This window comes from Ceratotherium simum, chromosome 14, assembly GCF_057802395.1.
Source record: "Ceratotherium simum simum isolate JZ-2026a chromosome 14, ASM5780239v1, whole genome shotgun sequence".
Classification (NCBI taxonomy): Eukaryota; Metazoa; Chordata; class Mammalia; order Perissodactyla; family Rhinocerotidae; genus Ceratotherium; species Ceratotherium simum.
Window position 1 is genome coordinate 5,616,508 of NC_141913.1, and position 72,089 is coordinate 5,688,596.

The following is a 72,089-nucleotide window of genomic DNA, read 5'->3' on the forward strand; positions in this document are numbered from 1 at the left end:
GTCAATTCTTATCTTCTCTCCCCAAAACTTATCAAGAGAAATAACGAAATTTCTAGCAAAGTACATCCACACACAAGCACATGCATAATCCCATCCCTGTCTTGTATAAACTATCCAAATCCAAAAGAATATTTAAAATAAGGCCCTTTTTAAGGCGTTGTTATTCTGGACATAACATTGCCCAACATAATTCACTTTCCTCTCAAATACATCTCAAAGAAAGCAAACTTTCAGTGCGCTTGGTTGGAAGGTGATCATTCTTGGTCTTCCCAGAAGGAAATTTAATTACTGCCTATCACAAAGTGCAAATTTTTATTTTTTACGCTACAAAAAAATTTTTTTTGTAGCTTTTTGCTACAGATCAGTTTTTTGAGTGTGTGTGGCTGGTTTCTCAGATTCTGACTGCCCTTTGGATGAGTGAACAAACTAATGGTCACAGCCAAGACCAGTTAGCATTAAGACCTCTACACCCCAATGGGCAACAAGACACTCAATATGTGCTCTGGCCTGACAGATTTCCATTGTGGTAATAAATACTACAATGAAATGAATGGAATAATTAAGACCCCGAGCTCAAATCTAACTGATTATATCTTTTCCTTTCAATGCTAATTCTTACTCTGTGCTCTCCCCAGGAAAACCTAAACTAACCATCCAAGTCCCTTAGACAGAATCTAGACACACCTATGACCTTGAGGCATTTTTGGTGATGCATCAGCATTAAGAAAGCTAGTAATGGTAACCAAGGGCTCCTCTATGTCCTTCATATACATTGTGCTGCACGCATTTTGTGTATTAACTAATTTAACCTTTTCAGTAACTCTTAGATCTTAGTTCTAAAAGTGCAGTCCATGCACCCCAGGAGTTCCCCAGAGCACTTTCATATTTTTATTATTTTATTTTAATATTTTATAATAACTTTATAATACTTCATATACTTTAATAATACTTTTTAAAATATTTTTACTTCTATAACCTTTATAATAATTTTTATAGTACTATAAAGGCACTATTTGCCTTTCTGATTGTGTTGACATGTGCACTGATGGCACAAAAGCAATAGGTGAGGAAACCAGTGCAGTGGCACCAAGCTATGTGAGCAGTCACCACCAAACACTCGAAGTTTTTCAAAAAGCCAGCTTTACTTAAGAATATTTTTTATAAAAGAGTAGAAAAAAATTATTTTATTAAATCTTATTCCTTAAGTACACATCTTTTTAATGTTCCGTGAGACTAATAGGAAGTTCTCATAAAACACCTCTGCTATATATGGAAGATGACAGTTGACTTGAGGAAAAGGCCTTGTACAGTTGTCTGAGTTGTGAGCTGGCCCAACTGCTATTTTCTTGGAATGCCATTTGTGATAGTACTTGAAGGAATGACTGACAGATCAACTGTGATTATTCAAATGGATATCTGGCAGGCATTTTCTTGAAAATGACCAAGTAAGCATGTAACTTCAAGAAAAACAACTATTTGTTTCCAATGAAAAAATTGGAGAAAATTGAAAAACTATATCTATAATAGTGAACTTGACATGTTTCCAACACTTAAAGGCTTTTTAGATGAAATCAGTAGTAATATTAATGATTGTGGGGTTTTTTATGTTATCGTAATAAAATGTGTCAACATTTGGAAGATCTACATAGCTCAGTGAACATAAGCATAATATTACAAAATCATTTAGAGTAAAAGATCCATTCAAAGTGTAAGATAGACTAATGGACTTTTAATGTAATCAAGAATGAAAAATTTACTGATATGCTTTCAGATTATACATTACAACTAGCCTTTAAGAAACTACCACTTGTTGAGTTTTGGTGTACTATCAAAGAAGAGTACCCACACCCAACTAAAAAGATTATTAAAATATGAGGCCAGATTTTCTTCATATACATTAATCAAAACAACATAGCACAAGATGGAATGCAGGAGCAGATATGAATCTGGCTGTCTCCTATTACTCAAGAGATATAAAACATAGTAAAGAGATTTGAAAAATGTAAAACAATGCCACTGTTCTAAATATTTTCTTTGTTTGGGAAAATATAATTATTTTTCATTAAAAAGTATCTTATATATGTTAGTTTTAAATGACTTTATATAGAGAGATTTTAGAGTTTCTCATTTTAAATTTCTAATATGGTAAATTACTATGGACATTTTTGGGCCTCAGTAATTCTTATGGGTGTAAACACATCCTGAGACCAGGAATGTTAAGAACTGTTACCTTAGAGGTTAAGTGCTACAATGATATCCCACCTGTCTACTAAGATTCAGGCTGGTAGTAGAATTGTGGGATAAAAAAGTTAAGTTAGGGAATCATAAAACAATGATATAATTATACCTTGACATTTCACTTTAAAGAAAAAGATGTAAATACACATTTCTGTCACTCTTTTGATCTAAGGATAAGACATTTTCTTTCTGCATGCTTCTGCATTTTGGAGTTTTGCAATACCTTTCTTGCATAAACTACCCATAATGCATCATCTAAGACTTTTTTTTTTAAGTGGAGAAAGATATTAAAAGCACACTGGAAATCCACTCAAGTGAAGGCTCTTTCTAGATATTTAAATTATTTTACACTATTTTTTCACATCCAACTTAATTTTTATAAAAAATCCAACTCTCTACAGACATCTTATTGGATTATATAATATGTAAACTATTTTACTTACAGTAATAATTTCAATAGGCACACACAAGGTTGGGAACAAATGCAACAATATTAGTAAGCATAACATTCTTTGAGAATAATTGCTATCGTTGTTAAAACACACATTGGTAAAGCATAAGACTTTTAAGAATTTTCTAAGAAATGAAACATTTCTTATGGGAAATGTGACCATGTTTACAGGTTAGGAAATTGTAGATGTATTTATTCTAAAATTTTATATGATCACTTTCATTCACACATTTTACTTTTTCACTTGAACTTTGACTAACTCCAGGACTATTCCAAAATTGACTGGACAATGCTGATATAAGCCTGGTTTTTAAGCTGAGTTGGAAAATATTTATTTAGCTACTTAAGAGGCAACCAGGGGCCGGCCCCGTGGCTTAGTGGTTAAGTGCAGCGTGCTCCACTGCTGGCGGCCTGGGTTCGGATCCCTGGCACGCAGCAACACACCGCTTCTCCGGCCATGCTGAGGCCGCCGCCCACATACAGCAACTAGAAGGATGTGCAGCTATGACCTACAACTATCTGCTGGGGCTTTGGGGGAAAAAATAAATAAATAAAATTAAAAAAAAAAAAAAAAAAGAGGCAACCAGTCTTCTAATCGTAGAGACTGAACAGCCAAATAAGTCTTGTTCCTTGGGAAATTAGAAATTTCCATGTGGATCCACTCCTCTAAAATAGGAAACAAACATCCTTTCCGTTTAAGATGATTATCTATCTGCCTTCTCTCGCTTTCAACCAAATGCCTAAAAGACTTACATAGATTTGTGTGTCAAGGATGGAAAAAAGATAATTTGCTTCACGTAAATTTTCCTATATTTACTTTTTTTTAAATTTCTGGATGGGTCACTCAAATGGGTTAGCACATTTGATTCTACTCATATCACGGGATGGAATTACTTCAAGGATCACAGTCACGTAGCATCTGTGCTTCCTGAAATGAAATCCCTGTGCCAGGAAAGGTAGAGGGAGAATGTCCAGCTTTTTCAGAAAAGCAACTTGGCTCAGCTGTGGCCTCCAGAAGATTCTCACCCTCTAAGAAAAAGTAGCTAAACTAACTGGAGAAACTAAACTAAGGCAACAATGCATAGTCAAAGTGTGCACAGGCAGACAGACTTGGGTTCACTTGGACTTTATGAAAATTATTTAACCTCCATGAACTTCAGTTTCCTCACTGGTAAAATAGATATTTCATACTCTCCTGGTTGGGATATTATAAGGATTTCAGAAAATATACATAAAGACCTGGCCCGTCACCTGATCTACAGTAAGGACTCAATAAATGAACAACAATAGCAGCAGTGGCTGTAGAAGAGCAACACTTCCTTACAAGTCCTTCTAACCACAACAACTGAGGTCTGGGACTTGCTTTTGAAGTATACGAACAACTGGCTTCTCTGAGACAGGGTTTCCCTAAAAGTGTTCTGAGTCTATCAGTTCCCCCAGATAGTAACTGTTTCTTAGGAAGAAAAAAATGTGGTTGGGGGGTTCGTCTGGTCATGTAAGTTTTGGATATTGTAGGTTAAGAAAGAGTAATATTTCTTTTTTTTTTTTAATTTTTTAAAATTATTTATTTATTTTTCCCTCCCAAAGCCCCAGTAGATAGTTGTATGTCATAGCTGCACATCCTTCTAGTTGCTGTATGTGGGACGCGGCCTCAGCATGGCCGGAGAAGCGGTGCATCGGTGCGCGCCTGGGATCCGAACCCGGGCTGCCAGCAGCGGAGCACTCACACTTAACCGCTAAGCCACGGGGCCAGCCCAGAATAATATTTCTTTACTAAAGATTTCTTTGGGATTTAATATGCTAATGTACATTGAAACTCTTCAAGAGGGCAATATGATTTGAAGTGCACCCCAAAAGTTTATTCAATGGCAGAATTATTTTTGAGGGAGCATCATATAGGACTAGTGATTTATGGAAAAAAATTTGGAAATTGCTGCTCTAAATATACAAGTGATCACAAAAAATCAGTTTGACAATGTAAATGGAGAATAATACAATAAATGTTAGCATGAAATGCAATAGAATTCTTCTTTGATAATTTTATTAATAATATCAGCAACTCTGCAAATCTCTGTATGGCTTTTTATTTGTACAATCTGAGTATATACCTAAAAAGTCAGACATGCATGGTCCTGAGGGAGCCGTGGGTTACACCAGTCCTTGTCTCAGGAACTAAGGCAAGCACAGCTCCGGAGTTTGGGGATGACAATTCTGCACTTCATCAATCCAGCCACAAAAGCAGGGGTCCGACTTCCAGAAGAGGCCGCTGGGGTGGGCCAGAGCAGTTTTGGGTCTGGGCACAAATGAGCAGATTTCTCCCCAGATCTGTAGAGAATTTTGCCACCTAAACCCCAAACCAATATTTTGTGTAACCAAAGCCTTACAAAGTCTTATGAAAGCATATCCTTTTGTTTCTGCTTCTAACTCCTGACTCCACTAGAGGGGAAAAAAGTCAAAGAGACCAAATAAGGGATGAATGCTAGGCCACCCTCAATTACAGAAACTACCCCTTCTCACTGTTTAGGCAAAACCCAAGGCCCCTGAGCCATGCACATAAGAACCCAGGTAAGTCACTGGTCCACAACCACACAAGCTGCCAAACCCTGAATCTCATTTCCTCTTGCTGAATTTGAACAGATGGTATCCAAGAATATGAGTGGGAAAAAGTGGGCATGGTCTGTGCAAAGGCAAGGATTAAGGTGTGAAAGCAGCCCCCTAACTATTATTTAAGGGATACTGAGGGGGACAGAGACCCAGCAGTAGCTCTACTTTAAAGTTTATGATTAGCAATCTACTTTGAAAGTTTTTTAAGGTATTAAGCACTGAACACAAAAATGCCAATATTTCTTGGAAGGCTGATACATTAAACTGTCTACGCATCTCCCCAGTTGAACAAATATTCACCAAGCAGCCGTTTCATGCTAGGCACCATTCTAGATGCTGGTGTTACAGTAAAAAATAAACAGAAATCCCTGCCCCACTAAAGTTTGTATTCTATTGTGATTATGAAAAACTAAAAAGTCTCTGATGTTAGTTTTCATGTTACAGGCCACTTACAACTGGATTGGAATAGAGTTTGTTTAAGCATGTCCAGAAGATGATGCCCAGGAGAGCAGGCCACGACAGAGTCTATATGACTGTCAGGAAAGCACCAAGTCTGAAGATCCTAGGCACTGAACCCACGGAGTGTGTGTGTGTGTGTGTGCACATGTGCACATATTATGTTTGGAATGGATATCGAAAGCATTCACAGAAAGAAAATTGAGGCAAGTTTGTCAACTTCAAGATTCGTCCTAGGCCTGGCTCAAACAAAAATGATAGGAGAAACAAAAATAAATTGGTGCCCACAAAGTACTTTGCTAAGGCAACATTGCCATCTCTATAGTAAGTCTGATAAATTTCATTAACTATTTACATAGGCTTTGCTAATTGCAAAGGGCACTTGGGGAATTCTAAGAGGGTGCATACTTTTAATGTGTAAATAGAAATTCTGAATCTGACGATCCAGTTTTAAAATACATTGGGGGAGGTAAAATGGTGTAATAAACTCCTTCAAATTGCCTGCCTGGTTTAAGGGACAGCCTGTGAGCTCATAGTCAGGCCCACAACACTGGTCGAGCCACAGCTGACCAAAACTGGAAGGACACCAGATTCAAGTTTGGAAAATCAGATTATACTTCCTGAAAGTTTGTCATCGGAGCTATACAACTCTAATTTAGTCTGCACTAGTCTCTTCTACATAGGATATCTTGTTAATTCTCAAAAAAATTATGAGGGATTGTTGTCCCCATCTCAACAATATGATATTGAGGATCACGGAATAACATATCCTTCTCCCCTCTCCCACGTGGTGACTGAAAAGCAAAGTCAGAATGCAAAAGGATAGAAGAAGGAAACAGATGTAAGGAGAGAAGCTGCTTGGTACCTGATGGTTTTGTGAGTGCTGATTTTAGTACCAGGGAGAGGCTGCAGATGGTATTATCCAAAGATGACCAAAACAGTGTCCCCCATTCCACATGCTCCTCTGGAGCCTTGCCATTCATGTCCCCATCAAGATGTGGAGTCCAATCCCTCCCTCTGGAACCTGTTGGAGCCTGTGACTCACTTGTAACTGATAGAATTTAGCAGAATTAGTGGCATGTGACTTCTGAAACTAGGTCACTAGAAGCGGTACAGCTACTGTCTTTCAAACTGGAATGCTCCTTTGGAGTCCTGAGCCACTACGGAAGAAGTCTGACTACCTGGAAGCCACCATGTTGTGAGGAAGCCCAGGCTACATGGAGAGGTCACACAGAAGTTCCAGCAAGAGCACCAAATGAGGCTCCATTGACAGCCAGCCTCAACCGTGAGACACGCGAGTGACACCACCACCAGGACCCCAGGCCCCAAATGCCGATGCATCCCCAGCCTCTGAATCTTCCAGCTGAAGCCTCAGGCATCGTGGAGCAGAGGCAAGCCATCCCTGCTGTGTCCTGTACGGATTCCTCACCCAGAGAATCCATGAGCACATGGTTGTTTTATGCCTCAAGTTTTGGGGTTGTTGGTTTGCCAACAATGGCAAATGTAACAGAGATCTGGCTTTATTCCTATCCTAGAATTCCAGGAGATTCTACTGTATCCTATTTTAGCCTTCTCTAGGTTTTGAGGATTTCTATCACTTGCTGACAAATCATTGAAATTAATAAGGAGACTGGTATTGGGAATGGGGTTGCAGAAAAAATGTGGGACTGGCTGAGCCAAAGTGGATTGTCTGCAGCAAGAAGTCTATTGTCTTGGGATGGCGAGCTGGCAATGCACGTTTCATGGTAGCAATATGTCTTGTTTCTTGGGATTCAGACCCCCAACTTCACCAGGCAGGGACGCTTTAGAGGAATTAATTTTCTTAAATGCCAGAACATCAGATTACGTTAGCAATTCCTTACGGCCTTCAGTGAAGGCAAGAGGAAGCACACACTCCAGGCTAGAGCTGCTCAGTGGGAATCAATGCAGAGAGAGTGGAGGGCACGGCAGGAGACCACACGGCTCCAGGGCACAGAATCCACTGCTGGCTTAGCCACACTGCAGGGCCATATTCATGTGCAGGTGTGAGGAACTGAGGATTACTAGCAATTGGAAGGAGGAGACATACGAGGAGCCAGAAATTTTAGCAAACCCTTTACAATGTACTTTCTCCCTCACCAAGCAAAAATGATGATGCCTCCCTTTGTAATCCTCATTTGACTGTAATGAAATATTTTGGCAACACTCCAAAGCAAATTGAGAAGAAATGCTCCCTGCAACCCACACCAAAACTCCTGTCGTGTTCTGAGAGTGTAAGGAGATAACATACAATAGGCGGAGGCCCAGAATTTCCACTAAAATCAGAAGCCCCGAAGGGATGACTTAGCCCCGGGCGTTCATCAAGCCAGGAGATTCGCAGAGTGCGTCTCCGCAACGTTCCTGACATCAGTCTGTAGCAAACATAGTTCTCAAAAACGAAACTGGCAGACAGCTGACTAAGGTTTTACAAGAATGGTTCTGCAAGAAAAATTCTTCAAACTAACATCCACCTAAAATCTTCCAGCACAGCTTGGTGAGAAAGACGACGCCTTTGGTTTTGAGTATGAGGAGAAATATCAGGCCGCGCAGCGCTCTACCTCTTGGACTCTCTACTTTCCTACCTGACTTTTTTGGCAGCAAATCTCTGATACCTAATTTTGACACAAGGCAGTACGAGTGTGGAGCTGAAGTTACTGAGCGTTATGTGTGATTCTATAGCGACCGTAATTAGAAAGGAAATTTGAGAGGTCCTGGAGAAAAGAAGGGAACATTTCTGGGTGCCTGCTTTGGGTGAGGTATCAAACTAGGCACTTTGAAATAATTCCTCTCACCTAACTCTCACAGAGACATTTTAAGGTTACGTATTGTGGCCACTTTATGCAGAGAAATCTAATGCTCCCAAAACTGAAGTGACTTACCAGAGGAAAACTAACAGCAGGAATTCAAACAAAATTCTGCCTGGTTCCAAGTCAGACTCTTTCTACTACATGCCCTGCCCTGTGCCCTAGGCTGCACCTACATTAGGGTTGCAGGGGCGGGGCCAAGCCAAATGAGAGCCAGCTTTACATTCTGAACTAGCCGTGGTCCTGAGAGTAATAACTGAAAATGAAAAGGAACCCAGGGCAGAGCAGAGAAAAATTGATCTCTGGGGACTCAGAGTAATAAAATCCCAGGATAAGGAAGGTCTGTAGTAGATATATGGCCCGACCTCCCATTCCATCGAGGAAACGCCTCTTCAGATCCCTGCAGACGTCCATAAGCTTCTGCTTGAGGAAGTCTAGTTGGGGTGCGAGTGGGGGGTCGTGTGACTTAGTGTCAGAAGGTCCTTTCTTAGGTTGGATCAAAATCTGCCTTCCTGTGTCTGCTCATTGCTTCCTCCTCTTTTCTCTGGAGCAACACGATATACGTTTATATCTTTTTCTACAGATCAGAATGTCATGTTCTAAGGCCATTGTCAGCTCTCTTGTTAGGAGTGGTCCATGCTAAACACCTCTTTTTTTTTAATTAGTCCATATATAACATGGTCTTTTGACCTTCAACATCCTGGTGGCCCAAGAGGACTGTTCAAATATGTTACAAATACCTTGAATTGCATCTTATAATTATGCCTTGGATGGCAAATAGATGTTATTTCCATAAAAATGGACCTTGGATATTTTTTAAGTTTCAGAGTTGAAAATTTGAATTGTTTAGCTTCCTAAATCTATAAATATTCTCTTTATAAAACTCTTAATTTCTTTCCTAATTTCTTTGTCTTACACTCGAGCTGGATGAGCTTCCCAAAAGCATTTCTCATCATGCTGTGATACCAAAGTCCACAGGAAATGCTTCACCGTGAAGAACCAATAGCTGTCCTCCCAGATGCCCCCAGTGGAGAACTGGGCCGTTTCCAAAATTCTACTTGAAAGTTAATCTTTAATAAAATGTCTCAATGCAGCAATTGATCTGCAGTCATTGCCTGCCTGGGCTTCCCAGCCACAGCTCCAGATGGTGAAGGAGAAGGAGAGGTAGCTGTTTTATGGCATTTACACATCTCCCTTCCAGCAAAGGACTATGGAATGCCTTGTGAAACCGAAAAAGAAGATATATTCAAATTGTAACTCATCTCTCCACCTTCAGCCTTATTAACTATTTTAAATATAATAATAATAACGATAACTTATCAATTGCTTCAACCCTCATTTTCTTAATGTGATTTCAGTCACTCATCTTCCAAAGATTAGTCTATGGAACAACAGATAAGTTTCAAACAAATTTCATTCCTTTCAGTCGCTGCTCAGTGTGCCCTTGTAGGGTTGCAGCTTCCAATCTCCCCACTGCTGGATGTGTTGGGAGTTGAGTCCTCTAAGAATTGCCCTCAACTAAAAAAGGCCACTTCATGGGCCAGGCCCAGTGGCCTAGTGTTTAAGTTCAGCACGTTCCACTTCAGCGGCCCAGGTTCAGTTCCCAGGCACAGACCTACACCACTTGTCTATTAGTGGCCATGCTGTGGTGGCAGCTCACAAACAAAAAGAGGAGGATTGGCAGTGGATGTTAGCTCAGGGAAAATCTTCCTCGGCAAAAAAAAAAAAAAATGCTATAAAAAAAATAATAATTGAAGGGCCACTTCACCCAAGCTTATGCTCCCTTCCCAGGGGCAGCCCCCTTCCAATGACAAGACAGGGAGTGGGGCATAGAGAGGCCTGGACCCTTGTCTCAAGGCCAGATAACTCTGAAGAGCCAGCCTGGCCCCAGAGCTCTTCACAGGATTGGCTGAGGCCTCTACTTCAGTCGCATCACGGTTCAAATTCTCCCCAGCCCAATCCTGCTCACCTCACCTCTGAAAGGTGGTGTTACCCAAGAGCCTTCCCCATTAAACCATCTGCATGTAAATCTCAGAGTCAGTGTTCTAGGGAAACCAAATTACCGTATATAATATAGAAGAAGGAAAGACATCCAGAGTTGAAGTCAACCTAGATCTGACATATATCATATTATTATATATACTATATATATATCAAATCTAAAATTGAACAATTACTTGTTGTTTCAAGCAGCCTCAAAATACAACCCCATTTTTATAAAAGTTAGAGCAACTTATTGTTATCATCATGAACATTTACCAAAATTAGTCTAATCATCAATTCCACTTTTTCATTGAAGAAAAACACAAAGCAGATATTGGATTAAGCTATGTATTTAGCTTAATTTAATATCTTAATGAGGTATTTACAATGAAGAATTTCTTGACAACACATGGTCAACCTTTTGAAATTATTTGAAGGATTATGAGCTTGTAGGAAATATTAATAATTTCTCCCTATATCTAGAATGGATTACATAGGTTTATCTCCTTGAAGGTGAACATACATGGCTTTTTTTCAGTAGTGTAGTAAAATAAGGACAAGAGAAATCAGGAGACTTGGTTTCCACTCCATCCTACAGCCCTAACTGTTTCTGTGACCTCTTCCAGCTCACTTTACTCTCTGGCCTCTGTTTCCTTACCTGTAGAATAAAGGAAGCGTCTATGACGTGCTCCCATATCCAACTCTGTAATTGTAGGATGACATCCTCAGGCCTTCGATGTAATTGTTCAAGAACTCAGTACTATTAAAGAATAATAGCAAAGGACTGGAAATTTCTAAAGACACTACTTCTACAGAGGTACTGTGGAAATTCTTCCTCAAATAATATTTTTAAACAATCTGCAATGTACAGCATAGGAAAATTCTGCTTTTTGCTATTTTTATCCACAGCAACAAACAGGAAGTCTGGCACATAGTGGGAACTCAAATTCTTGATACATGAGTAAGTGATTGTTATGTAAACGGAAGTTTCCATTCCTGGTCATTATCCCACAAGAAGTCTGCTTATCCAAAGGGAATACATTCAATTCTATCCAATGAATAAACCCAAGTATCAGATATTTTACCATGGTCTATTTATCAATCTACGTAACGAAAATTATATCTATTTGGAAAACATTTCAAGAGAGAAAGAGTATCTGAATATCTGGCTGCGATCTAAATATTTTAACTAAGCTGACATATAGTTTAAATTGTCAAGCTGCTGGTTGGAGTAATCTTTTTAAATTATTCTGGAGAGAAAGTACTTTCCAAATGCTTCCATAAAAGTTGGAGGGCTGCAACTCTACAGACTGTGTGCTGAAATCAGTTCTTGTTCTTAGACTTGGCTCACGACGGTTTTGAAGGGATTTTGATGCTGGACATTTCAGTGGGTTCGGCATCAGTATAGATGGGCACAGCTCTCCCGTGCTGTGATCTAAGGGCACAGCTGCACATCTGCTAAGGCTTCACCGCCAGGTTCACCTGCTCGCACTGGCTGTAGCAGCAGGAGTGTGCAGCGCTGAGAGTGGGGATTTTGCAGTCACACAGTCTCTATTTTGAGTCCCAGCTCCACTACTGGTTAGATACGTTTTCTCATCTGTAAATTGTGGACAGCAATAGGTATTATTATAAGAGGTCATACAAATAAAATGCTTAGCACAGTACCAAACACATATCGAGCACGTATATATATATGATAGCACATCTTATTATGATCACTGTAAAGCATGCCATTTTAAATCCTTGGAATTATTTTTAAACTACAAAATAAGTTTAAATGATTATTGAGATCTCTGGTTTTGAAATTTTGTAATTCTCTATTCTCTGTTTTATAAGCTGATGTAACATCAAGTGGATTTTTGAGTCTAAGATGTAATCATTTCCCTTGTACTTTCAAATGACCAGCTGGAAAGATCAGCAGAGTTTCACCCAAGGAGGATGGATACTCCAAAAGCTGTGAGCAAAAGAATACTAGGGAGACAAATATCTTGTAGTTGAATACCAACTAAAGAAATTGTGACATATCAGTATGCTTAAACTCACAAGAGTAGCCAAAAATGGTCTGTTTCAAATGTGAATTCTATTGCTACTTGGAAATGTGTCTATGAAACATTACATGAAATAAGCAAAATGTCAAGGAGTGTGAGCCACTGTACACACAGAGTTATCGTGTCAGGTGTCATTTACGCATCTCTCATATCCGAACCTTTGCCTTCTGTACTATCCAGGTGATTCCCTGCTCCATGACAGCTGTAAATAGCAATGCCTGCAACCACACACCTGTACGAACGAGGCAACTAAGATTTCAGACCCCTTGGGGTCAAAGGCCTGGGTCACCCCACCAATCAAACCACCCAGACCGGCTGAAGTGCTGGTTGATGGTGAGGAAATCTTGAATGGGCAGTAAAGAGAGGAAATGAAGACTATTGACTAGGATCCCAGGGCTAGCTGCAGCTGTGGAGACTGGAGCTTGGCTCACAGACCCCCGTGCAATCTTGCAAGAGACTGCAACTGACCATCTCTGCTTTCCGGGAAGGAATGAGGTCATCTTGTTTCCTGGCTATTTAGTTTGTAAAGAATGGAGATGTGCCAGGATGCTTAAATCAATTCTCCAAATGTGATATACAAACAGCAGCACATTTTCCTATTGAATCAGTTTTCTGGATGGTAGTCTTTCTATATTAAAATAAGTATATTATAGATTAAAATATGAAAATTGGGTACATTTTTGAGATAATAAGAAAAATGAAGGACTCTCTCCCTTGCTGCCTGCAGCTTTGGCCCAGGCCTCCCGACCTCCAGGGCTCCCTGTCATGGCTCTCAGACTGGGGATACTTCGATTTGAAATGTTGAGGCCCACTGTCTTAGGTGTTAGAGGTTTATGATAATAATTAAAGGGAACTCAGAAAACATCTCAGAAGCTACACAGCCAGGCCACGTGAAGAAATGGAGTATGCCCCTCCTTGTCGGAATGCAGCATAACTACGTCATTTTGAACCAGGTCACCTTTCAGAAGCAGACACCCACGCCTTCCTCTCGACTGACTCCATCATTCCCGTGTCTCGGCCTCTCTGTCTCGGCTCTTTTCTCCAAGTCTTTCACTTCTGCCTCTTGTTATGCTTACCCTTTGTTTTTGCTAGTCTGACTCTCTGTTTCATATTGAAAAAATACAAGATTGTGTCAGCTGGTAACTGCTCACTATGAAGCGTCACTAATGAACAACATCCTTGTGCTAAAACACCTCGTGGGCCAGAACTGCATCTCATGCTTGGTCGCTGTTGGTTAATGCCCAACCTCCTCCATCAGTTTCGGGCAGCTTTTGTGGGTATGTGCCTTTGTCTGAGAGAAGACACTTAGCTTTCATCAGGTTCTCAAAGGTACCCATGACATGCAGAAAGGTAACCTGCATTGCTCTAAATGTTATAATTTTCCTGTGTGTATAAGATATGTATTAAACATATTCCAGTGGATCAACTTTTTTTCATTGAGGTATAATTGACGTATAACATTATGTTAGTTTCAAGGGTACAACATAATGATTTGATATTTGTGTGTATTGTAAAATGATCATCACAATAAGTCTAGTTAACATCTGTCACCACACATAGTTACAAATTCTTTCTTGTGAGGGTAACTTTTAAGATCTACTCTCTTAGCAACTTTCAAATATACAATACAGTATTATTAACCATAGTCACCATGCTGTACATTTCATCTCAAGGACTTAATTTATTTTAGAACTAGAAGTTTTTACCTTTTGACCACCTTCACCCATTTCACCCACCCCGACCCCGTGCCTCTGGCAACCACCAATCTGTTCTCTATATCTATCAGCTTGGTTTGTTTGTTGTTGTTTTTAGATTCCACATATAAGAGAGATCATATGGTATTTTTCTTTGTCTGACTTATTACACTCAGCATAATGCCCTCAATATCCATCCATGTTGTCACAAATGGCAGGATTTCATTCTTTTTTATGGCTGAATAATATTCCATTGTGTATATATCACATCTTCTTTATCCATTCATCCATCAATGGACACTTAGATTGTTTCCATATCTTGGCTATTGTAAATAATGCTGCAATGACCATGGGGGTACATATATCTTTTCACGTTGGTATGTTCCTTTTCTTCAGATAAATACCCAGAGGTGGTATTGCTGGATCATATGGTAGTTGTATTGTTAATTTTTTAGGGAATATCCATACTGTTTCCCATGGTGGCTGCACTGATTTACATTCCCACCAAGAGTACATAAGTGTTCCCTTTTCTCCACATCCTCACCAACATTTGTTATATTGTTTTTGATGATAGCCATTCGGTGTGAAGTGATATATTCATTGTGGTTTTGATTTGCATTTCCCTGATGATAAGTGATGTTGAGTATCTTTTCATGTGTCTGTTGGCCATCTGTATGTCTTCTTTGGAAAAATGTCTATTCAGTTTCCTCAGCCCATTTTTTAATCAGATTGTTTGTCTTTTTGCTATTGAGTTGTATGAGTTCTTTATATAATTTGGATATTAATCTCTTATCAGATATATAATTTGCAAATATTTTCTTCCATTCAGTAGGTTGCTTTTTCATTTTGTGGATGATTTCCTTTGCTGAGCAGAAGCTTTTTAGTCAGTGAGTTAACTTTTATCAATTCGTATTATTTCCTAAGATTTCAATACAATTTTTGAAAAAATTTAAATACCCCATTCAAATGAAATTTACTATTTCTTCCATCATATCCACAGTCAGCTTAAATTACCATGTTTTTAATTATTCCACTGGCATTACAGAATACAAAGTGACTAAAATTGCCTAATTATTTCTCCCAATGTGACATAATTCTCAAAGCTCCTATTCTTCCAAAATTCAGCAGATTATTAGTACTCAAGAGTATTTGCCCCTTTGCTGCAAAGTTAGTTCCCTCCAATACCTTTGTAAAAATTGAGTCCAAAATTTAACAATGGTAGGGCTAAGTGGTTTTAGTAGACCTGCCAAAAGTCATAAAGAAACATTTAACAACTTCCCATTGAAGACAATTCCATCAATGCATTGTTTCTGAACATCTTTGAAATACCCAGTGATCCCTCCAGTACAATCTCTTGTGAGACCTAACAACTACTGGCACAGAGGATAATTGAGTTTTACGTCTACCATGAACATCATCTAATGTTCCTTAGAGGTTTTATAAGACCAGGGAATCATTCATTCCCAACTGGGTTTATTTCTGAAAATTTGGGCCTTGGCGTGACAGAGAGACCCTGATTACATAGAGAAGGCCTTGAGAGAGTAAACACAATCTCACCCACTAGGAGGGAGAGCAACAGCTCGCTTGCATATGCAAGAGAATTAAAAAGCAAGTGTAAAGACAAAATATTATGATTTTAGAAAAATGTACAAAGAATTTTCTCATCCAATGACAAAGATATTACAGCAAATGCCTAATTAGCTTAATTGAGCAGACAAAACTAGATGTTCACCTTGATGAACCTAATTATTGCAATTTCAAAACTGCAAATGACCTTGGGGGGAAAAAAAACAACTTAGGTAGCCTCATTTTCAAGTGAAAAAAATGAAACCCAGAGAAGTTGAGTAAATTACCCCCAGTGGAGTGCAGAGCCAGCAGTAAAAGGGAACTCTTGCTCACGCTCTTCTGTCCACACAGGAAAGAGCCCCCCTGGTACCTAAGTGGCTGTAGGAATCATGTCCTAACCTGCAGCCTTGGACATGCAAGAGCCACAGCTCAGACAGGTAAGCTGACCTGCTAAAATGAGTTAGAAACGGTTAGCTGAAGGAGGACCAGAGATTAACCTTCAGGTCTCCTGATTACTTTTTTCCTCCACAATTGGACTTGTTACCTTCCTTCCCTATACCAGTTTGTCCAAAAAGCTACGAATCTTTCCAAAAATATTCATCGAGCATATCTCTTTGTAAAATCATCCAGGCCAGAGGTCAGTATTTATTTGTGATTTAAACTTACAGTTAGTGCTTTAAAGCTATTGTTATATTTTGTGTTGGGGAAAAAGTTTTCCTGTGCTTGGATTTCACTTTAATTTCTGAAGTTAGTCTTCCTGAGGTTACCAGGAATCTCCATGTTGCTAAGTCCAGTGGAATCTGATCAGTCCTCATCTTACTTGACCATCTGTAGCATTTGGCACCACTAAGTATTATTCTCTCCTTCTTGAAACACCACTTTCTTTCGGCTTCCAGGAAAACTATAGTCTCCTGATTTTCCTCCTACATTTTCCTCTCAATATTCTTTGCTGGCTCATCTTCCTCCACTCGGTCATTAAATGCTGCAATTTCTCAAAGTTCATTTATAGTTCATTGATTTCGCGCTTTCAGTACCCATGGCCATACAAAGACTCCCCAACTCCTAAATCCAATCTCATTGCCTTTCTGAGATCCATTTCTATATAGTCAATTGTCTTTGGATATCTCCATTAAAATATCAGAAACATACACTTCAAATTCAACATTATACACATCTAAATTCATAATATTTCCCCAGAAAACCTCATCGTCTTCCAGCAGTCTCTAAATGAGTGAATTAACCATCCAACCATCCACCACCCAACCATTTGGAGAAGCCCAAAATCTGGGAGTCAATCTACTGCCTTCTTCTCTCTCACTCCCCCAAGTAATCCATCTCCCAGTGAAGGATTTTTAATTTCCTGGGCATCTCTCAATCTCCGCCCTCACCACTACCCTCATCCTAGAAACCACACCTACCGCCTGCCTATACCACCACCTCTCAGCTTGTCTCCATACACTCAGCTTGCCCTTCTGCATTTGTTCTCCAAATGATAGTTCTTTACCAAATGCAAATCTGCTGATATCACCCTCTACCTAAAGCCCTTCAGTAGCTTATCTCAACTCCCTTTTCAAAGCCCAGGAAGCAATTCATGATCTGCCCCTATTGAAATCAGTAGCTTCATCAGCACCGCGCACTCGAGGATGGCCAAGAACCAGTCACACCCCCAGGACACCCAAGAGCCAGCTACACGGTGTGATTTCAGCTCTCTAAAGGCACTATTTTTCTCCCCACTCCGCCACCACCACAGGGCCCCTGAATCCATTTTCCCTCTACCTAGAAGACATTTCCCAAACTTTAAAAGGTTAAATCTTGTTTCTCCTTCAGATCTCAGCCGAAGCATGACTCCCTCAGAAAGCCTTTCCGGAAGCCCCGTCTGCGTTGGGTCGGCTCACTCTGCTCTCACAGCTCCGCTGGCCTCTCTCCGCAGCATGTGCCGCAGCTGTCCTGACATTCCTTTCCGTGGAGGTTTGATTGTACCGCCCTCGGCTCTAAGCTGCATGGGAGCAGCAACCAGGCATGGTTTTCTTGTTTTCTGTACTGAATCCACAGAGCCTAACCCAGAGCCTGGCGCATAGCAGATGCTTGATTAATATTTATTGAATAAATATCAATGTTTTTACCCTTTTCCTGCAGGCTTCCATGATGGGAACTGGATTATTCAGGGGTCGGTAGATGTTCCGGAGCTATCAGCCTAGTAGATTCTCTTGCCTGTGCCCTCCTCCTCCTTCAACCAGCCTGATATCACCAATTTCACCAAATATTTTCATCTCTCCTACCAGAGACAATTTGCCTTCCTTCCAGAGATAGACAAAAGGGGCCGTTTATTCTGCCTACTTACTCGTTGTGTTAGAAATATTTTTCTGGGGAAGATATTAAAACCCCTAACAAAAATCAGTTTGTAGATTTAATCAATTCTCATCATCCTAATGCCACATGAGAATAGATTAGTGAACGTAAGCTGCAAAGACAACTAACTTAAAATACAGGTCACAGCTGTGCCCCAGGGCAGTCATACCCAGAGGTACCTGCTCTCAACCTCAAGTGAGTCACTCTGTGGCTCTGGAAAGAACTGTCTTGACAGAGATTCAAATTCTTCAGCCAAATAACTAATAAAAGGTCACATCGTCATATTTAGCCTCAGCAACAGGCAATAAATTTGTAGGTGTATTTTTGAATTAAGTTCTGCTCTTAAATTTAATAGGATACTTAGTCACCTTTAAAAAAGAGATTTTAATTTTAAAAACAAATCATTCTCTTTATCCTCTGAAAAGGAAAAAGTCAGGACACCAGACTCCTGGCTGGTCATCTTTGCCAGGACAACAAGGAGAGGCCTGTAAGCCGCACATATTTTTCCAGCGGGGAGTAGGTCACTAGTCAAGGTTCCTCACTACAGACAAAAGGATGATTTATTTATTATTGGTTATACAGATGCTTGTGTCTAAAGTGGATGACTTTTAAACACTTAACCTCAAGAAGAGAACATTTCATCTTTATCAGACTAAAAATTTTAAAAAGGAGAAAACTTTTTTTAAAAAGGAAAAGAAAACAGAAATTTTCAGATTGGAAGGGATCCATATATTTTAGCCACAATGAAATCACTCAGCACAGGAGCTATCTCAGAAAACATGCTATACAGTATTTGTCTTTCTGGCTGACTTATTTCACTTAGCATAATTCCCTCAAGGTCCATTCATGTTGTTGCAAATGTCAGGATTTCCTTCTGCTTTATGGCTGAATAATATTCCATTGTTTATACATACCATTCATCTGTCAGTGGACACTTAGGTTGTTTCCATTCCGTGTGTTGGCTGTTGTGAATAATGCTGCAATGAACAGGAAATCCTGCCATTTGCAACAACATAGATGAAACTCGAGGGCATTATGCTAAGTGAAATAAGTTAGAGAAAAACAAACACTATATGATCTCATATGCAGAATCTAAAAAAGTTGAACTCACAGAAACAGAGAGTAGAATGGTAGTTGCCAGAGGCTGCAGGGTGGGGGAATGAGGAGATGTTGTTCAAAGATCCTAAATTTCTATTATAAGAAGTCCTGGTGATGTAATATATAGCATGGTGACTACCGTTAACAATACTGCATTGTATACTTGAAATTTGCTAAGAGAGTAGATCTTAAATGTTCTCACCAGAAAAAAAAAAAAAGGTAATTATGTGAGGTGATGGATGAGTCAACTAACTTCATTGTGGTGATCATTTCACAATATATATATATATCAAATCATCATGTTGTACACCTCAAATTTATACAATTTTATTTGTCAATTATACCTCAATAAAGCTGGAGAAAAAGAATGCATGCTATACCAAAATGTGAAATAATATTACCTTCATTATCACTGTCATTCCCATATTTGAAGTTTGTCTATTTGCAAACAAATTTAGAATATTGCGTTAACGTAGGTGTTCTTCATAGCTTCAGAAAGTAGGGCTGCTGGACTTCTCTTCATTATCAGGATTTACGGTTATAGAATTCATACCTAAGAAGTGTTTATACCCATTGCATAGATGAGGAAATTGACATTCGGAGGAGAATTTGTTTATTTAGTGGCTCTCAAAGTATAAAGGACATAAAAAGCTGAGTGGCGCTTAGAGCACGGATTCAAAAGTCAGACTGCCTGTGTCACGTTCCTGCCTGTCACTCACTGTGTGTCCGTGGGCAGGTTCAATGACCACTCTGAGCCTCAGCTTCCCTGACTGTAAAAATGGAGCTGATACAAATTAGAGCTCATGGAGTCATGTGACACTCTAAATGAGATACTACATGCAAAGCACGTAAAAGAGTATCTGGCACGTAATAAGTTTTTAAAAGATTTAGCTTTGTTTAAAAATTACCTAGACAGCTTGCTAAAAATTAAATTTTCCTAGACCCTCCTCCAGAGATCCTGATTCACTAGGACAGGGCAAGAACCTAGAAATCTGCACTTCAGCAAGGTGATTTGAAGAATTGCTATTAGTGCAGCCAAATATATGTAATTCCAAAGTCCATGTGGCCTCACTGGGAAGCAAATTCTTCAGTGCTTCCCCATTTTGATTGATATTGCTGTGATTTTCCAAAGGTGCCAAACGTGACTTCAATCTAGCACCTTCCTAAGTGTTACATCTCATCTACATCGACTTAAAAGAATTTCACACTTTTGTCTCTTAGAAGCTCTCCTAACTCATGTTAACCTAAAAATAAATAGCCAAAATGAGAGGCAGAGAGGCATTTATTTTGGGATCAAAGAATTGCAATTGGGGAGCACAGATTCAGGTAGAAACTCACATAGTGTCCTGCTAGGGAGTAAAAATCAGGGGCTTTTAAAGGTAAAGGAGGGAGGTTTGCATTACAAAGTATGTTAATTGGGGTTGGCAGCAGAACATTAACCTTGGCTAAATCTATTGATTGCTAAGGCCAGCTGGAGGGAGGCAAAAGTCCATCACCGTGCGGAGCTGCAGCATTCTCAGAATATTTGCGTCTTCACTCAGTTCCAAACTCCATGTTCTGCCCAATGAGGACATGCAAAGACTCATTTCTTTAATAGTTTCCCGGCTCCACTGTAAAGCCCTTAGACATAAGTGACTCCATTTTGTTTCACTTTTCACAGTCACAATATTTTCCATGATGCTGATCTTAGCTTTTCGTGTCCCATGGACCTGGCAAGACTGGGTCATCATGACCCTCATTCATGTGCGTTAAGGACTTGACTCTTGTCCTCTCTAGACTAACACCCTGCCTCCCAAGTGACTAGAGAGGGCCAGAGCACCGCTGGGAGCAGCCGTGTTTCGACACTGACTCCAATTTGTTTTTCTTGTTTCCACCCTCAAACCAGAAGACCTGTAAGCCCCATATATCCAACAGTGGTTTGTGTCATTCATTGATGTTATTACGAGGAGATAACCGAGCTGCCTCCTAAAACACCTTAAACCAATAGTCTTAGACCAAGGAGTATATTTTACATAATATATACCCAGTGCTTTCTGGAAAAATAAAGTGTACAATTTTATTTTCACCATATTGTTTTTGGAAAATGGCCTCAGCAACATACAGCAAACGCTCAATGTTCCAATCTAACATCGTCTTCCACTATCTGGGCAGTGAAATCATATTTGGTCGGGATTTTAGTTGCCCTCCAGGTATGATGAACTCAGCATAATATGGACGTTCTAAGAAGCAAACAAAAGCTACCAAGCAAACAAATGTTTTTTCCTAGTATTTGTGTATGCAGCTTTTTTTTTAATGACCAAGTGATCTGACAATAAAAGAAGAAAATAATAGAGTTATTGCATATTGTAAGTCAGATATTCACTTTGAATGAGGCTCTTTGAAGCCTTCAGTGACTCAATTTGGAAACAAAGAAACCCCATGGAAGATGCAGGGCAGAAAATAGCTCTCTAATGTGCTACAGATGTGATAACTGGAAAACCAAAATGCATTAATCCTTTCTCTAATTTGTAGTAAATTCAGTTCTGTTTACATGTGGGAAGACCAACACTCTTTTCTATCAATAAAACATACTCCAAGCATTCACAATCTCCTGCTCAAAGACGATAGAACGTGTTCACGTACTTTGTGTTATCAAAGTAACACTGCGGGGTTTTCTTCTCTACCGCTTCAGTAAATCCAGCCCTCTGTGTGTGGACAGGCACGAAGAGATAGAGAAATAAATGAGTATTCTTCACAAGGCGTCCATTATCTTCCTTACCCATTACACCTAACAGTTGAGGAATCATCAGACTTCACTGAACCATTCTATAAATGAAAGGAAATCAAGTCATTAAAAAGTCATAAATATGAAGGCTAGGAAGATATATAGACAAAGGTACACAAGGTGTAATGTGAAGTGAGAAAAAGCAGAATAGGAAAATGTACGCAGTGATTAACTAAAACAGTGTTAAAAACCGTGTACGCTGCACAATTACTATCATAAGAGACCATAACTTGTGCTGTTAAGCTGTTGGTTAGAATAAGACTTGCAGCAAAAAATATATGTAACCTTCAGTCCACTTCTAGGAATCTGTCCAATGGAAACAAAAGCACCAGTATGTAAAGATAAATAAAACATAAAGGTTTATTACAGTATTGTGATGATGATTTAAAAAGAAAAATCTGAGATAGATGTAGATATCTATATCTACTTATCTCAGATATCTATATTTATATCCATCTATAGATATAGATAGTCCATTCTTGTAAAAACAATTAAAAATGACCTCTGAGCTGGAAGTAAAGTGCATAAGAACACATACATGGCTATTGTCCTGCATGGGTGGGAGACTTATGAGGAGATGGCGTCAGGGTCTTCTGAACTGTTTCTCTCCTTTTGGGCATTGTCTAAATGTACTATTTATGTCATTTTTGAAAGGAAATTTATCTTTAAAATTTAATAAAGAAGAGACTGTGAGGAAATATAGAAGTATATAATTGCTGTATAAAGGCTCAGTTTTTGGAGACATTTCTTTAAATATTCAGTGTTTTAAAAATCATCTAGTTCTATCTATTTCATAACATATATTGGATTTTTACATTAAAAAAATAAACATTTGAGATTTACCTTTTGGAAAAAACGTACTATTAGAGTGTAATATTTCTTTCCATATAGTCCTAATAAATAAACACTTAGGGGCTTTCTGGAAGAGTAGACTGTGGCCTAATGCCCTTTTGGAGAGCATTTGCTGAGAGGAAGCTCAGTGTGCTGGCACAAGCAACAATTTCACATCAGAAAACCCGGGTACCATGCTGGCTTTATCACTTACTAGTGGACACAGTACATACCTTTGAGCCTGAATTTCATATTCTTAGTGTCATTGACAGTGGAACAATAATATAATACATCTACACAATATCCATATCCATATAATAATTGATAATATTGCTGAGTGCCTACTCTGAGTGAAGCATGTTGCTAAGCCTATTGAATAGATTATTTCTAAGTCTCACAATAACAACATGAAGTAGATATTATCATCCCCATTTTACAGGTAAGAACATCGAAGCTCAGATACCTGGTAGGTGGCATGCCCAATAACTAGATGATCATATGTTCTCAGGACATTTTTTTCATACCTTTTAAAGGTAATTTTAAATTTCTAACTTTTGTCCCAGTCTTCAGGGGTACTGAGAACCTGCTGCTCCCTCATCCTCTTACTTGAAGATGAGAGGAGCTGTGCCTCAGGAAGAGGGAGGCAGCTGCCTCCAGCTCTGGGACTGGATCCCTCAGGTGCTGGTCATCACCCCTCCCACAGCCTGTCCTCAGACCCGGGCTTGCCACTATGCCTGGTACCCTAGTCAAACTGATCATTCCTTTTTTTTTTTTTGGTGAGGAAGATTAGCCCTGAGCTAACATCTGTTGGCAATCTTCCTCTTTTTGCTGAGGAAGATTGGCCCTAGGCTAACATCTGTGCCCATCTTCCTCTATTTTATATGTGGGGTGTCACCCCAGCTTGGCTTGATAAGCCAGTGCGTAGGTCCGTGCCTGGGATCTGAACCCACGAACCCTGGGCTGCCAAAGCGGAGTGTGTGAACTTAGCCATTACGTCACCAGGCTGGTCCCTGACCACTCCTTTTTTTAAAAAAACAGTAGTACTTGTTTCCCTTGCCTTGTATTAACTAGTATTCTAGATGGTACCATGCTCCTCAGGGCTGGGACTCGCTCATCTCTATATGTCCCGAGTGCCTGGCACAGTGCTTGGTACAGAGTTTTCATTCAACTGAAACTTAATAAAAACACACAGGAAATGAGACTTGATTATTTCATAAAACAAAGCTACCCCATATCTTCCTGGGACTAATACCCTTCAAATGCTAGTGTTCTAAAAAAATAAGAATTTGACTTTCTACAGAAAGTCTTTTTTAATCTAACTGTAGAAGTGTTTTTAAACAATTAAAATATTTTTGATAGAAATATACACTTCAGCCCCAATATTTCCATCAATAGGGAAATAGTTACATACAGCAATAAATTCATAGTATAGCATTATATGCAAAAGTTGAAAAGAATTAAGTTGATCTACATGTACCAACATGGAAAGATCTTTGAATAGAATGTTCTCTAAGGACAGCAACAGGTAGAAATATAAGTAGGTTATTAGCTCACTTTTTAACCAAGATAGATGAATCACATATTCAGATGAATGAAAATAAATTTTCAGAGGACTTGTATAATTGTAACAGTTTTTAAAACACTTCCTCCCACACACATAAGTAAATCTGACCATGTCAATAAAAATAAAGAGAGAAAGAGAGATTTCCTACTCTTATCCAAAAGAGATTCTTGGCAAAGACTATGATTCTAAGCTGTTCAACCTGGAAACGATTGGAACCTGTCTTAGATGAGGGAAAAAAAAGAGAGAAAAAGAAACTTTGAAGAATGGTGATTTGAAATTAGCGTGGAGGCGGGGAAGGGAGGAAGGGGCAAGCCCTATGCAGAGAGACCAGAGCCTGTAAGGAGGAAACCAGGCCCTGGGAAGCAGATTTCTGTGGGAGGAGAAGGTCAGATGAGCAGTCTCTGGAGATAAGGATCTGCTGCCTTCTGCTGACCTCCCCTGCATCCTTGTAGCCCTTTTCTCCTACCGTGGACTTGCTCAAATCAGTGGAAGCCTGGCCAGCAGACACTCACATGCAGTGAAGAGCCTGCAGCCACAGTGAACAAGGCACTCCAGGCTGAAGGACCACATATCAAGGCGAAGAGGGGTGATGTGCAGCTGAAAAGGCAGCCTGGGACCAGACGACGCTAATGTGAATGCCAGGACCGGAGCGTTTTTCCCAATGAACAAAGGGTGATTCACAAGCAAAGTTATTTCATAATGCTTAGCCATTTTTAGTCAATTCAATCACTTGACTAATCTAACTTGTTACTAAAGATGCTGGCAAACTGGTAAACAAATAACTTCAAGATGCAGTTATTCTCTCACAGAACTGTGTCGCTAAAGGCAGTGTCTTCCATTCCACCCAGGTAGGAGTATCAACTAAGTGCTGATATCTCCACCAACCACAGACGGGCTTTCAAAGGAAGGACACAGAGTTTGCAGACACTCCTGACGACAGGCTCTTCCAGGGTCCCGTCTGGCTATCCAGCTACCCACTGATAGCTTGAACTCGAATCTTCTTTCTGCAGATGTACCTTTAAAAAGTTTTACTGGCATTACTGCTTTTTTACTTCTGGTAATTGCTTTAAAAGAACAAAGCTCTTTGTTTAAGGGGGGCCCAGGGATCTCATAATTGCCACTAGGCACATGAGAGGTTCCTAGACTTTCTAAACAGTTTCTCTCTTAACATTAAATATTAAATTCCTAATGTTTGGCCAAAATGTAGATGCTCCCTAGGGAGGGGGAGGGGATGCTCTCAGGAAGATCCTGGAGACTGGTAAATGATACCTCCTGGTTGCTTGCCTCAGAACCACCATGCACAAAACATAACTCAGGTGGGGCGTGGGGCTGATCTGTGCCCGTGTATCCAACAAGTCATGCTGGAAACACAACACGCTCCCATCACCCAGCAGCCTCTGGGGCTTCAGGCTCGCTAAAACTATTCCTACGTTGCAGCAAATTATGATTCATCTGTCCGCCCATGATGAATCATGTCGAATCAATTCTTGAAGGAGTAGTTCTGGAATCTTTAGGGGTTCCAATCCATCCCACACAGGTGCTTACCTCATTAACCCCTCTTTTCCTTCCAACAGTTGATATCTCTTTCTTCCCCAGAATTTTCCATCTGTAACTAACAGTAATTTCCGCAACATTAAGCACCATAACTGAGACTTTAGAAATGCATAGGAGACTTTAGAATGAAGCCCTATAGCATGAGGGTGCAGACCACTCATTCAACCCCCACTTTTATGCTTTGGTGTTAATCAGAAGCTGTTAGGGGAACCCATCTGCCTGAATGGATGATCCAGGCATGCAAAAGAGGAGATTGGGGGCAAACTTCAACTTGCCCTTTCCAGACACAAGACCAATTCTCAAAATAATATCTTATTTGTGCAGAAAGTCTGTGCTGTGATACAAGGTCATCTGCTTACAATTTTATGACACAAACTTCAAATCTACAAACTGTAGGAATTTCTGCCTCTGGGTTAACTGGTCACCCACTGCACTGGAAACAATGCACACAGTCCAGGGAGCTGAGCTTCTGAGATATTTAGGAACAACAGAGAGGAAAATCACAGAAGAACAACCACCAATAAAACGTAGCTTCCCAACCTGGCTCTCACTTTGCACTCACTAGTTCTGCACTAGTTAAATAATTATATCTTATATTTGCAGATGGGTTTATATGGAGCATTTAATCTTCACATATGAATTAGGCATTATTAGCATCATTAAAAGATGAGAAAACTAGGAGAAGACTTCACCCAGGCCTCTCCGGGTCTCAGACCTACACAGCCAGGCAGCCCATCCGGGCTGGCTGTTATCAGGAGCCCTTCTCTAAAGAGTCTAAAGTGATAACAGCAGGAGTCTCAGCAGTGACAATGGTTGTCGCAGATAATCCCTGCTAAGTGCACACACGCCAGGCTCTGTGCAGTTGCTGGACAGACACCTGTGTTTTCAATATGCATAACAACCCTGACACAGGTCCTCACATGGCCCCATTTATAAAGGAGGAGATGGAAGTCTACATTATCATCTGGGGGCAATACAAAGGACTTTATCACCTGGCTCTCTTTTGCCCTGTTTACTCATTCCATAAATAATTGGAAGGGTAAAGCCTTACTCTACAATTTGAGATAGAAAGAACTAATTATGTAACAAAGTGCTATGTTACCAGAAACTTCTGCACACAAGGCTGTGTTGACATGCTGAGCCTGAGAGTGGGAGGTCACACTCTCAGGGACAAAGAGAGGGACATCAGGGTGCACTCTCCAAGACCAGATGAGCCCTAGCACAGCAAGGACCAGGGCTGACTCTGCCACCACCAGTTTTCCTAGACAATCCCAAGCGTCCACTGAGACAGTCTAGGTTTCAGAAGATGGATACAGCTCTTGCTTAGAGGAGCAATTACAAAAGATGCATCCAAATGTGTGACAGTGAGGAGGGCAGGGACAGAGGCAGCACCAATATCCCAGTGGGACATTAAAGTCACTTGTAAACACCTGCAGTTGCTTAGGTAGAAAAGGAGTTATAGGAACACCTACTTTGACATTTTACTCCCCCTTTTTTTTTTGTGAGGAAGATCAGCTCTGAACTAACATCTGATGCCAATCCTCCTCCTTTTGCTGAGGAAGACTGGCCCTGGGCTAACATCTGTGCCCATCTTCCTCCACTTTATATGGGACGCCACCACAGCATGGCTTGACAAGCAGTGCGTTGGTCCGTGCTGGGGATCCGGACCTGCAAACCCCAGGCCACTGCAGTGAAGCATGCACACTTAACCGCTGCGCCATCGGCCCGGCCCCCATATTGCTGTCCTTCTAAAAATGACTTTAAATCTGGTGTAAATTAGGGAGTGTCATTTTTAAACCCCAAACCTTTTTTATAATAGAAATTTTAGCACCATTGATAACCAATTACAACTTGTGATTCAGAAACAGGGTCAGCCAGCTCACATCAGACTACACAGACGTGACAACTGTGGGGCGCAGAGGCCAGGCACTGCACATCTCCAACAGGGAGCACCCGGCCTCAGTAACGTGGCTTTACCATCACGTACACAGGTATTTATGGAAGTAGAAGCAGTACTGTTGGTGTGGCTCTATGGCTTAAGTGAAACAAAAATTATTAATAGGAAAACCATTTAGGGGCTAGCCCGCTGGCCTAGTGGGTAAAGTTCAGCACACTCTGATTCAGCAGCCTGGGTTCAGTTCCTGGGCATGGAAACACACCACTCGTCTGTCAGTGGCCATGCTGTGGCGGCGGCTCACAAAAGAAAAAAAAAAGAGGAAGATTGGCAACAGATGTTAGCTCAGGGCAAATCTTCCCCAGCAAAACAAACAAACAAACAAAAAAACAACCATTTATTTCTACTTCACCTTATGATGCAGTAAATAAACTTTTGGCAACTGATTCTACTTTGCTTTGCTAATGCTAATTTTGAAATGAGTTTGCATTCCTGTACTCAGGGCCAACTTCATGAACGCCCATGTGTGAGACTGCACTCCTGGCCAGCACTGCTGGAAACACCTCCCCTCCTGGTGCCCTACTGCACCTTTCTCTGACTTTTCCTTTCTCTGAGTTCCTCTCTCTGTGGTTCTCTTTTAGAACACTCCTGTGAGGCTAGCTACATTAAGTAACTCACACCAAGATGATAGTTATTTTTTCAGGTATTTTCCTCCTGACTTGAGGAACCTGGGTAACATGAGAACAGTAGGAGCAGATGAGATAGCCTCATCAGAAAAGGAAAAAGTGGGATGAAAACACTTCACAATCTTTCCTTGAGTTGGCCCTAGACACTATCAGCAGGTTGACATGGACCCTGTGCATGTGGGCTGAAGGCAAGGAAGACAATCGGGACTAAATGTTCACCATGGAGGGTCCTCAGAAAGAAAACACTGCACACAAATAATAGAGAGTTGATAAGATTAAATACTACAATAGGATTTGTTAATTTTGCCACGGTTACACTCAAGGAAAGCTGAAGAGGTGATGTGAGTGTGGTCCATTCTTATCTTATGAAAAACAATGTTTTCATTCCATGTTGTCTCCAGCAAGACTGAGTGACCTGCAAGATAAAAAGTCACTTTCAGATTTTTTCTCTTTTTTTACCCTAGCTTTATTGAGATATAATTGATATATAACATTATATAAGTTTAAGGTATACAACGGTTGATCTGATACACTTGTATATTGCAATATGGTTACCACCAAAGCATTAGCTAACATCTCCATCATGTCACATAATTATCATTTCTTTTTTGTGGTAAGAACATTTAAGATCTACTCTCTTAGCAACTTTCAAATATATAATACAGTACTGTTAACTATAATCACAATGCTGTGATTATAGATCACCAGAACTTATTTATCTTCTAACTAGAAGTTTGTACTCATTGACCAACATCTCCCCTTAATCAAACAAAATTTCAAAAGTGTTACCTTAGACATAGGAGCTGTGGAAGTTTATCCTAAGTGAGCAGAGGGAACAACTTTTAGGGACACCGTAGTGAATACTCTGTGAGCCTGAGAAGAGCAGTGTTAGATCTGGCCCAGATGGTGTGAGACAACTCAGTGAGCCTTGTCCACTGAGGGAAGAGGCAGAGGGAGTGGCCCATCACAGCAACCTTACTGTCCATGGGGGGCTGTGAAAATCAGTTAACCTCCCTGAATTTCAACATCCTCCTCTGTGACTCTCATGATAATAAATATGTTCAAGCTCACTTTCAGAGTTTTTATGAAAACTCTAAAACTTCAGTTATTTAAGTCCCATTATAGAAAGTCCCAAATGCCAATGGTGATGTGAGCATCACCATCTGTGACTAAAAGGGAAGCAGTGCTAATTTATTCACCAAAAGATTGAAGATTGTCTCTGCCTGAAATACTTCTGCCCATATCTTCAACTGACTTAATCATCCTTCAAGACAGCCCTACGTCTCCTTCTCCAGAAAGCCCTCTCTGAACCACAGTGTAAGTTGTGTGCATTCCTTCTGTGCTTCCACCTCATGCAGAACGTAATGCAAAGGTAAAGTTGACTGCTCCACAGAGGAATTACTAATGCACTTGCCTATTTCCTCCACTAGACTGTAAGCTCCATAAGGGCAACAAGTTCATCTTCTTCAACCTCTGTATTCTCGACACAACCATTGGGATGACCCTGGTCCAGACTAATACTGTCTCTTCTGAACTGTGCAGTAATCTCCTAAAGGAACCTCCTCTTGTTTTCCTGCTCCCTCTAATCTATTGTCTACACTGTCACCAGAGTCATTTTCTTAAAATGAAAATCTGATGACAGCTGCTCTGCATAAAAATACTTGAGTAGCTTCTCATTGCCCTTATGATATAGGCCAGAACCCTGAAGATACATTGTAATGCCCTATATCATCTCAGACTTGACCTGCCCTCCTGCTCCCTTGAGCTTAAGCTAGGCTGACTTCAGTTACTTCCAAAAATATAAGCAGTTTGAAATGCCCTTCCATGCCTCCTTTTTATAGTAGATAACTCTAGTTCACCCCTTAAGCTAAAGGGAGGTGCCTCTTCCTCCAGAAAGCCTTCTCTGACCTTGCACCCTAACCCTCTAGCAGCTAGATCAGATCCCCCATTATATGTTCTCAGAACACCTGTAACTTCCTGTTGAGCACTTTTCACAACTGTTGTTAAGTAATTAATTGTGAAACTATTTGCTTATTGTCTACCCACTCCTTTAGAATAAAAATTCCATGAGGGCAGAGCTATATTTATCTTTTTACTATTGGATTACCAGTACCCAGTAGGTACTCAAATGCTATTTGATGAATGGGTAATAAATAAATTTGAAAATGTCTAGAAAACTGAAATGTTTTTTAGAAATGTCTAGAAATTGTCTAGAAATTCTGTAAGTATACAGTGGATGGATGGGTGGATGATTGAAATACCTTCTCATTCATCAACTTGTTTCCACACTTGTCCCCAGCCCAGATCAATTCTCCACACAAAAGTCAGAACAACTGTCTTAAATAATTTTGTCAAATAATATGTCTTATTATGTTACTCCTCTGCTCAAACCCTCTAAAACCTCACTTAAAACAGCCAATGTCCTTTCAAAGGCACACCAAGTTATACACCATCTTACTCCCCATGACTCGTCTGAATTCACCCTCTGTTCTTATCCCTTTGTTCCCTCTGCAGCCACTCTGGCTTCCTGAATGTTCTTCAAGCATGCCAGACACACTCCTGCTCCAGGGCCTGCAGGGAACAGGTCTTTTCAGAAAAGCAACCTTACAAGAGCCTCCAAATAGAAATAACAAAGATGCCCTCGGAAGAAACAGGACAAGCAGGGACTTTCTGTGCAAAGATAGAGGAACAGGGACTTGATTATTCTCCTTCCTGAAACAACAACAACAATATATGAGGCAATGGTTTTTCAGACATTGGGTTGGAACAGTTTCTATAACAGCATTCCATATGTTCAAGGAGTTAGAGGGAAGATTAAACATGCTAAGTAGAGACACGGAAGAGATTAAAAAAAGACCTAAACCAAAGGACATAAAGAAAACTACCCCAAGGGACATCATAATGAAATTGCCTAAAACTAGTGACAAAGAAAATCTTAAAAGCATTCAGAGAATAAAAGGACACATTATAGACAAAGGAACAAAGATAGAAAGGACAGCAGACTTCTTATTTGAAACAATGAAAGCCGAAAGACAGTGCAGCAAGATATTTAAAATACTGAAAGAAAAACATTTCAATGTAGACTTCTAAAAGCAGTGAAAATATCTCCCAAAAACAAAATCAAAATAATTTCAGACAAGCAAAGGCTGAAAGAATTCATCACTGGCAGATTTAGACTATATGACATGATTTTTTAAAAAATTTCTCCAGATGGATGGAAAATGAAACCAGATGAAATCAAAGTCTACACAAAGGAATGAAGAGCACTAGAAATTGTAACTATGTAGCTAAATTAAAAAGACTTTTTATTATTTAAATATCCTGAAAAGGTAATTAAATTGTTTAAAAGCAAAAATAATAAAATTTTATTGTGAGATTTATAACATATGTAAAAGTAAAATGTATGAAAACAATAATACAAAAACCAGGTGAGAAAAATAAAAGCACACTATTAAAAGGTTCTTATATAACACATGAAAAAGTCTATTCTCATTTGAAGGTAGACAGTGATAAGTTAAAGATGCATACTGTAAATCTTAAGGTAGCAACTAAAATAATACAGATAGAAATATATAAAACACATCAACAAAAAACATAAAGTGGAACTATTAAACATACTCAGTTAATCCAAAAGAAGACAGAAAAAAGAGAAGAGAGGAAATAAAAAAATAGGAAAATTTTTTAAAATAGCAAGACAGTGGATTTAAAATCAGCAATACTAATAACAACATTAAATGTAAATGGTCTAAAATCCCAATTAAAAGACAGAAAATTGTCAGATTGGATTTAAAAAAATCAAACCTTATCTACAGGATGGCTATGAGAAATCCACTGTAAATTAAAGACAAAAAAAGACTAACAATGAAAGGATGCAAAAATTTATATCTTGGAAAGCTGGAATGATCATATTAATATCAAAGTAGGATTTTAGAACAAAGAATATTACCAAGGATAAATATGACTATTTCATAATGATGAAGGGGCAAAATCTTCAAAAAGACATAAGAGTTTTAAATATTTATGCAAACGATAACAAGGTTTTAAAATACAAGAAGTAAAAATTGAGAGAACTTAGAGAAGAAACGGAAAAGTTCACAACTATGGTCTGAGATTTCATCACCTCTTTTCAATAGGTGATTTTAAAAGTAAGAAAAAGAGCAGTAAAGAATACAGAAGACTTGAAGAACGCTATCAACCAACTTGACCTAATTGGCATTTATAGAACATTCCACCCAACAATATGGCAGAAACACATTCTTTTCAAGTAAACATAGAACATTTACTATGATAGACCACAGTCTGGGGCATAAAAAAGTGTTTCAATTAATTTAAAAGCTTTCAAATCATATAAAATATATTCTGTGAGCACAACGTAAACTAGAAATTAATAATGGAAAGATATTTGGAAAATCTCCAAATATTTAGAAATTAAATAACACACTTCTAAATAACTCTTGGGTCAAAAAAGAAATTAAATTATAAACTATTTTAAAATAAAAGAAATTGAAAGTACTACAAATCAAAATTTGTGAGATACTGCTAAAGCAGTATATAGAGGGAAATTTATAGCACTAAACACATATATTAGAAAAGAAGAAAGAGCTCATGTTAATTAGTTCACCTTCTAGCTTAAGAAATTTAACAAAGAAGAAAAAATTTAACCCACAGTAATCAGAACGAAGGAAATAATAAAGATCAGAGTGACAATCATTGAAATAGTAAATAGTGAAATAAGAGATACAATTAATGCAACCAAAAGCCTGTTCTCTAAGAAGATCAATAAAGTGACAAACCTATAGTACCACTGATCTGGGGAAAAAAGAGATGAAACAAATGACCAATATTGAGAATGCCAGCACTTCAGATTCTGCAGATGTTAAAAGAATAAAACATAAATGTAATGAACAACTTTAAGCTGATAAATTTGATAACTTAGGTAAAATGGCCAAATTTGTTGAGAATCAAAACTACCAAAATTCTCTGAAGAAGAAATAGATAACCTGGAGAGCCCTCTATCTACTTGAAAAAATGAATTGTAGTTCTAACCCTTCCCACAAAGACTATTAAACATTTAAGGAAGAAGTAATACCAATTGAAAACAAACTCTACCAGAAAATTCAAGAGAAAGGGGTACTTCCCAACTCATTCTGAGGCCAGCATTACTCCAACATCAAAATCAGCTGAAGATCTTACAATAAAGGAAAATACAGGGCTGGCCCCGTGGCTTAGGGGTTAAGTGCACACGCTCCACTACTGGCAGCCAGGGTTAGGATCCCGGGCGCGCACCACCGCACTGCTTCTCTGGCCATGTTGAGGCCTCGTCCCACATACAGCAACTAGAAGGATGTGCAACTATGACACACAACTATCTACTGGGGTTTTGGGGGAAAAAAAGGAGGAGGATTGGCAATAGATGTTAGCTCAGAGACAGTCTTCCTCAGCAAAAAGAGGAGGATTAGCATGGATGTTAGCTCAGGGCTGATCTTCCTCACAAAAAAAAAAAAAAAGAAAAAAAGAAAACTACAGACCAATATTCCTCATAAACAAAGATACAAACGTTATAAACAAAATTTCAGCAAATCGAGTCCAAGAATACATAAGAAGGATAATACATCACAACCAAGTGGGATTTATCCCAGGAATGCAAGGTTGCTTTAACATTAAAAAAATCAACCAATATAATTCATCATATTAGAATAAAATAGAAAAGTCATATGATTATGTCAATAGATAGATAAAAAAAGTATTTGAAAAAAACCCAAGGGCTGGCCCGGTGGTGTAGTGGTTACATTTGCACACTCTGCTGCAGCAGCCCAGGGTTCACAGCTTCAGATCCCGGGTGTGGACCTACACACTGCTTATCAAGCCATGCTGTGGCGGCATCCCATATAAAGTAGAGGAAGATGGGCACAGATGTTAGCTCAGGGCTAATCTTCCTCAGCAATAAGAGGGGGATTGGCAGCAGTTGTTAGCTAAGGGTTAATCTTCCTCACACACACACACACAAAAACCAAAATATATTATTGACAAAAACCCTCATCAAATTATTCTTTACCTGATAAAGAGCATCTGTAAAAAACCTACAGCTTAGAGCAGTGAAAATACTCTGTATGATACTCTAATGATGGACATGTCATTGTACATTTGTCCAAACCCATAGTGAACTCTAATGTAAACTATTGACCTTGAGTGATTATGATGTGCTAATGTAGGTTCATCAATATAACAAATGCACCATTATGGTGGGGGATGTTGATAAGGAGGGAGGTTATGCATGTGTGGGGGCAGTGGGTATATGGGAAATCTCTGTACCTTCCTCTTAATCTTGCTGTGAACCTAAAATGTCTCTAAAAAAAATAAAGTCTTAAAAAAAAACTACAGCTAAAAGAATCCTTAAACATGATATTTAGTGGTGAAAGACTTTATGATTTCCCACTAAAATCAGGAACAAGTCAAGAATGTCCATTCTCACCACTTCTACTCAACTTTGTACTGGAATTTCTAACCTGTGCAATAAGGTGAGACAAATAAGTAAAATTCACCTAAGTTGAAAAAGAAAAAGGGAAATACTCTTTATTCACAGACAACATGTTATCTATGTAGCAATCCTATGGAATCTCAAAAAAAAAAAAGCTATGAGAAATAATAGGAGAGTTGAGTAATGTTGCTGAATATAAGACATACAAAATCAATTGTATTTCCACATGTTAACAATGAACAATTAGAAATTTAAATTTAAAAACCAATACCATTTACAATAGCATTAGAAATATAAAATACTTGGGAATAAATCTTAAAAAGATGTGAAAGACCTTTACACTGAAAATTACAAACATTGCTGAGAGGAAATTAAAGAAGACCTAAATAAATGGAGATACATACAATCTTCATAAATCAAAAGACTCAATATTGTTAAGGTATCCATTCTCTCCATATCGATCTATAGATTCCACACAATCCAAATCAAAATTCCAGCAGGGATTTTTGTATAAATTGACAAGCTAATTCAAAAATTCACATGGCAATGCAAAGAACCTAGAAAAGCCAATTCCAGAGATGACTTTGAAAAAGAACAAATTTGGAGGGCTTATAGTATCTGATGTCAAGACTTATTATAAGGCCATAATAATCAAGATAATCTTGCATTGGGGTATCAATGGACATATAGATAATTGGAACAGAATGGAGAGTCCCAAAATAAACCCATTCGTGTCTGGTCAATATATTTTCCACAGAATTACAAAGTCAAATCAACGGAAAAAGAGTGGTATTTTCAACAAATGATGATTGAACAACTGAACATTATTGCGATTTTTAAAAAGAGCCTCAATTCACACTTCTCATCATACACAAAAATTAACTCAAAAAGAACCATAAACTTAAGTGTAAAACATAAAACTATAAATCTTCCAGATAAAAACATAAGAGAAAATCTTTATGATCTGGGGCTAGACAAAGATTCCTTATATACAATACCAAAAGCCTAAGAGAAAAAAGTGATTAACTGGATTTCATCAAAATTAAGAACTTCTGCTCTTCAGAAGACACTGGTAAGAGAATGAAAAGAAAATATTTGCAAGCTATATACCTAATAAAGGAGCCGTGTTCAAAATATTTAAAGAATTCTCAAAACTGTAAGAAAAAACCAAACGACCTAGTTTTTTTTAACAGCAAAAGATTTTAACAGACAGTTCACCAAAGAAGATATACAGAAGGCAAATAAGCACACGAAAAGATCATCAACATCAATATTCATTAAGGATGTAAACTGAAACCTCAAGGAGATACCACAATACACCTTTGAGAATGTCTAGAATTAAAAAGACTGACTATAATATGCGTTGATGAGGATTTAAACAATTGAGATGTTTATGTATTGCCTGGGGCATCTACCATGTTGCAATCACTTTAGAAAAGAGTTTGGCAGTTTCTTAAAAGCTGAACTTGTACCGACCATATTGCACAGCCATTTCATTCCCAGGTAATTATCTAAGAGAAATGAAGCATATGTCCACACAAAGACGTGTACACGAATGTTCATAGCAGCTTTGTTTATAACAGCCAAAAACTGCAAGCAATCTACATGTCCATGGAATGGTCAATAGATACACAATGGAATAGCACTCAGCTATAGAAAGGAATGAACTACTGATACACTCAACAAGGTGGTTGAATCTCAAAATAATTATGCTGAGAGAAAGAAGCCATACCAAAAAAAATGTACATGCTGTATGATTCCATTTACATCTGTTGGGGGAAGAGGAAGAATCCCCCTCTGCCCCTTCCCTTAAGGTTCTTCTGGCTGGCCAAATAATTAACAAGACAGGTTAGCAGGAGAAAATAATACCAAGTTTAATAACATGTATACATGGGAGAAACTCAGAAATGAGCAACTCGTTCCTCTCTCTAAGCTGCTTGCTTAAGTATTGCAGCTAAAGGCAAGGAAGGTGTTGGGGGTGGGTAGTGGTCTGGGACTTCAGAGGGCAAGAAGACAATTCTTTTCAGGGTCATCTATAGATAATGTGGTCAAGGAGAGAGAGAGTTTTTTGATAAAAGGGGCTTGGTGCCCCTCCCATTGTAACATCTATTTTACATTATCATTACAGCCATCATGATAGAAGATCTGTTCCAGGAAGGAGCCACCATGTCAAATTCTTTAGGCAGTTAGTGGGGGAGGTCAAATGTCCCTCAGAGAAAACAATCAAGGTAAAGAGATATATTTCAGGGTGGCCAAATCTTGATCTCCCACACATCAATATCTAGAAAATTTCACCTGATGTATAGTGACAAAAAGCACAGTAATGATTGCTGGTGGGGAGGCAGCAGGGGGCAGGAGAGATGCATTAGAGGAAGGAACAAGGAAAGTTTTGAGAGTGGTGGATATGTTCGTTGTCTTGATTATGGTGATTGCTTCTTTGGTGTTTACTGCATATGTCAAAACTTTTCAAATTGTTCACTTTAAATATTTGTGGTTTATCATATGCCAATTACACCCCAATAAAGCCATTTTTCTGATAAAAGGTCACCTTAGCAGTGAGGCTTTCTCTGACTCTGACCCTCTCATTTAAAGTTGCAATATGGCCCCCAGACCCCACCACTCTCCTCTTTAACTTTTCTCCAGAGATTTTATCACTTTCCAATATAACAGGATTTACTTATTTATTTTGCTTATACTCTATCTTCCACCCCACCCTGCCCCACCACACTGTGAGCTTCCTGAATGCAGAGGTTGCTGACTGTTTTCTTTAGTAATGTGTCCCCAGCAACAATACAGAGACCCTGAATGAATGAATGAATGAATGAATGAATGGTTCTTTGTTTCTCTGCCCTCCCAGAGCTGTCTCAGGTCCTCTTTTTTAACACAGAATGAGTCCTCATTTCTAAAAACCATGAGATGACAGGAAGAATCCAGGAGATATGCATTCTATTCATGGTTGCTAACTATTCAGCCTTTGTGGGTTTCAGTGTCCCCATTTATAGAAAGAGAAATTCTAACCAGGCGACCTCTAAGATCTAAATGTTTGTTATTTAAAATGTACTTCTCTCAAAAGTAACCTACAGATTCATCAAAATTAGGATGACAGTAAATTATAGTATATACACATACTGTAGTACTATGTAGCAAGGTTTAAAAGTGAAGTAGATTTATATAAACTGATTTGAAAAAAAATCCATGTCAAAAATTGTTAAGTAAAAAAGAGATGCTGGGGCCAGCTGGCCCAGTGGCACAAGCGGTTAAGTGTGCGCGCTCCACTGCGGTGGCCTGGGGTTCGCCGGTTCGGATACCGGGCGCGCACCGACACACTGCTTGTCAAGCCATGCTGTGGCGGCGTCCCATATAAAGTGGAGGAAGATGGGCACTGATGTTAGCCCACGGCCATTCTTCCTCAACAAAAAAAGAGGAGGATTGGCAGATGTTAGCACAGGGCTGATCTCCTCACACACACACAAAAAAGAGATGCTGCCAAACGATATGTATGGTATGAGTCAATACAGTAAAAATACCATAAAACCATGTCTGTGCAGAGAGAGAGGCACAGGGATCAGTCTGATGGGATGGTTCCTAACCCATTAACTGTGTTACTTCAGGGGTCAGTGCGAGGAAAAGGGAGAGTTTCACTTTCTAGTTAATATACTTCAAAACAAGAAAAGTGAAGTATTATAAAAAATCTGCTTTTTTGCATTTTTGTTTTTTCTAAATTTTCTATTTCCATAAAACTATTCTTCAAAAGTATCTTTAATGAAACCCTTGTTCCTGACCTCAAATATCCATTTCTATTAGGAAAACCTATTTAACTTAGACTGCAGAATACAAGGCTCTCAAAACTATTTTTCTGGCCCGCATATCATATCGAAACTAACAGAGGAGTGGACTGTGCAACAGAATGACCAAAAGCCTATGGTTGTCACAGCCAGTTCTTAGCCAGGCTGCAGGAGCAGAGAGAGTCCAAATGCACACGGTGGCAAGCCCCTGGCAAAGTAGTTGTCCTTGATCGGTTTTCCCTTACCAAGAAAGGAACCAGGCTTGTAAAACTTCTTAGTGTATCACGTAGCCTCACAAGGGCTGGCGTGGAAACACTTTCTTCTAACACATTGTTAAAAACAGAACACCCTCCCAATCCTTATTACATTCCAGACAGCAGTTGGGCTGGTTTCATTCCACAAAGGAAGAACAGGTTCTGGAAACAGCCAAGTCCAAGTGTTTCTCACACTTGCATTTGGTTTCACTTAGATAATTCTTGGCAGAGTGCATCCTCCCTCTCTAGCTGACCATTTTGTTTAAAGGAAATGAGAAGATAATATATTACACTCCTATAAGTACAGACAGGTCCACTATGAAAAATGTAGCACAACAAAACCCCTTTCATCATCATACAATTGTTCTGGACCAAGGTATGTGACTATCATACCAGCCTCTAAATTCTGAGATCACCTACGTCTTTTCATGTTGCTGGGCATTTGGATTTCACCTGTTCCCATCACTGCACTTGCTCCGAGGTGTGTGCAGGTCTGAACGGCACCAATCCAAAAGGTTTCCTTGAGATTCCTAGTCTGGGCCAAGCTCACTGCTGCTCTGCATTTAGCGTGTTTCCTAAAGTGTGCTTACTCTGTAGGAAAGATTAGTTTCTTCATCCTGTAGAAAAGGTGTAGTTTCTGCACTTCAGTGGACAAGAGTGCGGGAAAAAAGAGTTAGCGGAAGAGAAGAAGAAAGGTGGAATTCTGTGATCTGGAAGGCAAGGATCTCCTATGTTGTCTGATTCACCAGTGGCTATCAATATTCATCCAAAATCCACCCGGAAATAGATAGCAACCATGCTGTTATAGCAAGACAATCCAATTTTTGAGCAACAGCAGCTCCAAAATACAGTATTAATTTCAGTCGAATCCATCCTCTGAAAGCCACATGAGCAGGAACATTTAGAATATTAGACCTCTGTTACATGCAATGGCTTTTTAAGAAGTCAAATTTCATCAAGAGATGAAAGCAAATGGCTTCATTAATGGAATCCATACGCTCTTTAGTTATACAGCCTCCCCAAAACTTGATACCACCGGAGTTGATTTGAGGCACCTTAAATATCAGTATACAATTTGGACACAAATTGCTTGCCAACTACATTTCTAAACAAGAAAATAAATAACTATTCTTTCTCTAATCCCCTATAGACTATACTTACCTTGATATCTCCAGATGGCTCCTTTTTCTAATTCATTAGATCTTTTAATGGAAAATCAGAATGACTTTTCAAGCTATAAAAACACAACTGATATTGTAATTTTTATTATTTGTGTCTACGAGTTTATGCTTATATGTGCATTTTATGGAACAAGAGATCATATTATAAAAAGTGAGTAAAACCATAGATATTTTGATAGTGAGACATGATATTTCACATCTAGGAAAAGTCTGTTGCACCACTTCTATACCGGGACCAGCACACACTTCTTGAGCAACTACTGTGCACTTAGAGGGTGCAAATTAGTGTTCTTGTCCTGGAGGACTCATTCTGAAGCTATTCCATATCATTTGCTGCACTATACTTCCTTTCCCCTAGAACACTTTGTGAACACAAACATTGATGAGTACATGAAAAGTATGTTTATTACCTCACCTTTCCAGATATATTTTTCATTTTCTCTCACCCTTTTTCCAACATCTCATCTACCAGGTACTTTCTACCTGTTGTGATCACCTGGTTTATATCCTTACTCTTTCCTTAATCCTAACATGAACTTCCACCTCAATGGAGCCTTATCTGCCAAAAAATATAATGATATCACTATTTTTTTCAAAGAGATGTTTTTGTCTTTGAAGGTTGGAAAATAAAGTGGCATAGAAAAACAGTTCTTTCTTAATATGGGAATGATCACAACTCCTCCAGCACCCACAGAGACAGTAAAGGGAACCAGAAAGGGCTTACCATAAGTGGAGATGGCAAATTCACTTATTCAAAATGTGCCAGCTCCCGGGGCTGACCCAGTGGCATAGTGGTTAAGTTCACGCTCTCCACTTCGGCAGCCTGGGGGTTGGGGTTTCAGATCCCAGGCGCAGACCTACACACTGCTCATCAAGCCATGCTGTGGTGGCATTCCACATGCAAAATAGAGGAAGATTGGCACAGATGTTAGCTCAGGGCTAATCTTCCTCACCAAAATAAATAAATAAAATGTGCCAGCTGTTTATCGCTTGGCTAAGCTATGGCCCCCTAGCAGTTGTTTCCCAGGGAGTAAAAGACTCTAAACAAAAATGACATCAAGAAAATTGTCTCAAGAGAGGGAACTTTCAAAGAACAATGGAAGAGTTTCCAAGTGAAGTTTGGGCTTTGGTCTGCTGCAAAGTTACCAAACAACATGGTCCCTGGTTATGGAGGAAGCTGCCAACTCTAACCAATGGATCCAGTTAGCCCTAATCAAACGTAGGCAATGGCTGTAGATGAACTGTAAATGCTTCTGCCTCCTGAGGGAGAAGCGATGAGAGAAGCCACAACTACACAATGGAAATTAAAGAGTCTTAGTGCAGAGGGCAGAGGTGGGGGAAAGACAGCAGGGAAGAAGTGCAGAGTGTACCAAACAGCCCATGGCCCAGAGGGCAAGGCCTGAGCTCTAATCTCACTAAGTCGAGGTCACTCCAGGTGACTCATTGGCCTCACCTAGAAGACAAGACTGCACAAAAAGATGCAGAGATCTCTTCTTCCTCTAAAACGGTGTAACTTCAGTTACTTTAGATTCTGATCTTCGTATATCTTTAAGTGGATGTGAAAATGCCTATAACCAATGCAATGTTTCCTGAATCAACCATTCTGCAAATTTTAGAGTTTTATAAGCAACCTGGGAAAATCATAACACAGAGGGTAAAATATAACCATGGCTTTAGGCTCCTCCTTAAAGTGACAATAAGTAAATTAATAAATTAAGAGGGATCAATAAAACTTGGACCCGGCCTTTACTGTGTGGAGTGCACAACAGGATCGCTCAAGGGGGTGCTGAGCAATCTCAAAAGCAGGCAAGGGCCCTGTCCCTACAAGCATTCACACCAAAAAAGGAAACTGATGGCGCGGCCATCTCTTTGAGGGAAAATCAAATGACATTAGTTCTTGGCACCGTGCTAGTCACTTTGAAGGAACAAGATGGGTGAAGCTGCTGCCAGGAAGGACATTAGGCTCTGTCAAAGAGAAACAAGATGATGCAAAGGAAACAACGAAGTGCCAACCCGAGTGGATGCTGTCAGTCCAGAAGGCACCGGACCAGCACAGCCTCGCGAGACTTATGAAGGGGTCAGGATGAGCGGGCCCTGAAGGATGCTCTAGACTAAAGCATCAGATGAAGCAGGATGAAATGTGACATCAGAGCAGGAATGGTCACCACCCTTGAGGGATGGGAGAAAGCCAGCTCGACTGCACTCAAGGATACTGAGGACCAGCCAGGACTAATGGGCACTTGGAAAGGGTAGAGCTGATTATGGAGGATTCTGGAAACCACCCAAGCCACGAAGAAGTTTGGGGTCAACGCACAAGTGCCAATACGGAACAATCTTCAAGACATAGGGTTGAGTGGAAAGCACAAAACATGGACTATGTACCACACATTGCTTCTTTAACAAGCTACATGGGCCTGTGTGCTTGCAAGAGCAGGGAAACTTCTGAACAACACACAGCAAACTATTCATCGTGGTTGCCTCAGAGGAAGAGTGCCAGGAGTCTGGGGCGGGAGCAGGAGATTTATGTTTTACTGTCTGCATTTTTTAATTATTTGAATGAATGGAGGAGAGAGAACAAGAGAAAAGAAATGAGGGAGGGAAGAGAGAACTGGACAAAGGCATATAGACTTGAAGCAATAGGCTGCTAACTCTCCTCTTCTATTTCATCGGAAATGTTGAAGATTGGTAAGTCAACTAGTAGGTTGGATCAGAAAACTCTAGAAATGGACTAAAGAAATGTGATGAAAGGGGCATAAGAAAGCAAAATTTGGGTCAAGTAGGAGCGTTGAAAAGAAACAAGTTCTATTTTAACATAGAAGTAATGACCATGGTCTTACATTATAGGGTCCTCATAGAAACTGTAATTTATCACACACACAAAAAAATTCCTCAAAAAAGGGAAACAACAATATTGAAATCATTATCAAAATAAATTTTTTTTGCTGCTTTTTCAATTTTATAGGCCACATTATTTAGAATTCAAAAGAAGAAAAATGAAGATTATCGAAATAACATCTACAAGGCAGATTTTACTTCTTGGCAGAAAATATATGCACATCCAAGTTATCATTCAAGCTTTTAAGCAGCAATTACTATTCTTAAACACAGTCCTCCACCCATCTGAACAATCCTGGAAGAATTTATTTAATGACAAGAAGTAGAATGATTCAACAGATCACCACGTGCTGGTCTGTCTCGTCAATCCTGTGGCCGACGCCAGCATCCCTCTAGCCCCTGCCTCAAGCACTCAGGTTTCGGCCAAGGCTGACTTCATCAGAGCGTGCTGCGCCTCGGAACAAGGATCCCATCGTAAGACCACATGTGAAGATTCAAGGAGGCGAAGCCTAATTTGTTTACAATATTTGTCCCATCATTTTAACCACTGCAACATCGAAATTAAATCATTGAGTATATAATGGGTTGACATTGGTAGTCAGATAGCAGATGTCCCATGATGTCCCGGGCTGTCGCAGGGGCATTGGAGGAGAATCCCCACCCCACGCCTGAGCCCTGGGACTGCCCAGCTCAGTGCCAGTGATCACCTTCAAAGCTGGAGGCCAGCTGAAAGGAAAAGTGGCCCGTTGGGCCACTTGATTAAGTGTTAGTTGGAGAATTTTCCACTGAGTGTACATTTTGCAGTGCAGTTAAGGAAGGAGAAAAAAAAAATGTCTCTCTTGCAAATAATCCATGGGGAAAATGCCTGTTGTATGAGGAAGCCCACTGCCCACAGGTCCAACAAAATGGACAAAACATCAGTCTACAAATGTACATAAGGAGTGGGCTCCTAATCCCTTCCAGATGGCGGCTTTGTTCCCCTGCCCCCGTGAGAGGGCCGTCTGCAGAAGACATCCAGCGCTGCCGTCTATTAGGACTTCAGAGGCTTTCAGAGGCAACAGGAGCCCAAATAAGGATTTGAGAGAGTTAAGCAGACATCTGCTCTCTTTTATTCGTGGTTCTCCGTCCTTACTGTCAGAAGGTGCTCTACTGGCCTCTTTCCCATGGAGCTAACAAGGGTGGGATGGTTTAGAGCAGCAGCAGTGAGCTGCAGTCCACAGAGTCCACCACCTATCTGTATAAATAAAGTTTTACTGGGAACACAGACACCCTCCTTTATTTACATATTGTCCACGGCTGCTTTCATGACACAATGACCAAGCTGAATTGTGGCAGAGACCATACAGCCTGCCAAGCTGAAGATATTTACTCTCTGGCCCTTTGCAGAAAAAGTTTGCCACCTCTGGCTTAGAGGCTGGGAGCGGGACTGGTAGGTTTCTACTACATCAAATCCCATCCCACCTGTCACAACCTCTGCCTCAAGTTTCCTAGGACAGAGGTGGCTCTCCCTCTGGGAAGCAAAGGAATCCAGATACAGCATTTTCAGAAGTCTAAATTGTGATCCTGTCACTTAGAAGGTGGCCAGTTCCCTCTGACTCGTCCACCGTATTGGCAGGACTATACTTTGCTGCTGGAGACCAACTCGATCCCGTGGTTTGGTATAAAATGAGAATGTAGCAAAGGTGCTTTAGACTTTTGGTGCTGCAGAGGTGGAGGTCCCTAGATGGACTGATTCACATGGCTGCCCTCAGGTGAGCAGATACAGCAGGGCTGTGTGGTGCCTTTGCTGCAAGGAGAAAGACAGAGAGAAAGAAGTCCCCTTTATCTCATCCATCTGACATTGATGGGGTTAGATTCATCACTGGGCAATGGGAGCTGTACCTTTGGTGATAGTCCGGGGGGAGTCAGTCATTTTAAATGAGAAGTTTGGAGGAGAGGGAGCCACTCGTCTAGCGTCCCAGGGAAAGCGGAAGAACTGTCGTAGGACATGAGCTGAACTTGGTCTTGGCTTGGGCTGGGCCTGGAGCGCTGGGTTTGTCTCGCCCAAAGGAGAATTTTCCTCAGAACTAGAGAGCCTGGCCACCTCATGGGAAGAAACACAGAGGCCAGGAAGAGGTTCCTTGCACACTGTTCCACTCTCGGCCTGCCACCGACACTACATGTCCCAATTTTCCTGTATTAAAAGGAGCACCTGCATATATTCGATCTTTGGATGGAAAGCATGCTGAGATGTGGCAACTTAAGTATTTTTTTCTGGAGCAAGATATAAGTCCCCTAATGAATCATCAATCAAATCATCAACACCTAACAGAGAGGTGAGTCTAACTCACTCTCTCGTGAAAGGAGCTCAGCTTTTCCAAAGGCTCTTGAGTGAATTTTCAGATCAGCACTAGGCACTGGCAGCACCTTCTGTGCTTGATGGCTAAGGGTGAACTTGATTTCCAACCAAAATTAAAACTTGCACTGGAACAAAGAGTAACATAAGATTTACAAAGCTTTTTGTTTTTTTTGTTAAAACAGTAGTGTGTTTAATTTTTAAAATTATCAAAACACAATGTTTTTCTTGAACTGGTAAAGCTGATTCACTGGTCAGAAATGCATAGTTTATACTTTTAGATGCTAAAAATTCTTCTCAATCAATATTGGCCTTAAAATCAAAGCTATAAATACCCTATGTTGGAAACTATATTCTGTTTTCTGTCTTACATTTAATTTCATTGGAGATAGAAAGTTGGAAAAGAACTTCTTGGTTACTGATGAGCAGAAAATTATAAAACTTTTCAGAACAAGAAATTTCTTTCTGTTTACAAATATTTTTATGCAAATAATTTAATCAATACATATAAAATATCTAAAGATGGGGAATACCATTAAAATATTAAAGTGTTTAATTCTGATTTAATCAATTCTTTAGCAGTTCTTATGGGCTAGGTTCCTCCACAAACATCCTCACTTAATCATCACAGAATCCCTGTGAAATAGGTACTAAGAACCCATTTTACAGATGAGAAAACTAAATCTCATTAAATTTGCCCAAGGTCTAACACTACTAATTAGACTTCCCACTAAATCACACTGACTCAAAATACATTTTATAAAATCCAAACATAAAGAAAATCCAGAAATATAAGGTCAAAAAGCCAATAGCATATTTAGGTGCAATTTGTTTTTCTCTGTTAGTATTTCCCAATTCACAATTGCAAAGATTGCAAGTGCCAATATAAAGCATCAAATAAAAACAAACCCTGCCACTGATACAAACTGATTATTGTTAATACCTGAAAGCCCACTCTGTGAAAAAATACAGAAAAATTGTTTAAACTGTATCTACTTAAACTCTTTCCAGGGTCCCTCGTGCTCCTCCCCTAGGGAGAAAATCCAGGCTGTTCTCCGTGTTTCTGGAGACTGCAGGGGATTCCTGCTCCCTCTGCTGGCTTACCCGCGCCCTCTAGTGGCGTTTTGTGAAAGCGAATGCAGTCGTTAACATTTCGAAGGGATTACACACCCCATTACGAATGTGACAGCTATGGATCTCTCTCTTCAAAAACTGCATTGCTGAAAAATGCACACACAATATTACCGAAAATTTGTTAATAAGGAAATCAATGAAAGGACAAATCCACAGGCAAATCTGTGAAAAAAGCACCACATGAATGCAGATCCTTCTCCATTCCCTGGGGCAGAGGGCTAGTGATCTGGCCGCTGGCCAATAGGACAGTTTAAATTACGCCTAATTTGAATATGCCGTAGAGCGTCACTGCTTGTGGAAATAACAAAACCAAATTTCAAGGGGGCTCACGTCACCTCTGATCTCCGCAGCAGCAGAGCGTGTTTCCGCAACAAAAACTGCCTTTCATTTGAGCAAATACCTTATTTCCTTCCAACCAGTTCTGAAACCACTTTACAGTAAAATAGCCCTAGAAATGTTTTTTCTTTTCATAAAGGTAAATTTAATTCTTTAACATGAAAATAATTTTAGACTTCCCTTTCAAATTCCTGAATTCGCAGTTTGTTGTAATTTATTTATTTCAAGTTTAAAGCTATGTTTAAATTCCTGTGTATTTTTTATTAAACAAGCGGAGCTTTTAAAAACACCTAGCAACAATGCATTATTTCTTTTTAAAAAAATGATTGTTTTCAACCATTCTAAAATTCTAAAATGGCTATTTAAAATTATAAGCAATGTGTACCCTAAAATTCCACAGGATAAGAGAGAAAAGGGAGACAAAATAGGAGAAAGGATTTGAATCAAACTGTACAATTTCCGGGAAATAGACACATCATATATTAGACAGAAGAGAAGCTGCCTTTATTTTCCAACGTATATCTCTATACCTTCTTATCAGAGCTTGAGGTCAAAAACTGTGTCCTACTTGTCTGTTGCTTCTAGAGGGACATATTGTGACAATAACTGTATGACTCCATTTGTCCCCAGCAGAAAGATAACTGGGAAAATCCTAATTTTAGTAGTTCTCTACCTCTCTAAGTAATCCTCTCCTTTTCCTAGTGGCTGTACACCATCTGTGAGGTTTCCTACCTTTTACACCACTGAACACTGGTTCTTGTACAATTCTTTACTGGCTACAAATACTGCAATGCAATAAGTATTCCTATAATATTTATTGATTATCATAAGTTATTTTCTTCTAAATGTTATTGATCTCTTTATGCAATTTTCTTTTTTAAAAAGTCAAAAGACATCCCTTGAGGTAAGGTCAAGATACACCCATCTGAATGCCTACTGCTCTATGGCGTTTTTCCACTCAGAGCTCTTTATTCCTGTTGCTTGTGGAACAAATCTTTTGCCAGCATTTCTAGCAGTCGTTATATGCATGACTTGAACAATTCCTGACTGAGAAAGTTTTTTCTTAATTAAAAAAAGAAACTCATAAGCAAGCAGCTTGGCATCCTTATATTTTGTCCTCTAACAGAAAAATAATTAGAGCCATTTTCCTGAGTTACCTTTCAAAATGTATAAACTAACATGGGTCTCCTTCTAGTTTTGCGTGTGTGTGTGTGTGTGTGTGTGTGTGTGTGTGTGTAATTGCATGTGAGTATTTGCCATTTTAATCAAAAGGCTTTCTGAAAAAGAAACTGATGATACACTGAAATCGATGCTTTTCCTTTACTTCAACTGTATATGCAACAAAGACCATGTGTAAATGGTTTCCCTGTGCATCGAACTTCAGTACCAGCAGAATTCCCACCTTTGGATCCCTTCCTGACTCCAGACAAGCGGCCATTAAGTGGCATCAATCACTTAGGAATTTCTTATCCTAAGAAACTCAATAGATCCATTGTCTGCTCCCTTCCTGACCATGTTCCTGGGCCTGGGCCCTGAAAGGTCACAAACAGTGGGGTTCCTCCAGGTCCAAACCCAGACCCTCTTCTCCTCTCACTTCTCATCCAGACCCCGCATGGGACGGTCTCTCTCAAATTGCCACATCTTGGCAGACCTTCACAGAGTTTCAGACCCAAAGTCCATCTTTTGGGGGTCTCAAAAGCACCTCCAACTCCACGTGTCCAAAGAGAACTCATGTCTTCACAGGCTCACGCATGTCTCCTGCACCAGTGATTGTGACAGTCATCGTACCACATGAACAATCCAGAAACATGGGAATGATCACTAAAACTCCCTTTTCCCCACCTGACATAGTCAATCCACCACCAGATCTTGTAAATTTAAATTTCTAAACATCTACAGAATCCTTTCATTTTCTCCATCCCCACTGCCCCCTCCCTAGTCCAAGCTACAATTATGATATACGTGGGCCTACAGAAATACCCCTTAAGTCAGCCCCAATCCACCCTTGCCTTTCAAAACCTGTTGTTGGTGCTGAGTATGTTCTCCTTCTGTGCCCACCTGAAGCCCCATTGCCGTTAGATTGAAATCCCTTGCATGACCTGGACACCTTGCATGGCCCCATGTGATTCCCTCCTTTCCCGCTTCCAATCCACCCCGGCCCCGACAGTGCCTCATGCCCTCTTTTCCTTTTCTTCCAGATCCTTCCTTCTTCCCACTTGGTTTTTTGTGTTAGCTGCTACTCATTGTCAGACCTCAGCTCAAGACTCATTCCCTATACATATCCTTCCCTTGACCCTCGCAGTAGACTCTATAGTACCCTACCACTTCACTGTCGTGGACCTTGTCGCAGTTGGTAAATGCAAACTGAGAGACTGATCTACCCAATTATTTGGTCAACGCCTCTCTCCTCTACACAGTTGTAGGTTCTGTGAGGAGGGACCAAGTCTGTTTTGCTCACCACCGTGTGCTCACCATCCAACACAGGATCCAGAGCATAACTGCTGCATAATTAACATTTGTTGAAAAAAATATTTTTGCATGAGCAAAGCATAGAGCTCTGGAAAAAAATTGCTTTGCTAATGAGTGAAGAATAAGGAGATGGTGTTATTGACTTCTCTTTCATAAGTGCACCATAGCACCCAACACACAGACCAAAGAGAAAAATTTCTTTTTTGAATTTTCAGAAAAGTATTGATTCTTCACTAAATACCAAGCACTATGTGCACTATTTCACTGAGTGAATTCAGAATATACTAACATTTGGGAGCATCGGTGGTGATGCCTGGCAGGGACGCTGCACTTTTACCTGTGTCATCACAGAGGGTCACAACAGCTCTTTGGGATGGGAGCTCTCTCAGTTTGACGAGTGATGAAAAGGACGCTCGGGGACTTGATGAACCAATTAAGCTCACTCCACCAGTCAAATGGCGAACATGTAACCACCACACGTCACCCTTGGTAATCAGATCATCCCACTTGACTCGACATCCATCACGCACTCTAATTCGACACTTGGCCCAAATTGTGGAAAATTATATAGAAATTTGTATCTCATACTGCTAACCAGAGTCCCCGGAAGACTGATTTTGATCTAAAATGTTTTGTACCCTGATTTGTGTTTTCAACAAGTATCTACCACGAGAACAGGACTAGAGTCCTTCACAAGCCCCAGCAAAACAACTTAAGAAGACCCATTACCTCCCCAAAACCTCGCCAGTCTCCCCAAGGGCCGAGGACCAGCCACCGTTGCCTTTGCAAGTTGCTTCAACCTGGACGCTCTGCCATGCACTAGAAGTTATACATCAAACCTGGGGTTATAAATGTTTCTGGGAAACTTGCTTCCTGGGCTCAAACACTAAGTTTTTAAAACTCTTTTCAACTTACTCAAAAATCTGCAGAAAAGTTGTTATTTTTCTGCTTTTTAGACTGCTAACTTGGCAATTTGTTCTCAGTATGGGACCGGGTACAAGGAGACCAATTCAAAGCATATATTTATTCAGGTCTGAAGCTGAAATGCCTTTGGAATGTTCATTTTTTGGCATTTTGAGTAGGTCTGAAATTTTTTTTTCTATTTAAATGTCTCTATAAAAAACAATCTGTTGCTTTAATCCAGGATGGCTCAAAAATGCACTGTGTACTTTGCTCATTTTTCTACCAATTTTTAAGCTAATAAAGTGAAATAAATGACAGGATTCAAGAGAAGAAGCATTTTCAAGAGGTTTCTTTTAAAAGCTAAGGTTGTCTTACTGAAAACTTCCAGAAGAAGCCGCAGCCATCTGTGAAAGATGTGGGGCAGGACAGGGACGCTTCCTGTGTCTCCTCTGCACTCTAAGTTAGAGAAACATCATCTTTCTCTGCTCTCCCATTCAAAGCCCCGTTGCTAAATTATGTATGTCATCATATCAATATCCCTCAATTTACAGCTTTTCTAATTCTCCTGACATCGGGCATATGCCCAAATCTTTGTCACTGTTTTGAACACTTGCTCTACTGGGACTTTTGCCAAATATTATCTCTGACAAGAGAGCAAATAAACATGTTTTTCTAACACACGACCTTTAATTTTCTGCCCCTGGTTATATTTGCTGTGGATATTTGGCTGAGCCACTTAGTTGACCAGAAGTCTCTTATTGTTTCTGTCCTTGCTGCTGAAATCTTTCCAGAATTTCTCTACTTCCCTAACTCAGGAAGTAGAGCACAAGCAGTTTCTAACAATACAAATAAGCTTATTCTGAAAACTCATTTTTAATGGATTATTTAGAACTTCAGCCACATTATCCCATAGAAACACAATTAGAAATTGTTGCTATTTCGAGCTAGTCTGTAAAGGATCATTTACTCATCACACACCTGAAGTAACACACTATAATGTGGAAGCTGTCCAGCCCAGGGCCCCCTCACAGGAAGGACTCATTATAATTCTTACCCTATACTTAACTGAGAGGTTCCAAAAGGGGTGAACCCTGCTCAGACATAAAAGAGGAATCTTGCTAGAGCCGACTAAGCCAGACTGCTCCCTGAGTCCCAATTCTCCATCATTCCGACCTTTGAGTCATTCAAAAATGTTCATTCAACACATCCTTAGCTCTGACTACGTGGCCACGGCGTTGCCGTTGCCCATCCTCTGGTCGCTGTTGCTGATAGTAAGTCTGCTTCAGAGCTGTGATCTCAGACTCCCCAGTTCACGGTCTATGCATTGCCCCAGCTGCCTGCTTATTCTTGTCACCAGGGTGTATCCCACTAACCCAATTGAGGGATGTGTAGTAAATCCTCATGGACACCAACAGCTTTCCCTTCAGAGCTGAGGCCCTCTTTCTCCTGCTGCCAGGCTGTTGGCTATTGATGGATCACAGCTGAGTTCTCCTTAGCACCTGCCCTTGGCTGAAGGGAGCTGCCTGGCCCAAGGTCATGCATCCTTGCTGGGGACACAGGGCCTGGTCCACAAAGGACCCAAAGGCCTGGGCCCATCACTCCATCTGGGACACGGCAGCTCCAGAGCTCCCTGCAGGGCTGGCTGAGAACAGCTCAACTTCTCCTTTCCCCGAGACCTGCTTCCCAGGTATTGTTCCAGAGACCACTGCCCCCGACTCCACCCTGCATACAACTATCTGCCTCAGAGTCCCTTCCCAGGAGACTCAAACCAAGGCATTTGGAGCTGGGAGTAATCCGTGGAAGGTCACGGGAGCTCACTCATCTGTTCTCTGGCTGGCACTGAGGCCCACCTTGGTGACAGGGGGAGCATTGATGACTCTGGTAGGTTGTAGCTGGGTGACTGCTGAAGGTCCCACTGGAAGTGAACTAGGACAGGATCACTGTGAGGGAGGCAGTGATGAGCGCTAATCCAAACACACTGGAGAGGTTCTGGTGAAATAGTAACTATAAGGTCTAGGGGATGAGACAGCTCTTTTGAGAGCCGTCAATGCATTGCAGAAGGACAATACATTCTCCTTTAAATTATCCTCCTATTTAGAGTAAAATGTGAGAGCCACTAGGCCACCACAGCAACATAGAAAGCAACTTTCATCTCCTGCAGTCAGAGGGCAGGAAAGGTAAAAAGTCATGTGCAGGACTTAAAGGAAGCAGACCTACAGAAAAGGAGGAATGCTCAGGCCTGGCAAGTCTGATGTATCAAAGTCAAGGCCCCACATGGAAAGGGGGATCCTGAGATGGAGGTGGGATCATCTGGGAAAACTTGGAATCCTCATGTTTCCCTGAGCAGTCTGGGCCTGCAGAAGTGGCCCGCTCCTCCCTGTGAAGGACCAGTGCTCCCACTTGCTTAAAGTTGATGCAGAGGCCTCTGCCTTGCAAGACAATGTGTACCACCCACAAAATTTATCCCCAGATGTTTTCCAGGCCAACAGATGAATAACGGGGGTCAAAACATAACTTAGTCAGGTAAGGTCCACATTGGTCTCCTAAGGAAGTGTGGTAGACTGAAGATGGTGTTAAATTCTTTCCTACTCTCCCTGTTGAGAGCAGGAAAGAACTCTTCTCCTTGAATCTCAGCTGGACTTAGTGACTCGTTTGATCAATAGAATGTGGAAGAACAGACACTGGACTTCTGAGGCTCAGTCATAAGAAGACTTGCAGCTTCCACTCAGGTCTCTTGTAACACACCATCTGGGAGCCCTGAGGTACGTGTAAGAAGTCTGGCCACCCTGAGACCACCGTGCTGGCGAGGCCATGTGTAGGCCTTGCAGCCATTGCTGTGAAGACGGCAGACACATGAGTGCAGCTGCCTCAGTCCCTCTGGACCAGCCTATTATCCAGCTAACTACCACCAAGTGACATCCACTGAAGTCTATGGAATGAAAGAGTCACTTGGCTGAGCCCTGCCTGCATTCCAAACCCAGAAAATTGTGAGATATAATAAAATAGCTGTTATTTTAAGTCACTCAATTTGAGGACTATATGCTGAAGTTGCTGTAAGACCACTCATACAATCAAGAGCCAGGAGAGCATATCTGGGACCAGATACTGAGGGTGCTGGATCAACAGTGGAGGAACATGGAAGTTGGAAATGGGAAAGTTCGCTAAAATTAGAATACTTTCCTCTAATACAGAATTAAACGTCCAGAAGGGAACTTGGTAGGATGGTTCTTAGAAGCTTGGGTAACAATGGCCCACACTATATGAAGTAGACATGTCAGAACTGCTGTAGCAGAGAATATAAGAACACATCAGGAGGCTTGCAGAGGTGGACAACCTAGAGTAGACATTCTACACAAGGCCACAACCCCACACACACACTTTTTTCCAGGAGAGGACCCAGAGGACACTCTATTTACTACAGATGAGGAATGCGCTCATGAGAGGAACACCAGCATCACTGAGAAGCTCAGAGGTGGCTGTTGCTGGGGTGATCACGGGTGATGCTGTTACAGAGCTGACAGTGATGGAGATGATGGGGGGGTGTCCAAACATAATAGAAGCTGGGTGTCAGCACTTACTATCAGAAGCAAGGTGAGCGCAATTACCAAAACGACGAGCAAGACTGGAATGGCAGCCAGGAGGCCTCACCTGTAAAGAACTATGGAGACAGTTAACAGAATACAGTGTTCTGAGGGGCAAGATGGATGGGCACCAAACACGAGTATTATTCAAAACACGCAATTTTTAAAAATCAAGGATGAATGATTAGGGCACTTAAAGTAGCTGCCTTAATAAAAGTCATAATCGCTTGTCCAACTTCCAAACTTTAGCTAGTTTTCCTACTGGGCACTGTTTGATTGAAGGAGTGGTTGTGTCCCCACGAGGAAGAATACCTAGAATACCCTAGCACATTTGCATATGGTACTGATTTCCCCGGTCCTTCCCCAAAGGGGCCATGTGCACTGAGGAAAAGAGAATAAATACCCAAACTTCAAGCACCATCAGACACAAGGTCTGAACTGACTTTGAAACCTAGGGAACGGAAACATCATCACATCACCCCTTCTACAATGGAGTGTTTGAGCCCAGGTAATAAATAGAATCCTGGCCCAGAGCCAACTCAAAACAGGTCAGCTGGATCCTTGATCATTTCACTGGGCCCCAAATGTAATTAGAATGCACACACTTGATAGTGAACACACCACCTACGTTAGTTTATTGGCCTATGGCGAGTGGAGAAGGCCAAGTGGAAGCCACTAAAACCAGTACACACACACACACACACACACACCCCCCACAAACACACTGCCACACAGTGAATCAAAGCTATCACATCCCAGAGGGAATGGCAGTAATCAATGCCACCATGAGCACCTTAAAACTGCAGGAATGTGGATCTCATTATATCCCAATTTTCTTCACCAGCTTGGCCCCTACAAAATCCAGATAGATCCTGACAGACGACAGTGGATTAGCACGCACAGCTCAACCAAGCAGTATCCCCAATTGCAGCTTCTCTGCAAATATATTATCTTTATTAGAGCAGATTAACGTGGTTCAGGTGTGTGGTTTGCAGCCATGATATGGCAGATACATTCTTTTTTCCGTCCTTGTCAGAAACGAGCACCAGAAGCAACTTGCCGTCACAGAGGGTGGACAGAGTATACCGTACAGTGTTGCTCCTCAGCTCACACGTACCACAACATTGGGGGTGAGCTTATGATCAGCTGACAGAGGGGGGTAAGAGGCCAAACTCTGTTCATAAATGGTTGAGCTCAGCTTGTGGGTGAAGCCAAAACTGGGCAGATGTCACATACAACTCCCCTCAGTGGTGGTTGGTCCTGACAGTGATGAGGGAAATTCTCCCAAGAAGCAGAGTTTGGATGGTGTACCTTGTCATCCACTTGGGGTGAGAGAAAGGGAAGTCAAGGTCGGAATATACATAGACTCATGACTAGTGGCAAACGGCCTGGCTGGCTGGTCAGGGATCTACAAAGAGAGATATTGGACTCTGAGACACAAGGTGTTCTGGAGAAGAGGCATATGGATGGACATATGGGGGTGGATCTAGTGTGAAGATCTTTGTACAGCAGGAGAACACCCACCAGAGAGCATCCACCATGGAAGAAGCACTAAAGACCCAAGTAGACTCAGACAGCTGATATCAGCCAGCTTCTGTCAATGGCCACCTCAGTGGCACAGTGGCCTCATGAACCAAGTTTCACGTGGTGGCAGGGATGAAGATGATGCCTGGGCCCAACAGCATGGGCTCCCACTCTCCGAGGCTGATCTAGCTACAGCCACTGCCAAATGTCTAACCTGCCAGCAACAGAGACTAATGCTTAGCCTCCCATATGGTGCCATCCCTCATGGAAACCAACTAGCCACTTGATGGCAAGTTGATTATATTGAGCCCTTCTCCCCTGGAAAGAGCAGTGATTCATATTGGCTGGAATGAATACATATTGCCAACGGGCCTCAGTCAGATCAACTATTTGATGGCTCATAGAGAGTTGACCATCTGACATAACACCCCACATATCATTGAATCAGATCAAGGGACCCACTTTGTAGTAAAGGAGGCCCTAACCCTAACACTAATCCTAACCCTAACCCTATATCTGGTACATAGTTGATAATCAATATCTTTTGAATGAATGAATGAATAAGTGAATAAATAAATGAATGAATGAATAGAAAAAAGAAGTAGCAAGAAGCAAGGACGAAGAGAAGAAGAGAGCATTTGTACATCAGGGCCAGACTTGGAGAAAACATAACTGGCCCTTCAATGTTAAAATGTAGATTTTGCTGTTTCAGGGAGAGCTGGAACATCAATTTCCACTGCCCGTGATCACTTTCTAGGACTGCATTTAACAGCAACCTTTTGGTTCCCCCTTCTACTCAGGTTCAGCCACTTACTTGCTATCACTAGTTCAGTCTTTCAACAAACAGTTTTTGCTCATTATACATGAGTTGGGACCATTTAGTGGAAAGAGTCAGACAGACTCAGTAGCTGTGTGCATTTGTTCAAGTTACTTAACCTCTCTGAGGCTTGGTTTTCCCAATTGTGAAGTGGAGAAATAAAAGGGGTTCTGGATTCAATTCCAGAATGTGGGGAGGAGAGTTTTTCCCCACACCACTAAGCAATTCTTCCACACAAGCTGGGTGTCTGATAATTTAACTCACTTCTAACACTATCTACCCAAAGATAGCATCAGATTCCATAGGTTAAGGGCTCAGCATCACAAGACTGCCCTCCACTTCAGATGCCAATTGCAAATCCAGGTTGTTACCTGTGCTTCTGATCTACTGGCTATGAGTTAGAGGTTCCCACGACCCCCTCCTTGGGTTCAATTAATTTGCTAGAGCAGCTCACAGGCTCAGGAAACCCATTTACTCACTAGATTACCAATTTATTACAAAGGATATTAAAGGATACAAATTAATAGCCACATGAAGAGATACATAGGGCAAGGTACCAAATAAAGAAGCTTCTGTCCTGTGGAGTTTGAGGCCTGGCACCGTGGCATGTGGAAGGTTTCTGGTTCCCCATACTGGAAGCTCTCTGAAGCCCCTCCTTTCAGGTTTTTATGGAGGCTTCATTACATAAGCGTGGTTGATTAAATCATTGTCCATCGATGATGGATTCAACCTCCAGGCCCTCTCCTCTCCCTAGAAATTGGGGGTGAGGGGAGTGGAGGGGGTGGAGTGGGGTCCCACCCTCTAGTCATGGTTGGTTCCCCTGACAACCAGCCCCCATTCTTACGTGCTTTCCAAAAGTCACCACAGTAACATAAACCCAGTTGTGGTGGAAAGGGGCTTATTACGCATAACAAGATACCTTGATGGCTTTAAAGTGTTTTCAGGAACTGAGGATAAAAGCCCAAATGTTATAACAAAAAATGCTCCATTGCTCTTATGACTCAGGAAATTCCAAGGGTTTTGGGAGCTGTGAGCCAGGAACCATGGATGAAGACCAAATATATATAAGAAATATATTTTGGTCATCTGAATGATCAAAATGTATCTCTTATAAATCACAATGTTGCAAGAAATTATGAAATAGACTGTATACATTGATGGTGCTCAGGGCAAGCTGCCCCAGGAAGCACCACTCTGGTATGCGGATTATTTCGAGCTGAAGACAATAAGGACTCAGAGAACTCAGGAAAAATATTTGAGTTTCCCCTCCCAAACTGCCTAAAGAATTTAAAACAAAAGATCTGTTTTAGGAAGGAGTTATTATCATGACTGCTATAAAAGATAATTTAGGATAGAGGTTACAATAGAAAAGGCACCAACAAGCCCATCTTATCGGGAGTTCTGTCTCTCTGGCCACATTCTTTGGATGGCCCTGCGAGGAGTTGTCAGACAATCATTTACAAGGGAAGTCTCCATTTGTAAAGCTATCTCCCTCTCTGTATTGGGAAAAGGGGGGATGAGCTCATTTCTAGTAACTTATCAATGTGGAAGGTGAGGCCTTGGGGCTGCACAATAAACCTTACTATTGTTTACTGTGCTTTAGTGGTAATCTCCTGTAACTGACTCCCCCCACCCCCAAAATCCTCCTTTGTCATTGGCTGAAAATGATATTTAAGACGAGAATTTCTGCTATTGTGTTGAGAAACGCAGTGTCCCTGCTTTCTCCCATGTATACATGTTATTAAACTTGGTATTATTTTATCCTGCTAACCTGTCTTGTTAATTATTTGGCCAGCCAGAAGAACCTTAAGGGAAAGGGCAGAGGGAGATTCTCCCTCTTCCCCCGACAACATAAAGCACCTAACTTTATGTCTGGTCCGTATAGGCAACTAATAAATGGCAGGCTGAGGGAAAAACAGAGATGTACGTGGCCCTTAAGGATCCCATGACCTGATAGGAGAGACAAACAAATCAGCAAGCTCACAATGCAAGGCAACCAGAGGGATGGTGGAAGTATCTGCAAACGCTGAGGGGTGGGGAGGAGTGTCCCTCAAGGAGATAGCTGGTGAAGGACGCATGTGAGATTTGCAGGTACACTTCTAGGTAGGAAAAGACATCCTGGGTGGAGGGAACCATGTAGGAAGCTTGAGCCTGGACCAGGAGCTGTTGGCAATACCACTCTATGACTAGGTGGACTTGCTTCCTCATTCTCTGTCTTCCTGATCCACAATTTGCCCTGACCTCTGAGAAAGGTCAGCTACTGTTTGAGCTCCTGGATCACCCATGTCTTGGGCCCTGGACTATTGCTTTGTTCTAGGATTCTTTTGTGCACTTAGATGCCTCCTTTATTCCTGGTCATATTATCTTTGGCCCTGGACTGTCCCTGGGCCCCTCAGTCTTAGGGCTGTATCCTTCCTATCTCCTGGCAGTTTGTAGCACCCAAGGCTGAAGCCAGAATTGACGCCAGAATAAACAATTCTGTTATCAAATTGATTTCTTATTATTTTCCTTCTTTTTAAATGTTTGTGGAGGGGAGAAATCCAATTAATTAAGGATTTAGATAATTAGCTGAGATTTTAGTGAGTTTTCTGAACTAAGAAGGCATTAGATGAGAGCGGTTAAGATTGTGGGGATTGGAATTTCCACCCTAAAATGTGTCTCTTTGGCATGATTACTTTTTAAGAACAAAAGACTCAGGAAGAAACTCTGATCTTCCCCCTAACTGCCTAAAAGAATTTAAGATAGAAGGCCTGTTCCAGGAATGAGCTATCACCGTAAGATAACTATAGTATAACATAAACTAGGTGTGATAGACAGGGAGGTACCTGGCAAGGGCCATTTAATCAGAGTCCTCTCCCTCTCTTACTGTCTTTGCAAGGCATGGCAAACATTTGTTTACCAAAAATTTGCCTTTCCATCTCCATGTGAATTGCCTTCATCCCTTTTGAAGTCCCAAACCACTACCCCCAACATCCTCCTTTGTCTTTAGGTGAAGATGGTATTTAAGGTGGTGGCTTCTGCCATTTTGGCGAGTTACTCAGTTTTCCTGGGTCTCTCCCATGTATACATGTTATTAAACTTTGTTTGATTTTCTCCTGTTATTCTGTCTCATGTCAATGTAATTCTTAGACCAGCCAGAAGGACATAGAGAATAGAGGAATTGTTCTCCCTCCCCTACAAGAACATAGGCCTGGAGTCAGCCAGGCCTCAGTGCCAGCCCTTCTACTTATGGTAAGACTTTAAAAAATCACATCACTTCTATAAATCTCCATCTTCTCATTTATAAATATGGAATAATGTTAGTTCTACCTCAGAGGATTGTATGAAAATTAAATGGGATAATGTATGTAAAGATTTGAAACAATTTTACATACAATCTTTCTCTAGCTCAGTGCACAATAAATTTATATTTTGAATAACTAGAGACACAAATCTAAAAACTAAAATTATAAATCAATGATTATTACTGCTCTTCTAAAACGTATTCAAGTAATACTGCTTTTCTAAAAGGTCACAGATCAACCTAACTATAAAATTAGTAGAGCCAAATTTTCTTTGGATTATTCCTTTTTGTTCTTTTTAAAACAAAGCTCTATGATTTCAAAGGCAGAGTTTTCCATTTATGTTTCTTTGTTGCTCTTTTTGTTTTAGCTGGCTTTGTGTAGGTTTGATCTTTTTAGCAGAAGAGAAGATCATTACATGATCATGACAATTAGATCTTGAACACCTCACATACACAAAGTCTACATTTCTGTTTTAGAAGTGAAAAGAAAGTCTTCTTAGAAGTTAAAACATTGATAATGGCCTAGCTGAAAATTTCAGTGATTTATATAATCAGGGTGTAGATCTACTTCCTCTGCAGGTGATAGTAAAGGTCTAAATAAAATACTAGCACTTTTACAAATTAATTGATACTGTTTTAATCCAGAAATTGATTTCTAACTACTTACTTGTCCAAGTGATTCTTAAAATCATAAGGAAAATGTTTAAATCTAGAGTGTGAACCTGATGTTCCAGCTAGCTACTGCTGTGTAACAAGTGGAGGGGAGCAGAATGCGTGACCCCAAAATATACCACTTTGGCATGTAGATTATTTTGAGCTGAAAACAGTCAAGGCCCAACAGACTCAGGAAGAGCTGTTCATTTTCCCCTTAACTGCCTAAAAGAGTTTAGATAGAAAGCCTATACTAGGAGAGAGCTAATATCAAAGATAACTTTTTATCAAGAAGACATCCCTGCATGGCCTGGCAAACATTTGTTTACCAACCATTTGCTCTTCTCATCTTCCTGTCAATTGTCTTCCTGCCCTTTGAAGACTATGGCCCAATTCCTTAGCTCAGGACGGCATATAAACCTCAATTGCCTGACTGTCTTTGGGTCTCATATCTTGGGGTCTCACGTATATACAAAATTTGTTTTTCTGCAGTTAATATGTCTTATGTCAATTTAATTATTAGAGCAGGCAAAGAACTGAGAAGGGAAGAAGGGAAAAGTTTTCCTCCTCTATGCAAGCGACCTCAAACTCAGTAGTGTAAAACAAGAAGCAGTATGTAGCTCACAGATCTGCACTGAGGTGGGCTCAGAGGGACTGACTCATTTCTGCTCCATGTGGCATCATTTAGAGCAGCATGTAGGAGCTGACAAAATCTGAAGTCCCCTTAGTTCACCTCTCTAACAGCTGTCCCCACAGCCCCTCCATGTGGCTGCTTGGCTTCTGTCCAGAATGATGGCTGGGTTCCAAAAGTGAGGCTGTTGAGAGAGAGAGGCAGAAGCTGTTTCACCTTCTATGACCTAGCATCAGAAGTCACATGGCATCGTCTCATCTGTTCCACTAGCTGAGGCTGTCACAAATGACCACTAAGATTCATAGAGTCCACATTTGATGGGGGACTGGCAAGGTTCTGGTAGAGCAAGTAGGATGGGAAATATTTTTGCAATTATTTTTGGAAAATACTTCCTACCACACCTGGATTTCACTGAGTCCATGCAGCATATTTATCTACTATGGAATTTTGCTGGAGCCTGGTACCCCAATTAGAAATTCATTCATTCATTTAAAAAAACATGTACTGAGTTCCTTTACTAGGTGATGGATATATAAACACTAATAAGCTGTTATTAGACATGTGAAAACTGTCAATGCCTCTGCTTAAAATAAATATTGCCTCTTAACTTCATAATAATTTGATTGAGAATGATTTAGAGCAGTTGTTAAGAGTCAGACTCTGTATCCAGACTGCCTGGGTGTAAATTTTGGCTCTGCTACTCACTGCTGTCTGCAATTCAGGCAAGTTATTGAAACATCTCTGGACCCTGTGTTCTTGTCTGTAACATGGGACTAGTAATAGTATCTGCCCATAAGGATTGTTGTGAGTAGTAAATGTATTAATTCATATAATTGGTTAAATAGTGCCTGATAATAGTAAGCACTCAATAAATATTAGCTATCATAATAATTATTAATTAACATTAAAACAGATTTCAAATTCTTATGACATAATAATGATAGATGAAATAAAAGAGAATTAGAAAATACATAATGCATACTGATGAATATATTCAACAGGATATATTGGAGTATATGAGGAAGCCATTTGGTTTAAAACTAATCCAGCCCGACCTTGTTTTTTCCAAAAAGGCCTGAGGTGGCCTGTGGAGCATGCGTTGTACATCTGCTTTAAATTTGCACAATGTCCCACAGCTGAGAATGATGCCCTTAAAGATAGGGGTGTGGCTTCCCCCCATATCAGCATTTCTTTAAAGATAAATATCTCTTCCTAGAAACTAAGGAGTAATTACTGACCTGCTAAGTTCACCTTGTGACCACTGACCTGCTGTGCCAGCAAAGCAATCTCATGACTGTTGTAAAAGAGATATCCCTGTTATATGTGATGTATGCTACTTCTTCCAAGATGGTATATAACCACTCCGTACACCCCACTTCCTTGGTGTGCTTCCACAAAGGAAGCCCCCGGCTACAGTCCTCAGACCTGGCTCATATCAAACTCACTCCAATTTCATTTATAGATTAATTACAAATTATTTGCATTAACAATACAATATCTCATAACAAAGAACAGAAAAACTTTATGTGTGGAAGAAATTTTATGTTGGAAAAAAAATGCAACAAAATATTTAACATGGTGTGCTGGAGTGGAAAACTGTGGAAAGTTTTTTTCTTCTCCATATTCCAAAGATTTTTCCCCCCAAAATAAATTGTTTGTATAATTTTTTAAATGTGTTTTAAGAAAATAGAACCTATATCTGCTGACTTATACCTAAACAATAAAGCTATTTCCCGTTAAAAGGAAAATCAGATTTTTAAAGGTATACATTCTCTGTACTTCCAGTTCCCTTTAAAGCTGATCATATTGATCTGCATTACACTTTGCTCTCATCGATACAATGTACCTACTGTTGCAGCGAACAGAGAAGGGAAACAAAAGTGGCTCGAAACTTGATGACATGTAACACTCTGAATTCCTAATGTGAATTTGGTCAATCTCTGATGCCCCAAAGACCATCCGTCTCCCCATTACTGTCTCAGATAACCATCTATATGTTTCAGATTTACCACTCTGGCCCTAGTGCATTTGCCAAACACATGAATGTTTAAATATCTAAAAATGATTGTGTCAACAGAAAATGTGACAGATTTATAGCTGAGTTTTTCCTTTGGTTACCCATTGTCCTGCATTGGTGCTGGAACTTTTGAGAATTCAAATTAATTTCATCTGAAGGGATTTAAGATCCCAAATGAAAGAACTCCCGGAATAATGATAGCTAGCACTTGCTCAGTGCTTACTGTGTCCCAGGCCCCAGGCTATGTGTTTGATATATATTATCTCATTTCATCTTCATTACAGCTCTGTGAGGTATGACATACTATTAACCTGTGATATTGTGATTAAGTATATATTTGGACTTCATCCCAGTTTCTGACACAGAGCTCCTAAAACCCTTATAATTTCCTAAGTGATAAGAGCCATAAAGGTGTCTTTTGTTATTCATAACAAGCCCTTTTCAACCACACCTGGGTTTATGTTAATACAGTAACTTTTGGAAAGCCCCTAAAGATGGGAGCTGGTTGCCTGGAGAACCAATCATGTGATTGGAGGGTTGGACCTTTCTGTCCGACCCCCTGACCTCTGGGGAGAGGAGAGGGGCTGGAGGTTGTGTTCAGTCACCAAGGGCCAATGAGTTTATCAAGAATGCCTATGGAATGAAGCCTCCATAATATCCAGAAGGACTGGGTTTAAAGAGCTTCTGGGTTGGTGAACATGTGGAGATTTGAGAATGGCGTGTTCAGAGAGCATGGAAGTTCTGTGACACTTCCCACATGCCTTGCCCTCTGCATCTCTTTCGTCTGGTTGTTCCTGAGTTATATTCATAAGAAACTGGTAATCTAGTAAGTAAAGTATTTCTCTGAGTTCTGTGATCCACTCTGGCAAATTAATTGAATCCAAAGAGGGGGTAGTGGGAATGTTACAAACCTCTTAATTCTCAAATTCAGGCACCCAATGTGCAGTAAGCCAAACACTGAGACACTGCTGCTTGGAGATGGAGAAAGGTTGATTCGAATTGGCCGAGAAGAGAAGGCAGGAGCATGAGTTTTCTCAAATCCACCTTAACAAGAGAAGAAAGCAGGGGGTTTTACAGAGCTAAGAGGTGTGGCAGGAGGAGTAACAAAGGGGTAATCCATGTTTCTTTCACTCCAGATAAGCCTCTGGGCAATCTGACTTCTGGGCATCAGCGGTGGCTAGGGGCTGGTTATCTGGTGATCCTTAAAGGCATTTTCTTTATTCTGTAAAACAAGCTCATAAATCTTTGTGACCCCTGAGTCACCCTTCAGGTTAAACAGGAAAACAGCAAATTGACAAGATTAACTTCTTTTCACAATAAGATCGAAAGGTAATCTTTTTGAATATTTACTGTAACCCTTAGGTACCCAGCTTCAGGAGCCTCTAATCTCTATCTGGTTGGTCAGAAGTACAGGTGACAACCTGGACTTGTGATTGGCATCTGAAGGGGGAGCAGTCTTGTAGAACTAAGCAATTAACCTGTGGAATCTGATGCCATCTCCAGGTAGATGGTGTCAGAATTGAGTTGAATTGTAGAACACTCTGCTGGTGTCAGAGAGTTGCTTGCTTGGTGGTGTGGAAAATCACCCACACATCAGAATTGGTATCACATTCATTAAAAACCCCATTTTACAGGAGAGAAAACTGAAGCTCACAAAAATTAAATGACTTGCCATGATCCCATAGCCAGAAGGTGGCAGAGCGGGGACTCAAATGCCTTTCTTCTCAGTGCCAAACCTGGATGTCCTGCAATGGTAGCGTGGCAGAAGGGGCTTTGCAAGCCCACAGCATTGCTACTGCCTCAGGTTCTTTATGATTTGCTCCACTGGGCTAACAGGCAGACTTTTAGCAACAACACTGTGTACCCCAAGTGTTCCTCCACACAGAAGTGTCTGTCAGGATTCCCACCAGGCCTCTGGTAGAGGGAACCAGTCCACATCCCGAGGCCTTGCAAAAATGCGCCTGTTGTTTTCATCTCTTTCCTTATAATAGGACATTGACATCATCCTTAAATGGGCTTAGGGTTTAACTTACAGTGTGCAATTAAAGACTAGGGAAGTTGTTCGTAATCAGTACGCAAATAACTGACCCACCAGCATTAAGCCCAATGGCAAAGTAACAGCATGAGAAATGTCATGCGCCTCAGTGTCAAGCTCAGCCAAAGAAATCCAGTCCTGTCAAACTGGAGGGTGTAAGATGGTCAAAGGTAGGCCCGTGAGAAGTGAGAGTGATGAATAAATGACAAGCAATGGGATATATTGGAGTATATGAGGAAGCCATTTGGTGTAAAACTAATCTGGACCTGACCTTATTTTTCCAGAAAGGCCTGATATGGCCTGTGGAGCATGCATTGTACATCTGCTTTAAACATTTACTATGTCCCAAAGACAAGAATGATGCCCTTAAAGATAGGGATGTAGCTTCCCCCCATATTGGCATTTCTTTAAGGATAAGCATCTCTTCCCAGAGACTAAGGATTAATTACCAACCTGCTGTGCTCACCTTGTGACCACTGATCTACTGTGCCAGCAAAGCAATCTCGTGACTGTAGTAAAAGGGACATTCCTGTCATATGTGATGTATATTCTTTGTTGCAAGGCAGTATATAACCACTCTGCACACACTGCTTCTTCAGAAAGCTTCCTTCCTTGGTGAAGGTGGTTTCTCCTGGGCTATGGTCCTCAAACTAGCTCATATAATAAAGTCACCCCAATTTTGCTTTATTGATTGATTATGGATTATTTGCATTGACAAGAGAAAGTATAAATATGCAACATTCAGAATGAAAAAGAACAAATGACTACATAGGCAGAGGATGCCTTTTAAAAAGTATGTACAACTTTACGCTAATAACTTTGCTGGTATTAAGAATTTTCCTCATCTGAATTTAATAAATACTACTTTAAAATAAAAACATTCTATGACAGGGATCGTTTGAATTTTTTTTAACATTGGAAGAATGAAAGCATTGCTTGTTCAAGAGCTAAAACTGAAAAACAGATCCATTCAATTTTCTTCTTTTCAGGAACTGTCTGGAGGGCTGAGGGAGACATTTCCCATGAAACCACCGCGATCTCTTAGAACAGCATAAGGTTAGAGCCAGAAATTACCTTAGGAGGCGACTCTGCCAAAAGCCTTATTTTCCAAATGAGGAAAGTTGGATCCACTTTTCCAAACTCACTTAGCTAATTAGTGAAGAGCCTCTCAGACAGAGTAAAATCAATGTGCTGGCAAATAAGCCTTTCCCCAAGTGCTTCCCTGAGAACTCTGTTACAATGAGCCCATTGTTCCTTCAGTAAATTCTTATCATGATTGCTGGTGAGGGGGATCTGCCCCCTCGAGGTCAGACCATCTCAACACAGCTCACACATCCTGCCTCAGAATTTGGAACCTGCTGTAAACATCTGAACCAAACACAGCCCGCCTGTGTGATCACATTACCCGACACTGGTACAGGACAGAGACCCTGCGCTGGGTCTCGGTATGCAAAGGCATACGCAAGGTAATAATGATTTAAGGCAACATTTCTGTGTTACTCTTACTAGTGGGTGCTTCCAAGGACAAAAGGGAAGAAATCTCAAACTTTAAAATGTTTTACCCAAAGAAATTCAATCCAGTAAGTCAAATTGGAGGGTCTAAGATGGTCAAAGTTGGGCCTATGAGAAATGAGAGAAAATCCATAAATATGCAACATTCAGAATGAGAAAGGGCGAATGACTACATAGGCAGAGGATGCTGTTTAAGTTTTTTTCAGTTTCCTCCCCTATAACTCTTCTTCATCTTCATCTTCTTCCAAACATCATATTTGTTATATAAACCCCCTCATTTGCTTCCACATCAATGCAAGTACAACATTTCCTCTATCCACGCTGCCTTTGTTGCCTCACCATAGCCTAGACCCCTCTATGAAATAGTCAGCATTGGCTTCTACCACCTTCACTTCGGAATCCTCTCCTTCTCCCACTCCCGTACAAGGCACGTGCAGGTCTCGTGGCCCAGACCTTGCCTGCCTCTGTGCCCCCTCCCAGGCAATTGTATGTCCTCATGAGATCCACTGCAAGGACATATCAACCATTTGTAGACAAAATACCTTGTAAAGAGTCGATTTCCCTTCACTTCTTCTACCATCTCCCTCCATTCTGGTGATCTTCTAAAGACACAAAGCCTTAACTCAAAAGGAAGAGCTCTAATAATGGGTGAGCATTTCAAGAAAGCAAGAGAGGGATTTGGAGATGGAGAGAGTCTATAGAAACTTCACCTCATGCTACTGAAATGTCTATTTTACTGGATTGCACCCTGCACCCAGCATTGCTCTAGCTCCTGAGTAAGTTTAATGTTTGTCTCCTTCAAGTTTCTACTCCCTCAGCCCTTTCTCATCAGACTCCCCTGAGAACTCTTCCTCAATGATATCGGTCTCCTTGAGCAGACCTCACAGGCAGTGAGGAGTATCCTGACAGCAGCATTTGGAGTCTGAGATCATCTCTTTGACTGGAGTTTTTCAGGTTTTGAAGCCTCCCTTAAGAGCAGCCCTGCCAGGCCAGTTGAGCCCTTGAACAACATTTCCTTGGGTTTGGGTTCATCACTGTTACTATAAAGAGAGTAAATCAGGGCCGGCCCCGTGGCTTAGCGGTTAAGTGAGCACGCTCTGCTGCTGGCAGCCCGGGTTCGGATCCCGGGCGCGCACCAACGCACCGCTTCTCCGGCCATGCCGAGGCCACGTCCCACGTACAGCAACTAGAAAGATGTGCAATTATGACATACAACTATCTACTGGTGCTTTGGGGGGAAAAAAATGGAGGAGGATTGGCAATAGATGTTAGCTCAGAGCCAGTCTTCCTCAGCAAAAACAGGAGGGTTAGCATGGATGTTAGCTCAGGGCTGATCTTCCTCAAAAAAAAAAAAAAAAGAGTAAAACAGTACCTGTGAGTCTTTCAATTTAAGAAAGAGCAAAGCATAAGCTTCTACCCAGAATGCAATTTTGTTTGGGGATAAATTAAAAACATGAACAAAGCTCTCTTGCCAAGTGAATATAGATTTCGATATGCATCTTGTGCCTAAGGGTATCTGAAATCAGCACACTCAAAGTGAACATTCTCTCCTGACACTTTATCAAGTACAAGGTGGCAGTGGGTAAGGGCTAAGAAGGCCAATCTGGCTTAGAGTCTACTATGCAATTCTACCATTTTGTAGGTCACTAAACTCTCTTGGCCTCAACTTATTAAAAAAAGAAACAATAATCCAAGTCTAGTTCATTGGAATAGTGTAAGGAGGTATCACTGATAGTATCCACTGAAATTATATACACAGTATATAAAGCTTTTTTTTTTCAATATATTGAGAGAATTAGATAGCCAGTTAGTCGATCATAGTAATTAATTTTTTTCAATTACTTTGCCCCATAGTCCATACCATCACCCTAAGAATCGTAGATTCATGGACATCAGAGTTGGGAGGTACCTGAGTGGTCATGATATTATAACTATCTCATTCAACAGTTCTCTGTGTTCTTGTCTTCTCATCACATTCCCAAATACTAGAGTTTTTGATGGCACAGTCGAAAGGCTCAGACAACTCACAAGACCACACAAATCAGCAACAATTTAATGCTATTAAATTGTTCAGCACTGCGCCACTGTTGAGTAAAACTCATTTATATTTCAGCCCAGCTTGTCCCAACTGACACAACAGCTTTCCTTGGTGCCAGGTGGAAACGATGCTACTTACTCACAGCAAGTTGTCCTCACTCAGTGCCATTCTGCACAACCTCAAAAGTCTCAGCTCAAAGTCTCCCTGACAGACATTACTTAAGAATATCTTTCTCACTGGAGCAATAAAAATCCATTTCCATATTATCTAAATTAGGCAACAGTCCTGTGATAGATCTTGGTTACACTAGAGTGCCATCATACGGTGATTGAGAAAGGCTATTCCACCTCCATGAGGTATGATGAGGACAGAGAACCCTGGTTGGGTTATTAAGAAATCTGAATTCTTGAATGGGTTCTTCCACTAGTTAGGTGTGACTTGGGGAAATCAGCCCTCAGTTTTCTCACTATCTATGAGGCATTTGGAAGGCACACTCTCTTAGCAGTCTTCTACTCTAAAGTTCCACGGTTCTCACACAAGGACCACAGCAGTTCCCTGAATGGTGTCACGATCAGACCCCACAGACAGACAGTTCCTGAAAGGAGAGCAATTTCACAAATAAATTGGATGATCTTTTTTTCTGCTATGTACTGAATAGCCAATTCTGTCATCAAAATATGCTTAAGCCACTGGCATAGAAAAGACAATGATAACTGGCTATAGAATTGATGATTGGGAACCAGCTATAATATCAATTTCTTGACATTCAGACAGGTAGGTAAAAGGCCAAATAGCACATCTTTTTTTACATATGCATCATCATATAATGATTCGTGTGTACATAAGCATCCCTTCCCTATACTCTTCATCCTTCATATAGACGTAAAGTAACACTTTTATCAAACACGGAGAAAATGTATCATTAAATACACACCCATACCACCACAAAATAGTTTACAAACTCAACCATATGGTGTAGAAAATAAAAAAAGAACAAATTAAGTAAATGGAGAAAAAATAATAGTTTTAACCACATTTAATGATTACATAGCTATCATAAAAGAAAGTAATAATAGTTTAAAGAACTCAAATTATCTTCCATAACTAAAAGTATTCATTGTACTGAAAGTGAATTAGCATTTTTTTATCAGTGAGATAGAGTTTCTCTTTTTCCATTCTGAATTACGGATTGTATGAATTTTATAATTTATGTTTTCTAAATCCCTTAAAAATTATTTTATTTTGGGCCAGCCCCATGGCGTAGCAGTTAAGTGCGTGTGCTCCACTGCTGGCGGCCCGGGTTTGGATCCCGGGTGCGCACCGATGCACCGCTTGTCAGGCCATGCTGTGGTGGTGTCCCACATAAAGTGGAGGAAGATGGGCACGAATGTTGGCTCACGGCCAGTCTTCCTCAGCAAAAAGAGGAGGATTGACACGGATGTTAGCTCAAGGCTGATCTTCCTCACCAAAAAAAAAAAAAAATTATTTTATTTTTTCTCATTCAATATTAATGTTCATCTTTAGACAAATGACTTGGTTTCAATAGCCTTCAGGTCACCATAACATAGTGTAGTGCCCAAATCCATACTTATGAATCATGGAATGGCTTCAGGAACTCTTAGATTACCAAAAGTTATAAGCAATCCCTGCATAAGAACAGATAAAAGATACCTGATCCAACATAAAACCACCCTGCGAAATTTCACCCAGGGTTTAACTCTCTGGGCTGCAAGAAGCAGTGTATCAGAACTCCCTAAGACACCACAATGAAACTCACTACAGACCTCACAGCAGAATCAGTCTTTCTAAGGTTGGATTCACTCCCAACATGGGCAAGACCCCCATTCCGGGTATCAGTGGGTCATCTGAGGGTCTGCTGTAACCTGAGTTGGAAATTCCATAGGACTTCTTACATCAAGGCTTCAGAGCACCTACAACTTTGGATTTCACCTTCCCATTTGCTTTAGTTAAAATTTACCCAACAGTCAGCTTTGATTTTTGTAAAAGGCTAAAAACATCCCCCACAAAGATATCCACACCCTGATCCCTAGAACCTTAAATGGCAAAAAAAAACTTTGTAGATGTGATTAAATTAAGGATCTTGAAATGGGGAGATTATCCTTGATTACCCCTGTGGGCTCTTAGTGCAATCACAAGTGTCCTTGTAATAAAGAGGCAGAGGGAGACTTGATACAGATAGAAGAGAACACCACGTGAAGATAGAGGCAGGGATTGGAGTGATGCGGCCACAAGCCAAGGAACCCCAGCAGCCACCAGAAGCTGGAAGAAGCAAGGGATGGATTCTCCTCTAGAGCCTCCAGAGAAAGCATGCCCTGCCAAAACCTTGATTTCCACCCAGTAATATTGATTTTGGATGTCTGGTCTCCAGAACTGTTAAAACTGTTATTTCAAGCCACCAAGTTTGTGGTAATTTATTACAGCAACCACAGAAACCTAATGCAATTTTCAACTGGACTTTCCATTGTTTTGCACCGACTGTGACCTCAGAAACAAACTTTTGTTTTAAACACTCTGAGGACATATTCTGCTGATGGTAACTCTGCTTGTTGTACCAAGGACCTCTCTCAAAATAGTTCTGCTTGAGAGAAACATCCATTTCTGTTGACATTAAGAAGTAATTCAGCTTGTTAAATACAGGAAAATGCAATTTTAGATTCCAGTTTTAGCAGTTAATGCTCCTTTATATGCAAACAGAATTGGCATTCCTACCCTAACAGGCCAAAACTAATAAATAAATTAAATTCCATTTCCAATCTACTGAACTCTTTTAATTATATTATTTATTATTTGCCTGTTCAGACAAAATCCCAATTACAGGTGTTAGAAGAGAGTTTTCAGATAAACACATTACCTAAAATGTGATAGATTTCAGAGGATTTAGTAAAAACAAACAACTCCTTAGAAGTGACTTTTTTCCCTGTTAGCATTTTGAACCTAGACAGCCTTTGAGATATCTGTAATTTCCAACAAATGTAGTGCCAAACACTTTTATGCAGGATTATAATAATTGCCATTGTGCTGAATTGAAACTGCTATGTAATGTGTTTCATTCACATAAAATTCCCATTTTAAACATTTCAGCCATCCCCATTACCTCTGACCAGTGCTGCTGCCTCGTGGCCACACAACCACGGAATTTGCCAACCTGGAGATGCCAATTGTCTCAGTAACTGGATGGTCTCCCTAATCTCTCATCTCATGGTGAGACTGTAAGTAAGCATAAGTGAGGCCATCTTGTTACACTAAATGGCCCCAGCCCCTCCTCTGTGTGACTACTCGCTGCTCTGCACGTACTCTAAAAAATTCACATGCTCTCCTGATTTACGGCCTCCGCTTATGTATGTACTCCCCAATAGCTTGATAAATTAAAAATTTTGTTCTATGAGTTTCTCTCCAGGAACAGGCTGACCACAGGCAAGAAACGCACCTACAAGTTATCCATCACAGCTGACAGTTGAATGGAACAGTGTAACACCTGGAACCCATCATGTTTGGAGACCAACATCCCTGGACCCCCTCCTCACTGCCCATTTTCCCTATATAACTGCCTCAAGATTCTGTAATCCTTGAAGATGGTTTTTTGAGACCTTAGTCTGCTGTCTTCCCAATTATTCCAGCTAATTGAATTAAAACTTCCTTTCTTGATCCCTAACTCATTGTGATTAAT